This window comes from Oncorhynchus nerka, linkage group LG1, assembly GCF_034236695.1.
Source record: "Oncorhynchus nerka isolate Pitt River linkage group LG1, Oner_Uvic_2.0, whole genome shotgun sequence".
NCBI classification, from domain to species: Eukaryota; Metazoa; Chordata; class Actinopteri; order Salmoniformes; family Salmonidae; genus Oncorhynchus; species Oncorhynchus nerka.
The window spans coordinates 31947897-32002399 of NC_088396.1; the positions used below are offsets into that span (position 1 = coordinate 31947897).

General features: G+C 44.2%; 2 protein-coding genes across 3 annotated transcripts; both read right to left on the reverse strand.

Annotated features, from left to right (window-relative positions):
* Positions 1 to 15944: 15944 nt before the first annotated feature.
* On the reverse strand, positions 15945 to 20259 carry mab21l3 (mab-21-like 3). 2 transcript variants are annotated; one of them, XM_029659355.1, is made up of 8 exons: positions 19756 to 20259; positions 19522 to 19662; positions 19350 to 19421; positions 19086 to 19277; positions 17386 to 17485; positions 16924 to 17105; positions 16646 to 16840; positions 15945 to 16482 (listed from the first exon to the last, which is right to left on the reverse strand). In XM_029659355.1, the coding sequence occupies exons 1-8, from the start codon at positions 19801 to 19803 to the stop codon at positions 16249 to 16251; spliced, it is 1164 nt and encodes a 387-aa protein (XP_029515215.1). In that variant the 5' UTR covers positions 19804 to 20259; the 3' UTR covers positions 15945 to 16248. The 2 variants fall into 2 exon arrangements, with proteins under 2 accessions (XP_029515215.1, XP_029515205.1); XM_029659345.1 differs by having other exon boundaries at positions 16924 to 17114.
* A 98-nt stretch (positions 20260 to 20357) lies between these two features.
* sona (SON DNA and RNA binding protein a) lies at positions 20358 to 34034 on the reverse strand. Its single transcript, XM_029659328.2, has 8 exons — positions 33923 to 34034; positions 33150 to 33261; positions 32307 to 32514; positions 31660 to 31736; positions 28480 to 31572; positions 21746 to 22413; positions 21383 to 21490; positions 20358 to 21272 (listed from the first exon to the last, which is right to left on the reverse strand). The coding sequence occupies exons 2-8, from the start codon at positions 33175 to 33177 to the stop codon at positions 21270 to 21272; spliced, it is 4185 nt and encodes a 1394-aa protein (XP_029515188.2). The 5' UTR covers positions 33178 to 33261; positions 33923 to 34034; the 3' UTR covers positions 20358 to 21269.
* Positions 34035 to 54503: the final 20469 nt, after the last annotated feature.

Sequence of the window (54503 nt, forward strand, 5' to 3'; positions counted from 1 at the left end):
AATTATGTCAATTAGCCTATCAGAAGCTTCTAAAGCCATCACACACATTTTCTGGAATTTCCCAAGCTGTTTAAAGGCACAGTCAACTTAGTGTATGTAAACTTTTGACCCACTGGAATTGTAATACAGTGAATTATAAGTGAAATAATTTGTCTGTAAACTATTGTTGGAAAAATGACTTGTGTCATGCACAAAGTAGATGTCCTAACCAACTTGCCAAAACTTTGTTAACAAGACATTTGTGGAGTGGTTGAAAAATGAGTTTTAATGACTCCAACCTAAGTGTATGTAAACTTCCAACTTCAACTGTACATTGAGACTCCTCTTAGTATGTGGGCTGAACTGGGCAAATTCCCTCTTCTACTGCCAGTTGAAAAAAAATGCATGCACGTTTTGACAAAGCCCATAGTGCAAATAAAGGCATACTTTAAAATATAGATATGAAGACATAATTTTTAAAAACATCACTGGCCAGAGAGAACAAGCTGTACAACCTTTCAGGGTGCAGAATGATAGAAACTGAGAGACATGCTCTCCTCTCATGCCCCAACTACAAAGTAAATGAGAGTAATCTTGGTAGCATTTTACATTGGACTACAGGCTACAGCACAGAATAAACTGGTAATAACATGGCAATAGCATGGTGTAATTACGTTATTGTTTCAGAGGAATAATCTTTTCTGCCTATATTCAAAATCAACATGACAACAATCTTAGAGCTGGCAGCATAGTATGTGACAACAACCTGTCATAAATTAAGGTGGGAAAAACAGATACAAAATACCCCAATGTTACTCCTTAGCTATTTCCTCATTGTAATTATTGGTTTCTAAATTATTGGTTTCTAAACCCCCCCCCCATGCTCATTAAAATGTTTAGGACAAGTAATTTTTCTTATTGTATTGATATTGTATTGGTCTTTCCATTCATGACAAAACATGCCATTTGAATGGAATTGATTTTGGGGGGGGGATAGTTGTGTACAACAAATAACATCTAAATGTATCTCTTAGCTGTGACTGGTAGGCCTACTGCAGCTGCAACGTCCTATGTCTGGGCCTGTATCAGCTGCATATGGCTGTATATTTTAATCAGAGCCCATTCCTCTCCATTCGCTGCAGTGACACCCCCCAGGTGCTACAGTGGCCATGACACAGGTTGTGCAGCTTAGATCATGACGCTTTGACTCCGGACATATCTAAAGAAAGCAACCTTATCCATCTGCTATCCAGCTATATTATCTATGTACAGCCTATAGTGAAATACATTTTATAGCGGGTTTTAGTCACAACATTTTCACTGTGAAGCGCAACATCCGATGAATAGTAATGAGTGTTACAGCCTACAGGACACCAAACACACACACACAGAAGAGCAGGGTGATAAATGAGACTCACCGATACACACGTCATAGCTCCATTGGTCTGTTCATGTGGCTGCTGCGGTAAAAAAAAATGTCAGCTGGCAGAGCATTTCCTCCTTCACCGCGAAGAAAAGACAAGAAGGAGAGAGAGAACAGGAGAGCGGTGAGAGAAATCCCGGGACCGTGTGTCACTGGACTGCAGAGCCTCGTGCGCCAGCGACGTGCCTGGGGTATATTCCGCCGTGAGCTCCGGGGAATAGCCTATGTATTTATTGTCCGAACCCCGCAACTGAATACGGTACTAGACGTGGTTATTGTTAATTAATAACAAAAACACGATGTTCACATCTCCCTCTCCCTTCCCCTCTCTGTCTTTCTTTCTCTGTCTCTCCCTCTCAAAATATGCTAATGGAAAGTGTTGAATTGAGCCTGCAGCCAATAGATTCCTGCACCCTCATCAGCTTGGACACACACACACACACACACAAACACACACTTACGGGACAGGCTATCAGTAATCACAGCACAGCTCATCTTAGCTTCTGGATCCAAGTTGGGAGAACTGTGTCTCAGGCAAGATGGAACATAAATGGGATGTGATAACTTCATAATACCTTTCTTCTATTTGATACAAAAAGGATAAAGCAGCCTTCGCCAAAACCACACATTTTCTTGATAGCACCACCATGGTAAAATACATACTGTATGAATGTTGTTTTTTAAATCACACAAACAGCTTCATGACAAACAACCTTAAAAAAACAATCAAATGACTGAGTCAAAAGATAACATCACATTAGTGTGTTCTGTCTCCACCTATGTCTGTGTTCTTTCCTGGGGCCATTCCAGCTGGACTGTGTGACACATGACTCACATAATTACCTCAAATCCTTAGCCCTCAATGTCAGCTCAGTTTAACCCTAACTGTACCAATGATGCCACGCAACAAAGACGAGTCTCCCTTTGCCACCCCAAAGTGGATATGTGAAATGGCCCATGAAGGTATTTTCGGGTCCAAAAAGTTGGACCTGGACCCGAGGACAAACAGAACCAGACCAGAATGGACCTGATCATTTAAGAAAAAGGGGGACCCAGACCCGAACGGACCCGAGAACAATCAGACCCAGACACGACAACATCCAGACCGATTGGACCTGAGTGACAAAACAATGTGTGTCAGCCAAGTTGCTCTTCTGGTTAACGAATAGGTCCTAGATCCCTGCTGTTTGTTGTTTTCAATCTTCATTGTGACCTGCCCTGTCTGGAACTGTGAGTAGTAACAGTGTAACCTACGTTGCTAGCTACCATAACAAAGACCAAAGCCAGCGGGAGTACCATTGAGGACAGTGGTGTCTGTCACGGATTCCTCCGGTACTGCTGCTCATTCCGTGCATCATGTCTGGAGGTCTATGGCTATATAGGCTCTCTGAAACTGGCCCGTCCGACGCAACTTCGGCAGCTGCAACTGGCACGTCCGACGCCGCTGCAACTGGCACGTCCGCCGCAACTTCGGCAGCTGCAATTGGCCTGTCCGACGCCGACATAACTTCGGCAGCTGCAACTGGTCCATCTGACGACGACACAACTTCGGCAGCTGCAACTGGCCCTGACCGACCCGTACCACGTCCTTGTGGTCGTCCTCAAGGCCAATGTCGTCCCGCTGCTGGTGTTGTGCACTTGTTATTACAGGTCTTGTCCCGTGTATTGTTATTACGGGTTTCATCCTGTGTTTTTTCATCCCTCGCTCTTTTGTTTGGGTTACATCCCTGTGTTTTTATATACATGTTTTTTTGGGGGGGGAATTGTCCCGTGCCTTTTCATGACATGTTGTATTTTTGGGAGGACTATTAAAACCTGTTTGGGCTAGGGGGCAGCATTTTCACTTTTGGATGAAAAGCGTGCCCAGAGTAAACTGCCTCCTACTCAGTCCTAGATGCTAATGAATATTATTAGAAGTATTGGATAGAAAACACGCTGAAGTTTCTAAAACTGTTTGAATGATGTCTGTGAATATAACAGAACTCATATGGCAGGCAAAACCCTGAGAAGAAATCCAAACAGGATGTGGGAAATCTGAGGTTTGTAGTTTTTCAACTCATCCCCTATTGAAGATACAGTGGGATTGCACTTCCTAAGGCTTCCACTAGATGTCAACCGTCTTTAGAACGTTGTTTGATGCTTCTACTATGAAGGGGGGCTGAATGAGAGGGGAATGAGTCAGAGGTATGCCAGCAGTCACGAGCATTCACATAAGAGGTAGCTCCCGTTCCATTGCTTTTCTATAGACATTGGAATTCTCCGGTTGGAACATTATTGAACATTTATGATAAAAACATCCTAAAGATTGATTCTATACATCGTTTGATATGTTTCTACGACGAGTAATATAACTTTTTGGAATTTTCGTCCGACCTTTCCGCTGGAAGTTGCACGCACGTTTCGATTTGTTTACCAAACGCCCTAACAAAAGGAGGTATATGGACATAAATGATGAACTTTCTCGAACAAATCAAACATTTATTGTGGAACTGGGATTCCTGAGAGTGCATTCTGATGAAGATCATCAAAGGTAAGTGAATATTTATAATGCTATTTCTGACTAATGTTGACTGCGCAACATGGCGGATATTTCTTTTGGCTGATTTGGGTCTTTGTGCCCCCACCCAATACATTTTTGGGGCTGACTCTCGGGCTTCCATCCACGCCGCCGTGCTGCCTCCTCATGGGCAGACAGGAAGCTCCGGCAACGCTGGGCAGACGGGAAGCTCCGGCAACGCTGGAGAGGAAGGCTCTGACAGCGCTGGACTGAGTAGCTCTGGCGCCTCTGGACTGAGGGGCGGGAGCTCTGGCAGCGCTGGAGAGGCGGGAGACTCCGACAGCGCTGGAGAGGAGGAAGGCTCCGGCAGCGCTGGAGAGGCGGGAGCCTCTGTAAGGATGAGCCGGAGAGACAGCCTGGTGCGGGGGGCTGCCACTGGAGGGCTGGTGCGTGGAGGTGGTGACGGATAGACCGGACCGTGCAGGCGCACTGGAGCTCTTGAGCACCGAGCCTGCCCAACCTTACCCGGTTGAATGGTCCCGGTCGCCCTGCCAGTACGGCGAGGTGGAATAGCCCGCACTGGGCTATGCAGGCGAACCGGGGACACCGTGCGCAAGGCTGGTGCCATGTAAGCCGGCCCAAGGAGACGCACTGGAGACCAGATGCGTAGAGCCGGCTTCATGGCACTTGGCTCGATGCCCACTCTAGCCCGGCCGATACGCGGAGCTGGAATGTACCACACCGGGCTATGCACCCGCACTGGGGACACCGTGCGCTTCACAGCATAACACGGTGCCTGCCTGGTCTCTCCAGCCCCCCAGTAAGCACAGGAAGTTGGCGCAGGTCTCCTACCTGGCTTCACCACACTTCCTTTGTGCCCCCACCCAATACATTTTTGGGGCTGACTCTCGGGCTTCCATCCACGCCGCCGTGCTGCCTCCTCATACCAGCGCCTCTCCGCATTCGCCGCCTCCAGCTCTTCTTTGGGGCGGCGATATTCTCCAGGCTGTGCCCAGGGTCCTTTACCTTCCAATTCTTCCTCCCATGTCCATTCCTCCAAATAGTGCAGCCTCTCCCACTGCTGCTGCTGCTGCTCCTGCTGCTGCTGCCTCTGTTGCTTCTCCTGCTGCTGCTTTTGCTGTTGCCCGTTACCACGCCGCTTGGTCCTGTTGTGGTTGGTGATTCTGTAAGGGTTTTCCTGTGGTGAAGTAGAGGCGGACCAAAACGCAGCGTGGTTATATTGATTCATGTTTAATAAAAACAGATAAACATGAACACTACAAAACAATAAACGTGGAAAACCAAAAACAGTCCTATCTGGTGCAAACACAGAGACAGGAACAATCACCCACAAACACACAGTGAAACCCCGGCTACCTAAGTATGATTCTCAATCAGAGACAACTAATGACACCTGCCTCTGATTGAGAACCATACTAGGCCGAAACATAGAAATACCCCAAAACATAGAAAAAACAAACATAGACTGCCCACCCAACTCACGCCCTGACCATACTAAATAAATACAAAACAAAGGAAATAAAGGTCAGAACGTGACAGGTTAGTGATTAATTTTATCTCTATTTGTGCTTTTTGTGACTCCTCTCTTTGGCTGGAAAAATGGCTGGGTTTTTCTGTGACTTGGTGGTGACCTAACATAATGTTTGTGGAGCTTTCGCTGTAAAGCATTTTTGAAATCTGACACTGTGGCTGGATTAACGAGAATTTTATCTTTAAAATGGTGCCTAATACACTGTGGCTGGATTAACGAGAATTTTATCTTTAAAATGGTGCCTAAAATTTGATTTATGAGATTTCTGTTGATTTGTATTTGGCGCCCTGCAATTTCATTGGCTTTTAGCGGAACCCTGTTCCCAGACAGGTTAAAACCCCCTATTACGTATTCCTGCGCCTGTCTCCAATCATTTATACAACGTGACAGTGTCTCTCTATCACAGGTGAAGGATCTTTTAAACAAACAAAAATAGTTACACAAGCAGTTGTTACAACAACAAGAAAATAGCTTCAAGTGTTTTGTCCAAATACTGGTGGATTCAACTAATAAAAGAATGGGCAACCTGACCAGAGAGGTCCTTGACCTGATGAACAGTTTGCAGTTTTCCCAGGGTCAGCTCAAGTTGAAACAGGAGAACGACAAGATGACAGCAATCTGTAAGTCATTGAGAGAGGACATCAGTTCTGTGTGTGAATCCATGATAACAATGGCGGATAAATCAGACTCGAGGGACAATCAAGGTGGAACAACATGGACGGAATTGCAGAATCTCCACATGAGACCTGGACAGATTCTAAAGATAAAGTGAGGGAAATGATCTCTGAGAAATTGATGATGGACCACAGGAAGATTGAGATGGAACACGCCCACAGGACTGTAAAACCCACCACCGGCCCAGGTGACAGGTCCAAGTTCCTGAGGTTCAAGGACAAGGTAGCTGTTGTGGAAAGAGCAAAGAACTTGAGAGGAACGTATATCTGTCATGTGTGCTCTCTCTCCGGCCTCTAGGTCACCAGGCTGCTCATTATCGTGCACCCCTGTCACCATCGTTACGCGCACCTGCGCTTCGTCCCTCACCTGGACTCCATCACTTCCCTGATTACCTTCCCTATATATGTCACTCCCTTTGGTTCCTTCCCCAGGCGTCATTGTTTCTGTTTCATGTCTGTGTGATGTTAGTGTTTCTTGTTTTGTATTATGTTCCATTTATTTTATTAAAACACTCACTCCCTGAACTTGCTTCTCGACTTGCTTCAGCGCACATTGTTACAATATCTTTATCAACGAGGACTATCCTGAAGCTGTACGCTAGAAGACAAAAGAACTCATCCCAGCCATGAAAGCTCCCAGAGCGCGTGGATACATTGCTTACATCCACTATAGCAGAAGCCTGGAAGGGATGAGAGAGCCAAGCCTATGGGTTCGTAGCTTCAACCCCACAGCACACACACACACCAATTGATTAATGGACTGCTGAATATATTTTTTGTATCTTGCTTGTTTGATCTTTTCCATATTATGTCTATCTCTGATAAGCTACACAGGAAAGGGCTGAAAATACCCCATATTAATATATCTAGCATTCGATATAAGGTTCATGAAATAAAAAATGAGCAAACATTAAATAACATTCATATATTAGCCATTTCTGAGACTCTGATAATTCATTTGATGATACAGCAGTAGCAATACAAGGATATAAGATTCATAGAAAAGATAGAAATACTTATGAGGGACGTGTTGCTGTATATATTCAGAGCCATATCCAGAAGATCTTATGTCAAGTGTTATTGAAGTGTTGTGGTTGTAGGTTAACTTGACACATCTAAAGCCTTTTCTTTTGGGGTGTTGCTATAGGCCACCAAGTGCTGACAGTCAGTATTTAAATAATATGTGTGAAATGCTTGATAGTGTATGTGATGTAAACAGAGACTTTCTTGGGGACCTGAATATTGACTGGTTTTCATCAAGCTATCTGCTTCAAAAGGAAGCTTCTCACTGTAACCAGAGCCTGTAATCTGGTTCAGGTTATTAATAAGTTTACCAGGGTGTTTACAAACACTACAGGAACAAGATCTTCCACATGTATCGCTCACATTTTTACTAATACTGTAGAACTTTGTTCTAAAGCTGTATCCGTACTGTCACGCCCTGGCCATAGAGAGGGTTTTATTCTCTAGTTTGGTTAGGCCAGGGTGTGACTAGGGTGGGCATTCTCGTTTCTTTAGTTCTATGTTTTCTATTTCTTTGTGTTTGGCCGGGTGTGGTTCTCAATCAGAGGCAGCTGTCTATCGTTGTCTCTGATTGAGAATCATACTTACGCAGCTTTTTCCCACCTGTGTTTTTTTGGGTAGTTGTTTTGTGTCTGCACCAGACAGAACTGTTTCGTTTTGTTCGACTTTGTTCTTTTGTTTCAGTGTTCAGTTTAAATAAATACCATGAACACGTACCACGCTGCGCTTTGGTCCACTCCTTCTTCATGATGTTAAAAATATTTGTTGGTCTGATGTGATTAATAAGGAGCATCCAGATGCTGCACTTGATTCATTTATGAAATTGCTTCTTCCAATTATTGATAAACATGCACCTGTTAAGAAACGGACTGTTAGAACTGTTAAGGCTCCATGGATTGATGAGTTGAAAAACTGTATGGTTGAAAGAGATGGGACAAAAGGAGTGACTAAGTCTGGCTACGCATCTGACTGGCTGACTTACTGCAAATGTAGAAATGATGTGTCTAAACTCAACAAAAATTAGTAGAAACTGTATTATAAAGCCAAGATCACTGATATAAAGACTTTGGAGTACTTTAAATGAAAGTATGGGCAGAAAGACAAATTCAACTCCATATTTCATTGAATCAGATGGCTTATTCATCACAAAACCATTTGATGTTGCCAATTATTTTAATGATTACTTAATTTGCAAAGTGGGCAAAATAAGGCAGGAAATGCCAACAATGAACAGTGAGACATCATATTCATGCATACAAAAAACAAATAATGAAAGAAAAGCATTGCAAGTTTGAATTTTATAAAGTTAGTGTGAGAGAGGTGGATTATTTTTGTTATTGATCAATAATGACAAACCTCCTGGCATTGATAACTTAGATAATAGAAAGCTACTGAGGATGGTAGCTGACTATAGCTACTCTTATCTGTCATATCTTTAATCTGAGCCTAGAGGAAAGTCTTTGTCCTCAGGCCTGGAGGGAAGCTAAAGTAATTCCGCTACCCAAGAGTGGTAAAAGAGGCCTTTACTGTTTCTAACAGCAGACATTAGCTTGCTGCCAGCTCTTAGCAATAAGTTGGAAAAAATTGTGTTTGACCAAATACAATGCTATTTCTCTGTAAACAAATTAACAGACTTTCAGCGTGCTTATAGAGAAGGGCACTCAACATGTACTGCATTGACACAAATAACTGATGATTGGTTGAAAGAAATTGATAATAAGATTGTGGGAGCTGTACTGTTAGATGTCACTGCAACCTTTGATATTATTGACCATAACGTGTTGTTGAAAAAACGTATGTGTTGTGGCTTTTCAACCTCTGCCATATTGTGGATTCAGAGCTATCTATCTCATAGAACTCAAAGGGTTTTCTTTAATGGAAGCTTCTGTAATGTCAAATGTAAGTATGGTGTACCGCAGGGCAGCTTTCTAGGCCCTCTACTCTTTTCTATTTTTACCAAGGACCTGCCACTGGCATTAAACAAAGCATGTGTGTCCATGTATGGTGATGATTCAACCATATTCACACCAGAAACCACAGCTAATCAAGTTGCAGTCTATTTTGGAATGGGTGGCCAGTAAGAAACTGGTTCTGAACATCTCTAAAACTAAGAGCACTGTATTTGGTACAAATCATTCCCTAAATTCTAGACCTGACTTATCAATGACCCCAGCTCAGTTAATCCATACCATTGTGTCGCTAAGTCATCATAATGCTTTAGCAAATGTACATTATACCAGGGGCAGTGGTAGACACAATGTAAGTCACCTAATTGATATCCCTCTAACTGCCCTAAATGCCTCTGCTGATCCTACATCTATTCTATGCAGCAATTATGTGTCTATGAACCAGATTTATGCTGTTAGCACTGAGGCGGTGTGTCCTAGTAGGAAGTTCCCTGTGTGCAGCTCACCCTGCACTAACATAAATAACATGAGAATATCTACTTCTGCTAAGCTTCCGAGTGAAGCAATGAAAACAATCAAGCATCCAAGAAAAGTGCTCAAAATAGCCCACGTTAACATATGTAGCTTAATTAATAACTTGCTTGTAACAGATGACATTCATATTCTGAATATGTCTGAAACTCACTTAGACAATACCTTTGATGATACAGTGGTAGCAATACAAGGTTTTAACATTTACAGAAAATATAGAAATGCCAGTGGTGGAGGTGTTGCTGTTTATATTCAGAACCACATTCCTGTAAAAATGTTAAATACTATTGAAGTAATATGGCTACAGGTTAATCTGCATCATCTAAAGCCTATTCTTGTGGGAAGCTGCTATAGACCACCAAGTGCTAACAGTCAGTATCTGGATAACGTGTGTAATGCTTGATAATGTATAAGAGGTCATACAATACGTTTTGTAGTGATTCCTATGTTGTTGATGTAAATAAAATGTGTTGGTGTGTAATGAGGAGCGAACAGATGTTGAACTTGACACATTTATGAAATTGCTTATCCCAGTTACTAATAAGCATGCACCCTTTAAGAAAATTACTTTAAAAACTATTCAATCCCTGTGGACTGATGAGAAATTGAAAAATTGTATGGTTGAGAGGTATGAGGCAAAAGGAATGGGAAATAAGTCTGGCTGCACAACCGACTGGCAAACGTACTGCAAATTGAGAAATCATGTGATTAAACTGAAGGAAAACATGAATAAACTACACTATGAAACAAAGATATGACATAAATATTCCTAGTAAAAAGCATTGGATGCCTCCCGGGTGGCGCAGTGGTTTAGGGCGCTGTACTGCAGCGCCAGCTGTGCCATCAGAGTCCCTGGGTTCGCGCCCAGGCTCTGTCGTACCGGGAGGTCCGTGGGGCGACGCACAATTGGCCTAGCGTTGTCCGGGTTAGGGAGGGCTTGGTCGGTAGGGATGTCCTCGTCTCATCGCGCACCAGCGACTCCTGTGGCGGGCCGGGCGCAGTGCGTGCCAACCAAGGTTGCCAGGTGCACGGTGTACCCTCTGACACATTGGTGCGGCTGGCTTCCGGGTTGGATGCGCGCTGTGTTAAGAAGCAGTACAGCTGGTTGGGTTGTGTATCGGAGGACGCATGACTTTTAACCTTCGTCTCTCCCGAGCCGTACGGGAGTTGTAGCGATGAGACAAGATAGTAGCTACTACAACAATTGGATACCACGGAGAAAAAGGGGTAAAAAAGCAACAAAAAAAGCATCAATGAAATTCTGGGGAAAAAGGCAAACTCAGCTACATCATTCATTGAATCAGATGGCTCATTCATTACAAAACCGACTGATATTGCCAAGTACTTTAATGATTTTTTCATTGGCAAGATTAGCAAACTTAGGCATGACGTGCCAGCAACAAACACTGACACTACACATCCAAGTATATCTGACCAAATTATGAAAGACAAGAATAGTAATTTTGAATTCCGTAAAGTGAGTGTGGAAGAGGTGAAAAAATTATTGTTGTCTGACAACTTGGATGGAAAATTACTGAGGATAATAGCGCCATTTCTGCCATATCTTCAATTTAAGCCTACTAGAATGTGTGTGACCTCAGGCCTGGAGGTAAGCAAAAGTCATTCCGCTACCTAAGAATAGTAAAGCCCTCTTTACTGGCTCAAATAGCCGACCAATCAGCTTGTTACCAACCCTTAGTAAAGTTTTGGAAAAAAATTGGGTTTGATCAGATACAATGCTATTTTACAATAAACAAGTTGACATTTCAGCATGCTTATAGTGAAGGACATGCAACATGCACAGAACTTACTCAAATGACTGATGATTGGCTGAGAGAAATGTATGATAAAAAGATTGTGGCGGCTGTTTTGTTACACCCCCTGCTATATTGTGGATAAAGAGTTACCTGTCTAACAGAACACAGAGGGTGTTCTTTAATGGAAGCCGTTCCAACATAATCCAGGTAGAATCAGGTATTCCCCAGGACAGCTGTCTAGGCCCTTTACTTTTTTCAATCTTTACTAACGGCACGCCACTGGCTTTGAATAAAGCCGGTGTGTCTATGTATGTGGATGACTCAACACTATACATGTCAGCTACTACAGCAACTGAAATGACTGCAACGCTTAACAAAGAGCTTCAGTTAGATTCAGAATGGGTGGCAAGGAATAAGTTAGTCCTAAATATTTCAAAAACTAAAAGCATTGTATTTGGGACAAATTATTCATTACACCCTAAACCTCAACTAAATATTGTAATAAATAATATGGAAATTTAGCAAGTTGAGGTGACTAAACTGCTTGGAGTAACCCTGGATTGTAAACTGTCATGGTCAAAACATATTGATACAACAGTAGCTAAAATGGGGAGAAGTCTGTCCATAATAAAGCGCTGCTCTACATTCTTAACAGCACTATCAATAAGGCAGGTCCTACAGGCTCTAGTTTTGTTGCACTTGGACTACTGTTCAGTCATGTGGTCAGATGCCACAAAGAGGGACTTAGGAAAATTGCAATTGGCTCAGAACAGGACTGCATGGCTGGCCCTTGGATGTACACAGAGAGCAAACAATAATATGCATGTCAATCTCTGCTGGCTCAAAGTAGAGGAGAGATTGACTTCATCACTTCTTGTATTTTTGAGAGGTGTTGAATGCACCAAGCTGTCTGTTTAAACGACTAGCACACAGCTCAAACACCCATACATACCCCACAAGACATGCCACCAGAGGTCTCTTCACAGTCCCCAAATCCAGAATAGACTATGGGAGGCGTACAGTACTACATAGAGCCATGACTACTAAAAATAGACCTTATGGAACAGTGGGGACTGTGAAGCAACACGAACATAGGCACAGACACATGCATACACACACATGATAACATACCCATGTACAGTTGAAGTCGGAAGTTTACATACACTGAGGTTGGAGTCATTAAAACTTGTTTTTCAACCACTCTACAAATCTCTTGTGAACAACTATAGTTTTGTCAAGTCAGTTAGGACACCTACTTTGTGCATGACACAAGTCATTTTTCCAACAATTGTTTACAGATTATTTCACTGAGAATTCACTGTATCACAATTCCAGTGGGTCAGAAGTTTACATACACTAAGTTGACTGTGCCTTTAAACAGCTTGGAAAATTCCAGAAAATGATTTGATGGCTTTAGAAGCTTCTGATAGGCTAATTGACATCATTTGAGTCAATTGGAGGTGTACCTGTGGATGTATTTCAAGGCCTTACCTTCAAACTCAGTGCCTCTTTGCTTGACATCATGGGAAAATCAAAAGAAATAAGCCAAGACCTCAGAAAAACAATTGTAGACCTCCACAAGTCTGGTTCATCCTTTCCAAATGCTTGAAGGTACCATGTCCATCTGTAAAAACAATAGTATGCAAGAATAAACACCATGGGACCATGCAGCCATCATACCGCTCAGGAAGGAGACGCATTCTGTCTCCTAGAGATGAACGTACTTTGGTGCGAAAAGTGCAAATCCATCCCAGAACAACTGAAAAGGACCTTGTGAAGATGCTGGAGGAAACTGGTACAAAAGTATCCATATCCACAGTAAAATGAGTCCTATATCGACATAACCTGAAAGGCCGCTCAGCAAGGAAGAAGCCACTGCTTCAAAATCACCATAAAAAAGCCAGAGTACGGTTTGCAACTGCACATGGGACAAAGATCGTACTTTTTGGAGAAATGTCTTCTGGTCTGATAAAAAACTAAAATAGAACTATTTGGCCATAGTGACCATTGTAATGTTTGGAGGAAAAAGGGGGCAGATTGCAAGCTGAAGAACACCATCCCAACCGTGAAGCACGGGGGATGGCAGCATCATCCTATGGGGGTCCTTTACTGCAGAAGGGACTGGTGCACTTCACAAAATAAATGGCATCAGAGAAACATTATGTGGATATGTTGAAGCAACATCTCAAGACATCAGTCAGGAAGTTAAAGCTTGGTCACAAATGGGTCTTCCAAATGGACAATGACCCCAAGCACACTTCCAAAGTTGTGGCAAATTGGCTTAAGGACAACAAAGTCAAGGTATTGGAGTGGCCATCACAAAGCCCAATCCTATAGAACATTTTGAGGGCAGAACTGAAAAAGTGTGTGCGAACAAGGAGGCCTACAAACCTGACTCAGTTACACCAGCTCTGTCAGGAGGAATGGGCCAAAATTTACCCAACTTATTGTGGGAAGCTTGTGGTAGGCTACCTGAAACATTGACCCAAGTTAAACAATTTAAAGGCAATGCTACAAAATAATAATTGAGTGTATGTAAACTTCTGACCCACTGGGAATGTGATAAAAGAAATAAAAGCTGAAATAAATTATTATCTCTACTATTATTCTGACATTTCACCTTCTTAAAATAAAGTGGTGATCCTAACTGACCTAAAACAGGGAATCTTTACTAGGATTAAATGTCAGGAATGTATTTGGTTAAGGTGTATGCAAACTTCAACTGTACACATGGATTTTATGGTAGTAGAGTATGGGCCTGAGAGCACACAGTGTGTTGAGAATTCTGTAATGAATGTATTGTAATGTTTTTAAAATCGTATAACTGCCTTAATTTTGTCATGCCCCCGGAAGCTAATGGGGATCCATAATAAATACAAATACCTCAGCTGAGTCTGGTAATGAATGGTGTGGCTGTTAAACAAGTTGAGGAGACTAAATTACTTGGCGTTACCTTAGATTGTAAACTGTCATGGTGAAGATGGGGAGAGGTCTGTCCGTAATAAAGAGATGCTCTGCTTTTTTGACACCACACTCCAAAAATCAAGTCCTGCAGGCTCTAGTTTTGTCTTATGTTGATTATTGTCCAGTCGTGTGGTCCAGTGCTGTAAGGAAAGACCTAGTTAAGCTGCAGCTGGCCCAGAACAGAGCAGCATGTCTTACTCTTTGTCATCAGAGGGCTGATATAAATACTATGCATGCCGATCTCTCTCTGCTAAGAGTTGGAGAGACTGACTACATCACTTCTTTTTATTAAATATTGTGTTGAAAACTCCAAATTGTTTGCATAGTCAACATACACACACAGCTCTCACACACACACTTACCCCACCAGACATGCCATCAGGGGTCTTTCCACAGTCCCCAAATCCAGAACAACTTCAAGAAAGCGTACAGTATTATATAGGGCTATTATTGCATGGAACACTGTTCCATCTCATATTGCTCAAATGAACAGCATTTGTTTCCACAGGTTTCAAAAAACAGATAAAGCAACGACACAACGCCTCCCCTGTATTTGACCTAGTTAGTTTGTGTGTATGTATTGATATGTAGGCTAAGTGTGCCTTTTAAACTGAGCCGTTCATGTCTATTAATGTTCTGTACTATGTAATGTTTCATGTGGACCCCAAGAAGAGTAGCTGCTGCTTTTGCAATAGCTAATGGGGATCCTAATAAAATACAAAATATGTTGGCTAAGCTTTCTAAAGGTCAATAAATTCCTTATGAGCGTAAAATAAATATTCTGTAGGCTATTCAGAGCCGTGGCCGGGTCCATTCGGGTCTATCAGCTGTAGTTACATAGACCCGAAAACCGATGACAATCAAACAGGACCCGCTCGAGTCCCGGTTATTCAGTTATTGGACCAATGAAGACCTCTAGTCATTCATCACATCAACTGGCGGCTACAGACATTTATTTTCCTTCAGATGTTGTATCCATCCTCTCAGGAAAACAAAACAAACTGGGTATGTATACATCAGCCCAATAAAGTTCAGTGCATGAGGGCAAGTTAATCAAATCCATAAAACGGGTGCCTAGGAGGACCATGCCGCCCTTGCCATTCAGTCAGATACTGTATGTCTTCCAATATAAAGCCTGCGTCAGGTGTCTTCTGGGAGTAGGGCTGCAACGCTACCGGTAAATTACCAGAATTTAGTAATTTTGTTAATTAACAGTTAATCTATGGCAAAGTTATTTAAAACTATTCATATAGTATTCATTTTTTATATCTGTGCCCATATTGTCCACACAGGGGGCCAGCAATAATTAGACACCTGTAATAATCTGAAGTAACCAAAAAAGGCCACTAGATGTCACGTGATAACCCCCCCCCAAAAAACATTAAGTGACCAAAATTCTGGTAGTTTACTGGTAAATGTAAAACGTTTACAGTAATAAACCTCAGTTTGCAACCCTACCTGTGAAGCAATGTGAGGACTAACTCTCTCCTGTGGTCTTTTTAGTAACCCTCGTCTCATCTGCAGGACACACAAACAGGTAGTGGAGCTATGCTGCCCTCTGCTGGATCATAAACGTAGAGGCAGTTCTAACTCTTGTTTTTTTTGGAAACCACAATTTCAACAGAAGCAACAATGCATGCAATATAAGAAAACTACTTTATTTAGGTACAGAATAAAAAAAACATTTGACTTGTTCAATAAGGATGTTCATTACCTGATGTAAAATGTTTTGCTATGCTGTGAATCAGAATCATCTTTATTCACCAAAGACATTTGCATGTACAGGAATTTGACTAAGTAAAAAACTACTGCTACAAATGTTTTGGTAGGCTGTGCCCTACTGAACACAACCTTGTATTCATTTTATGTTTGCAACATTAGGATAGACAAGAATAGTAGCAATAAAAACATCATGCTAGAATTGGTGTTAATAATCAGTGTTTAGTGGACATAGAGGCTGGGGTTGGCTATAAAGTCATTGATCTTCTGGGCTGTGTGGTCTAACTCTGTGGTGTTACTATATTTCAGCAGGTTGTAGGAGCGGACAAAGTAGTGTCTCAGGTAGCGCTGGCTCACACACTTCAACAGCTTCCTGGCTACACGCAGCACACACTCCTTTACACAGCGCCAGTCACGCCCACATGGAAACTTCTCACAGCACCAGAACAAGAGAGTCTGCAGAGAGCGAGAAGGATAAACGCAGAAAGAGATGACTATGTACACCAGAAATATATAATATAACCTTGAACATCTGAAAGGGTGAGAGTTGATTGGTTAACTGAGGATGTATGATAAGGGGGCAGTCATTGGGCAGGGACATTGCGTTGTGATTGGGTACCTGCAGGTGGAAGGCTGTGATGACAGGCTTGGTGCCGGGACACCAGGTGTCCTCCTTCAGCTGTCTGACAACACGGTAACACTTCCTACGGCAACCACCGTCCTCATCAACGGCCACTAGCAATGCCTGCTCCGCCCGTGAGAACGACAACAGCCAGTGGTAATTAGACGTTGCCATGAGGTTAAACCCAAACGACTGGAGAGAGGGAGAGATAGAGAGTAAGTAAGTTAGGGTGTAGAAGGTTATAAGGGTTAGAAAGCATGTTTCCCAGCTGAGACCTTGATGCAGCGAGCTCTCTCTGTGGTTGGCCAGCGCTGCAGAAGGCGGGGCCAGCGGGCCTTCTTCGGCCAATAGTTGATCAGCTCCACAGTGGGAACAAGTTCTGCCTCCATCACACCCTCCACCGTCTCTATGGCAACACGCACTACCGAACCCACAGACTCCAAGATGCTGACCTTACCTGCGTTCGCTCACACACACACACACACACACACACACACACACACACACACACGATCAGATTAGAATGTGTGCGTGATTGCACCTTTGCTACGAGGGAAGCCTTTGGCCCGGTCAGTTTATAGATTTTACTCTGGCCCAACACCTATCAACACTGTGGCCAGTGTGTGGGTGTGTGTAGGTTGCTTGTAGAGGTATTCAATGTGACAGAAAGTTTTTCCAGTGTGTGGGAAATCTGATCAGTCAAATCCACGGCCTGTCCTGCCCTGCCACACACTCACCACTGAAGCTGCAGGTCAGTATGGCGGTCTCTAGTTGTTCTCTGAAGAGACTGACCACCTTGGCCGGTACAATGTCTCCCTCAACACACACTTTGGCATCCTGTAAAACAGTGGTCACCAACCTTTGGAGTGAAGATCACGTTCGCAGTCAAAAACATGACTTTAAACAAGCCTATACAACATTACCCTAATAAAAACAGTTTTGTAAGAATGAAGTTTGTGCAGTAGGCCTAATACAGCACAGCATGTTGGCTATATGCTTGGCCTGACAATTGTTTTCTTCTCAGACCATACTATGTTTCAAAATGCAACCTTTGATAACAAAATCGATCAGTTGGTGTAGAACTTGCGAGGAACTACTGAGCATATATGTTAATAATTAGCTTCTATATTTGATTGGACTGATGATACCTGCGTCTGATGGTCAGTGCAGAGGGAGGGAGAGAGCAGGGTCTGCCTCTTAAGGTCCCTGCTCTCTCTTTTCCTCCAGTGAGACTGATCAGAGAGGGGAACACAGTCTTTTTTCTTTTTTTCCCCCAATTTCGTGGTATCCAAGTAGCTACTATCTTGTCTGATCGCTACAACTCCCGGGCTCGGGAGAGACGAAGGTTGAAAGTCATGCGTCCTCCGATACACAACTCAACCAGCCGTACTGCTTCTTAACACAGCGCACATCCAATCCGGAAGCCTGCCGCACCAATGTGTCAGAGGAAACACTGTGTACCTGGCAACCTTGGTTAGCGCCCGGCCCGCCACAGGAGTCGCTGGTGCGCGATGAGACAAGGACACCCCTACCGACCAAGCCCTCCCTAACCCGGACGACGCTAGGCCAATTGTGCGTCGCCCCACAGACCTCCCGGTCGCGGCCGGTTACGACAGAGCCTGGGCGCGAACCCAGGGACTCTGATGGCACAGCTGGCGCTGCAGTACAGCACCCTTAACCACTGCGCCACCCGGGAGGCCTGGAACAGTCTTTCACCTGATGGGGAAACTCGAGTCGCACTGCTTATGTACAAATGTTGTTTATATGACCAGAAAAAAAACTATCCTCAATATTAAAATAGACAGGATGAGCTGCTAATAATAAAAATGCAGGCCTATCGATACACTTGGCTACTCATTCATTGCAGCTGCAGTGTGAGTGGAAGTCGAGGGAAGCAGATTTGATGTTTTGTAAGTGTTGAATAAAAACAATGTTGACCGTGCTGAATAAAAACTTAAAACATTAACTCACTCAAACAGCAGCTCTTTGATGTATTCTTCGACAGTCTCTCTGGTCATGGTTTTTAAAAGTTACCAAATCTCACATAGGCCAGTATCAAACTTTGCTGTGGGGTAGGGGGAAGCGGTCAGCACTGTGATTTGATCTATTCGATTGGCCGGCGCAGTAGGAGTACTTGATTTAGCCACAGCTCTCCTGGTCATTCAGGTAGGCGGAGTTTGACAAATTAAATGGTTGAAAATGGGAACACTTTGCCTACCCAGTACGCAGGGCTTCTGAATCAAGTGCACCTACTGCCAATTGCGCAATAAATAGTTGTATATAAATAGGAGTGCAAGTTTTTGTCGTTGGCGACAGAAATGTTTGAAGATCGACTAATGACCACTGCTGTAAAAGACATACACACCAAATAGTGTTATTTAAGAATATTTAGGACATTTAACTGGCTAACTATTTTCACTGCTCTATGATATCCCACCTGCCAGTCCTGGGCGGGGCTTGTGAAGCTCTCCAGCTCCAGCCATTGGTGGAGTTTCTCTGGCTCGCGGACAGGAGTGGGGAGAATGGAGCCAGTCAGAGAATAGTACCTCCACTGACGAGCCACATGCTGATGATATCCAATCAACCCCCTCACCGGAACACTGACCAAAACCAGGCTGGAAGTCAGGACCTACACACACAATCATTAGATCCCTCACAGACACACACAGAATATTAATACACAGAGCACAGTGGGCCTTACCTGGATGGCTGGGTTGAAGGAACATCTGCCTCTCAGGAGGGCTGCCCATTTAGACACCATGGCAGGCTGGTCCTGTACACACACACACACACACACACAGATGGGATCCCATAATTCTGTAGATTGAGATATACTGAATGCCCATCTGTGTAAGACATTAAAGTTGTGTTACCTTGATGTTCTCGTTGTTGACTCCAGCGTGGGCGATGGACTGGAAGCGTCCGTCTTTCTTGCTGACCTCAGTGGTCAGATCTCTGAGCACCGTCAGAACCTCCTCAACACGCCTGCTGACTGTACGGTGCCGCAGGTCCACCTCACACACAACCACAATTACACACATACACGATAATCAACACACAGGATAACCACAACACCCACACACTACGTAGCAGCGTATGAGCCTCACTTGATTCAGTAGGTAGTGGTCCAGCCCTTCCTCAGAAAAGTCTGGCATTTTCTCCCCTCCAACTTTTCAACTGAAACCAGTTCAGCTCTGATCTCTACACCAGAACTCACCAGACAGACTAACGATTGCATGACCCCTTTTCCTAGCACTATGGTCCGGCTGTCAAAAACATTCCACCATCGATCTCCCATCATTGATTTCCGATGCTAAAGAGCTTCGATGAGCCTTTGGGCCACCATGGTCCAAACAACATGATCATAGCAGGCACAGCTCTGAACGTGCAGTCTGAAAAGCCCAAATAAGTGTAAGTAATAATCAACAGTGGGATCTTTATGACCCAGCAAAGTGCCAGGCAGGAGCTCCAGTGCCTCAGGACCCAGTAGAACTCTGGCTGAGGTCAATAGGGTTCTGTCCATGTGGAATGAATGGGAGGGGGCTTAAAAACTTAAGTCACATGGCTCATAGTTAGTCATATATCTGTAAGAGGTTAGAGAGAAGTCTCACCTGGTGTCCCAGGTCTGAACCAATCTCCGATTAGAATGAAATAATATACATCAGTACTTCTGACCTTAATAGCTCCTACATAAAGAACACAAGAAAGGTAATTTTCTGGTTTCCTTTAATAATCATCAATACATTATGTACAAAGCCAGCCAAATAATACCCTACTGACCAAGGAAATCCTAAAATGTATTTTAAGTCATTAAAATAGCTAAAGATTACATCAGGTATTTAACAGAAAAACACCATAGAGAAATACTAGAAGTGACAAAACATTAAGAGTGGATCCTCCAAAGCCCTGATCAGTTTGTCTTCTCAATGGAGACACCTGGTCAGTCTGCCCATCACTACAAAAACAGCTGACCATCATATTACTGACATCTGTGGGTGCGCGCACCGAGGGCAGTCCTAGCAGTTCACTCACAGGTTAAAATGTCACTAAAGGAACCGTGAGCTGGTAATTTAATCACTGAACACAAAAACTAAACACAAAAAGTTTAACATTAGAAAGAGTCGACAAAATTTGAAAGTGTGTTCCTTCTTTCATTTATCTTCAGTCATTGTCCAGACAGCGGTCTGACCAATGTGCAGAAGCTAGGAGTAACCACACTGTACACTCCAATCTGTCCAATGGGTCGTCACTAGCTTCCATAGCCACGAAGTCATAATTATGGCTAAACCCCACGCATTTGTACAATTTCTTCTTCAAATTTGATTTGAAACATACTCCTAACTTTATGCCTAATCCTAAATGAAGACCAAAAAGCTCATTTTTGTAGCCAATTTTTACTTTGTAGCTTTGGAATCCAACCGTGGCTTTGGAAGCATGTGGAAACCCAGACAACTAGAGCATGATGGGAGGGGCTGGGGGAGGGAATGATTGTCCAGGGAAAAGGGGCTGGCAGTATCTGACACTGTTCCTTCTCTGTAACCACAACAACCCGCACTCCTGTCCGCCCGGTGATGTTTCCATGGGGAGCCTTTCGCCTCATGTGATCCGCCCCAAATAAAAGTTACTGCGGAATAAAGAGAAAAGTCTAAGTTAAAATGTCATCACTCTGCTCATTATGCATCTAATATGTGTGAATGTTGGATGAATGTTAGGATGAAGGATGGGAGTTCTTACACTGAGGAAGCTCTTGCCGCGTGGCTTCCTGTCCTCATCTTCGTCATCAGACACGTGTGGCTTCGCTATGGCCATCTCCTCTTTACTCGCCGCTATCATCTTACATTTCTAAACACATATACACAGATTGATTTTAAAAACAAAACATTGTGACGTGAACAGTCAGTAGTACAATAGAACCCCAAAAAACAGTCTAGTCTTCTGTTTCTAACCTCAAATACCCAACTACATAAACCAAAGACTAGGAGTCTGAACTAAAGTTTAATGCTTGCTGTAATCCATATGGGGAGTCTACATAGACAATGCATTAAGTAGATCTTTGTTAAAACATACATTGCAAGTGAAGCCTCTTATAAGTCTTACCTCAGTGAGCTCCTTGATGCTGTATATGTTGGCCTGCTGAGTCACCTTCCTCTTCACTTCCTCTATGTGGTCCAGGTTAAGAGGGGGAAGGGTTGTTTGGGGAACCTGGCTAGGAGGGGGCTTGTTGGTGATGGTGGGGAGGGGGGCCATCTGGGGCTTGTTGGTGATAGTGGGGAGGGGGGCCATCTGGGGCATGTTTGACATCTGGGCCATGTTGGTGAGGGCTGCAGTCATGGTGGCAGCTGTCATACTGGCCATGGCAGCACTCATGGCCATATTGGACATATTGCCCATATTAGGCATATTCATATTGGGCATACTCATATTCATGTTGGGCATGTTCATGTTGGGCATGTTCATGTTGGGCATGTTCATGTTGGGCATGTTGGACATGTGCATGTTGGGCATGTGCATGTTGGGCATGTGCATGTTGGGCATGTGCATGTTGGGCATGTGCATGTTCATGTTGGGCATATTGGGCATGCCCATGCCGGGCATGTTGAGAGGCAACGGCAGGGGAAGAGGCAGATTCAGGGGAGTTGGGGCTGGGTTGGGCAGGGGCAGCTGGAGGATGGCCTTGGGTCTCAGACTCTCTGGGATGGGCACACCTGCTTTAGCACACATGGCTGCTGCATTGGCCTTCGCTATCTCCAGGAGCTGGTCTTTGTCTGGGAATAGAGAAAGGGGAGAGGAAAGAGAGGAGGGAACAGACATCTGTCAACAGAGGAATTTCAGACTACCTAATCTGTTGTAAAGGTTTCTAGAACAGCCACCATTAAACTGAGGGTACTAAACAATAACAGTACATTGGATAATATGCCCAGGGTTGGGTAGTAATGAATTACATGTAACTGGGATTACGTAATCTGATCAAATGAAGTAATTGAGCAACTCTGATTAATTTTGAAAAGCATATACGGCTGATTACTTTTGGGATTATGTTCTAATATCAAGAGGAAAATTAGATTAAAACTCGCCGCTGTCATTTAGCACACCATCAAGACTTCTCACATGCTCTCAGAGTTTCTACTGATCGACCATCAAGGGTGGACAGCTTATTTTGTGATTGAATTAATAGATAAGGCTTCCAAAACATCTACAACTGGCCCACTGGTCAATCACACTCATCTGGACCCGTTTCCCAAACCCGGTCCTGGAGCCCCCCCGGGGGCACGTTTTGGTTTTTGCTCTAGCACATTCAAGGTGGGTGCATAAACCTATACATAAAATGTACTGTTATATAGTGCCTTCAGAAAGGATATACAACTCAACTTTCTCCACATTTTGTTGTGTTACAAAGTACGATTAAAATTGATTTCATTGTCAATTTTTGTCAACAATCTACACAAAATACACAGAAAATGTGAACATTTGTAAAAAATTAAATAAAATACTAAAATGTATGACAAATAAAACACTAATATTTCTTTATTAGGTAAGTATTCAACCCCCTGTATACATTTTAGAATCACCTTTGGCATAGATTAAAGCTGTGAGTCTTTCCGGGTAAGTCTAAGAGTTTTGCACACCTGGGTTGTAAAAAAGTCCATTTAACCCATATGAACATCTTTGTAAAGCATTGGAAAACCTCTGTGGTCTTTGTGGTTGAATCTTTGTTTGAAATTTACTGCTCAACTCAGGGACCTTACAGATAATTGTATGAGTGTGATAAAATATGAGGTAGTCAATCAAAAATCATGTTACACCCTATTGCATACAGAGGGAGTCCATGCAACTAGAGAACAACATTTTTCCTTCTGAACGTATTTAGGTTGAATACTTATTGACTCAAGACATTTCAGCTTGTATTATTTGACCGGGTTTGGGACTCCATGATGACTCCTTGCTGCTCCAGTTTCAACTGTTCTGCCTTATTATTATACGACCATGCTGGTCATTTTTGAACATTTGAACATCTTGGCCATGTTCTGTTATAATCTCCACCCGGCACAGCCAGAAGAGGACTGGCCACCCCACATAGCCTGGTTCCTCTCTAGGTTTTGGCCTTTCTAGGGAGTTTTTCCTAGCCACCGTGCTTCTACACCTGCCTTGCTTGCTGTTTGGGGTTTTAGGCTGGGTTTCTGTACAGCACTTTGAGATATCAGCTGATGTACGAAGGGCTATATAAATAAATATGATTTGATTTTGATTTGTTTAAGTAAAAAATTCTAAAAACACAATTCCACTTTGACATTAGGTGGTATTTGTGTGTAGGGCAGTGACTAAAAATCTAAATGGAATCCATTTTAAATTTAGGCTATAACAACAAAATGGAAACAGTCAAGAAGTGTACATTTCTTAAGGCACTGCATATTATTTTATTTGACCTTTATTTAACCAGGTAGGCCAGTTGAGAACAAGTTCTCATATACAACTGCGACCTGGCCAATATAAAGCAAAGCAGTGCGACAAAAACAACACAGAGTAACACAAACAAACGTAGTCAATAACACAATAGAAAAATCTGCAAACAGTGTGTGCAAATGTAGAAGATTACGATGGTAAGGCAATAAATAGGCCATAGAGGCAAAATAATTACAATTTAGCATTAACACTGGCGTGACAGATGTGCAGATGATGATGTGCAAGTAGAGATACTGGGGTGCAAAAGAGCAAGATAAATAACAATATGGGAATGAGGTAGTTGGGTGGGCTATTTACAGATGGGTTGTGTACAGGTACAGTGTTGGCTTTGAGGATGACCAGTGAAATATACCTGCTGGAGCATGTGCTACAGGTGGGTGTTGCTATGGTGACCAGTGAGCTGAGATAAGGCAGGGTTTTACCTAGCAAAGACTTATAGATGACCTGGAGCCAGTGGGTTTGGCAACAAATATGTAGCGAGGGCCAGCCAAAGAGAGCATACGGGTCGCAGTGGTGGGTAGTATATTGGGCTTTGGTGGCAAAACGGATGGCACTGTGAGACTCCACCCAATTTGCTGAGTAGAGTGTTGGAGGCTATTTTGTAAATGACGTCGCTAGGATAGTCAGTTTTACAAAGGTATGTTTGGCAGCATGAGTGAAGGAGGCTTTGTTGAGAAATATGAAGCCGATTCTCAACCTAATTTTGAATTGGAGATGCTTAATGTGAGTCTGGAAGGAAAGTTCACAGTCTAACCAGACACCTAGGTATTTGTAGATGTCCACATACTCTAAGTCGGAACCGTCCAGAGTAGTGACGCTAGACGGGCAGGTGCGGGACGCAGTCGGTTGAAGAGTATGCATTTAGTTTTACTAGCATTTAAATGCAGTTGGAGGCCACGGAAGGAGTGCTGTGTGGCATTGAAGAGCCAAATGTATACAGAATGTTGTCGTCTGCGTAGAGGTGGATCACCAGCAGCAAGAGCGACATTGATATATACAGAGAAAAAAGTCAGCCTGAGAATAGAACCCTGTAGCACCCCCATAGAGACTGCCAGAGGTCGGAACAACAAGCCCTCCGATTTGAAACACTGAACGGTCTGAGAGGTAGTTGGTGAAACAGGCAAGGCGGTCATTTGAGAAACCAGGGATATTGACTCAGCCGATAAGAATGTAGTGATTGACCGAGTCGAAAGCCTTGGCCAGGTCGATGAAGACGCCAGCACAGACGGTCTTTCATCGATGGCGGTTATGATATCTATTTGGACCTTGAGCGTGGCTGAGGTACACCCATGACCAGCTCGGAACCAGATTGCATAGCGGAGAATGTACGGTGGGATTCAAAATGGTCGGTGATCTGTTAACTTGGCTTTCGAAGATTTTAGAAAGGCAGGGCAGGATGGATGTAGGTCTATAACCGTTTGGGTCTAGAGAGTCTCCCCCTATGAAGAGGGGGATGACCGCGGCACCTTTCCAGTCTTTGGGGATCTCAGACGATACGAAAGAGGGTGAACATACTAATAATAGGGGTTGAAACAAATTTTGTCAGATCATTTTAGAAAGAGAGGGTCCAGATTGTCTCGCCAAGCTCATATTTAGGGATCCAGATTTTGCAGCTCTTTCAGAACATCAGCTGTCTGGATTTGGGTTAAGGAGAAGCAGGGGGGGCTTGGGCAAATTGCTGCAGGCGGTGCAAAGCTGTTGGCCGGGGTGGTGGTAGCCAGGTGGAAAGCATGGCCAGCCGTAGAAAAATGCTTATTGAAATTATCGATTATCGTAGATTTATCGGTGGTGACAGTGTTTCCTAGCCTCAGTGCAGTGGACAGTTGGGAGGAGGTGCTCTTACTCTCCATGGACTTTACAGTGTCAAACATTTTTGGAATTAGTGCTACAGGATGAAAATTTCTGTTTGAAAAAGCCAGCCTTAGCTTTCCTAACTGGCTCCTGGTTCCTGACTTCCCTGAAAAGTTGCATATCGCAGGGGCTATTCAATGCTAATGCAGAACGCCACAGGATGTTTTTGTGCTGGTCAAGGGCAGTCAAGTCTGGGGTGAACCAAGGCCTATATCTGTTCTTAGTTCTGCATTATTTGAACGGGGCATGCTTATTTAAGATGGTGAGGAAAACACTTTAAAAGAATAACCAGGCATGTGATATTACTGCCCCAAAAGATTTAGACAAAAAAATAATAATAATGTTTAAAAAAATATAGAATCTGGAACCCTACTTTGATATAAAATAATAATTTCCTAGTTGTCAAACCACACATCCATGACCATCACTGATTTAGGCAATACTTTATAAGACGATTGAAACAAACGTTTTACACGGAGTACTGTGATTATGCTCTTGCACATAAAATAGAACATGTGAATTACAGGTTTTTTAAGCTATGCTCCCACACTAGTTCCAATTTGGAAATAATCATGTTACTAAATGAAAAAAATGCTAGATTAGATTTTATAAAAATGTAAAGTTTTAAAATATGTCTGGGTGTTTGGGGCCCTATTTAAGCTGTGTTGCGGTAAACGCGGACGGTATCCAGACATTAAAATGGAATTCAACAATATAAAATATGTATTGAACTTATTAGAAAATTAATTTATTTGCCCAACAACAAATGATTATCCTGAAACCGTCTGAAACGGCACAGGAATGCCTGTCTGTGTGTGTTGTGCTCGCATGTGTTGTCTACACTGTGTAGCCGTTAGCGATAATGCTAATGAGAGTCTACTGGTAAATTAAAAGCCGTTCCCAAAAACCTTCTCAATTAAATGTTAACAACAAAGTAGCCAATACCTACCTAGCAGAATGATATGATTATTTGCATAAACCGAGTTACCATTTATTTAGCTCAACAATCACATGAGCTCTACAGAAACACTGCTAACCAAACAATGGTCTCTGGCTGGCGCACTTGCATTAAAGTGCTTCTACACCCACAATTTTTTAAAATTATATATATTAATAAATAAATAAAAATCTAGTCTCCTGATGTGGTTTAAGCATTGTTGTGAACTTAGAACATACAATTTCGATAATTATATATTTTTTACAAAACGAACCTGAGAAAAACAAAAGGAAGAATACTGAATTTTGGAAAATCCTGAAACAAAATCGGACAAAAAAATAAAAACTATTTTATAGGGCCCTAAGTGTTAGAAGTTAAAGTAAACCAAAAGTAATCAATGTAAATCGATTGTTACTATTTTGAGTAATCAAAGGATTACCTTACCGATTACTTTATTTTTCATGCAACTAATCACTAACTGATTACAAGTTTCAATTAACCTGTTAGTCCTATAGGGGCATTATTTCATTTTTGGATAAAAAGACGTGCCCGTTTTAAGCGCAATATTTTGTCACGAAAAGATGCTCGACTATGCTTGGAATTGATAGTTTTGGAAAGAAGACACTCTTACGTTTCCAGAACTGCAAAGATTTTCACTGTGAGTGCCTTATAACAAAAGCTTCAGGCAAAACCAAGATGTTTGAGCGACCAGGAAATGAACAGGATTTCTGAAGCTACGTTTTCCATGATCGCCTTATATGGCTGTGAATGCGACAGGAATGAACGGACACTTTCTATCGTTTCCCCAAGGTGTCTGCAGCATTGTGACGTATTTGTAGGCATATCTTTGGAAGATTGACCATAAGAGACTACAATTGCCAAGTGTCCCGCACGGTGTCTGCGTGGAAATTGGTGCGCAAAAGTCAGCTACCAGTATTTTTCCATCCGAATCAGAGAACAAAGAAGGCTTCTAGGACTGCCATTTCAATGAAGAGATATATGACAAAACACCTTGAGGATTGATTCAAACAACGTTTTCCATGTTTCAGTCGATATTATGGAGTTAATTCGGAAAAAAGTTCGACGTGTAGGTGACTGAATTTTCGGTTAGTTTCGGTAGCCAAATGCATAGTAACAAAACGGAACGATGTGTCCTACACAAGAATCTTTCAGGAAAAACTGGAGGGTAACTGAAGGGTAACTGAGAGTCTCCTCATTGAAACATCTGATGTTCTTCAAAGGTAAATTATTTTATTTGATTCCTTTGCTGGTTTTTTGTGAATATGTTGCGTGCTAAATGCTAACGCTAAATGCTAAGCTAGCTATCACCACTCTTACACAAATTATTGATTTTCTCTGGTTCTAAAGCATATTTTGAAAATCTGAGACGACAGGATTGTTAAGAAAAGGATAAGCTTGAGAGCAGGCATATTTATTTCATTTCATTTATACGATTTTTAGAAATCGCTAACGTTGCATTATGGTAATGAGCTTGAGGCTGTAGTAACGATACCGCATGCGGGATGGGGCGGACTATGAGGTTAATCCGCCCAACCCTGATTATATATTGGTGTAGTCTTACCCAGCTCAGTGAGACGAGGAGGGGTCTTGCTGGCACTGCGGCGGCCTCGAGATGTGGAACGGCGCTTGCGGAGGATGAGGATTGGAGAGTGGCTTGGTTCCCGTTTCCATCGGTCGCGTCGGTCAAACGAGCGATTCCGCATGACGGGCCGACGCCGCCGCGACCCGGAGCGGGACCTTCTCCTCCGGCCTGGAGAACGAGACTTGGAGCGTTTGCTCCTGTCTGCAGACTTGGACCTCTTCCTTCTGGCTGGGGAGCGGGACTTAGAGCGTTTGGTCCTGACTCTGGACTTGGAACGTGACTTCCTGCGACGTACCGGTGACTTAGACCGTGATCTCCTGCGCCGGGCCGGACTTCTGGACTTAGACCTCTTCTTCCGTCTGGTAGGCGGGGAGACAGACTTCCTTTTCCTGGCTGGGGACTTGGAACGTCTCCTTCTGGAGGCAGACTTGGACTGAGAGGGAGAGATGGACTTGGACCGGGAGCACCTCCATGAGGGAGAGGTGGACATCTTCCTACCAGCAGGTGATCGGGACTTCCTACTAGGAGACGCTGAAGTTGAGGACTGCCGTTGTTTTGAAAATGTCTTCTTAATGGGAGATTTAGAAGGTGAGGACCTGGAGCGGCGATCAGCAGGAACAGTCTCTGGTGAAACAGACCTGGACGTAGCATGCTCATCCGGTTCTTCTTCAGAGGAGCTTGTTGGGCTTCTTGCCACCTTTGGCTCTTCTTCTGCAGAGTCATGGTCTTCAGATGGAATCTCAGAGGTGCTCTCTTCAGCATGCCCAGCCATTGGCTTGCCCTGTGTGGTAGATCTGGAGGCAGCAGCCAAAGCGAGGGGCTTCCAGGGCTCTGCTGCAGCTACAGCTTCCCCAACAGGCTTAGTAGACGCTTCATTATTCACAGTCGTGTCTGCAGTATGCTTGTCAGCCATTTTTGGAGACTTTAGGTCCTTGGCAGTAGACCTGGATCTTGAGCGTTCTGGGGATACGCTCTCAGATTGCCTGTCGCTTGAGACAGACTTGGATTTGTCGCTGGTGGGTGATTTTGACATTGAACGCTTGTTTATTTTCTGGGATTTGGATTTAGGAGTATGAGACTTGGACTGGTTACGCGGCGATAGTGATCGTGATGTTGATGGTTTACTGCGTCCTGGGGATCTGGACTTTGTCCTGCTCCGCTTCGGTGATCTAGAACATATTTTCTTAACTGGTGACCTGGATATCCTGCGGCTCCGGGAGCGGGACTTGTTGTCCTTGCCCCGTGGGGATTTGGACCTTGAACCTTTCCTGTTCCTCTTCAGGATCACGACGGAGCGGGAACGAGTCCGCCTACCTCTCCTGACCGGAGACCGGGACCGTCGTGTCCTTGGGGGGGACCTCTTTCTGCGAGACGGGGAGCTGCTCTGGGAATGCCGTCCTCTCCTCATTGACCGGGAGCGATGGAGCCGTCTAGATCTGGAGCGTGAACGGCGAGTCTGCCTCACAGGCGAGCGGGACCACGGACGTCTACCTCGACGAGGGGGGGGGGTTCTGGTCCTCGACCTTCTGACACAGCCATGTGACCTGGACTCAGACCGCCGCCCTCGTCTGGGAGATGGAGACAGTTTGCGTCCTCTCCTAGGGGATTTAGACAGAGACTTGCGTCCTCTTCTAGGGGACAAAGGAGAGGACTTGCGCCCTCTCCTAGGGGACAGAGAAGGGGACAACTTGCGCCCTCTCCTAGGGGACAGAGAAGGGGACAACTTGCGCCCTCTCCTAGGGGACAGAGGAGACATCTTGCGCCCTCGTCTAGGGGACAGAGGAGACATCTTGCGCCCTCGTCTAGGGGACAGAGGAGACAACTTGCGCCCTCGTCTAGGGGACAGAGGAGACAACTTGCGCCCTCGTCTAGGGGACAGAGGAGACGACTTGCGCCCTCGTCTAGGGGACAGAGGAGACAACTTGCGCCCCCGTCTAGGGGACAGAGGAGACGACTTGCGCCCTCGTCTAGGGGACAGAGAAGGAGACTTGCGTCCTCTCCAGGGTGACAGAGGAGATGACTTGTGTCCTCTCCTGGGGGACAGAGGAGACATACGTCGTCTCTTAGGGGACAGAGAAGGGGACTTGCGTCCCCTCTTGGGAGACATGCGTCCTCTCCTGGGGGACAGAGATGGGGACTTGCGTCCTCTCCTGGGGGACAGAGATGGGGACTTGCGTCCTCTCCTGGGGGACAGAGATGGGGACTTGCGTCCTCTCCTGGGGGACAGAGATGGGGACTTGCGTCCTCTCCTGGGGGACAGAGATGGGGACTTGCGTCCTCTCCTGGGGGACAGAGATGGGGACTTGCGTCTTGTCCTGGGGGACAGAGATGGGGACTTGCGTGTTGTCCTTTTGGGGGACTTGGACTGCTTCCTCTTGGGAGTCATGCTTTTTGAGCCAGATCGAGACCTGCCTCTGCCAGACACAGGCTGACTAGACAATCCCGCGGGGCTTTGTGAACGACTGCGACTTGATCTGGACCGCTTAGGGCTTGGCGAACGACTAAGACTTGATCTAGCCATCTTAGTGTCTGTCAGCGACCCTGACCTTGACCTGGAGGGAGCCTGGTTCTTCACCTTTGACCTCTGCTCTGGGTTGGTTTCCTCCTTCTGGCCATCCTGCTTGGGGATGATGTCAGGAAGCTCCTGGGTGTGGCTGAAGCTCCCGTCGCTCCGTGGATCTTCCGGCTTTGTGACAGAGATGGTTTGGTTCTCCCTGTTAGCAGGGGAAACCTTCTCTTCTGTCTTTCCTCCTGCATCCGCAGACTCATTATCTGAGGGTTGACGCATCACTTTCAGAGATTCCTCTTTTTGGGCCAAAGTGATGCATAGGGAGGGAACTCGCTCCTCTTGCCTGGCCTTAGACTGCATGGGAACAGCCTGCACTACCATGCCAGCTGGCTTCCCCTCAGACTCAGAATCTGTTCCTGACATAGATTCGCTCTCTGATAGGGAGTGTGAAGAAGAGTTCTTCTCCTGCTTTTCTTCCCCTTTTCTCCTCCTTTTTCTCTTCTTTTTCCCAGCATGTCTTTTGTGTTTTCTGGCTTTAATGTCACCTTCTACCTCAGGTATAGCTGTGTGGACAGGTACACAAAAATCATTTTTTTTTTTTAAATCACTTTGCATCGGTTTGTTTCCGACACCTGGCCCAAACTCCTTACCTGTGATCAAGTCCTTTGTTGCCTCCTCTTTCGTGTCTACTCCTGTATCGGAGGCCACTGGGCCAGCACTCCTCAAGCTAAAAACAGAAAATATATTGATTATAGCCGCAAATATAATGAATACTATAATCACAATTGTCCCAATGGTTTAGAGCCAAACAAACAAGAGCCTGTTGGATTTACATTTCTGCTGCTTTACCTCCTATATTCCCGTGTGGAAACCATCTAGAGGTGACCAGGCAACACCCTGTTCTGCCTAGCACTTGGCTGCATTCAGTACATAAAAACGTAATAGAACGTTTAATTGAACAGAAACGATGCTGTACTGAAGTCAGTTAAAAAAAACAGGGATGGGCTGGGTTGTAGCTTCAAAATTCACCTTTCCCTTTAAACACATAAATCATTGCGCCAAGCTACACCCCGGCACACCCACCAAATGGAGCAAACGTATCAGAGTCTGTTCAAGAACATACATCCCCAAGTTTTGGGGAAATGTGTCGTTCAGTACAAGCCTTTCCGCAAAGTAGCAAATGTTCACGCAAACTGAACGCAGCCCTGGTCTGGTTGTAATGGGTAGAATCTAGCAAAGTTATGGTTCTCATGGGATGAGTCAAACCAAGTTCTGGTTCTAATGGGAGGAGCCTCACCCTGCTCTGGTTCTGATTGGCTGCTTTTCTACGTCGGACTCTGGGGCCGACTCTGAGCTCGTCTCTCTCTCTCCCTTGCCACGTTTCTTCTTCTTCTTCTTGCTCTTGTGTTTTTTGTGCTTCTTGTTCTTCTTCTGCGGTGTCTCACTTCCTTCCTTTGCAGATGTTTCCTCCAGAGTGTGTTCTTGCTCTGCAGCCTCGTCCCCGCCTGCACAGATTAATAAATTACATTCCTCATTTAAAGATTAGCCAACCACATTCTTTAGTCACAGATTAACCAATCACATTTCTTTGTTATGCTAGATTCGGAATATGGGGAGTTCACATGGACAACATGTGAAAGCAATTCCTAATGAAAGGGTGGCCAGGCAGAGGCATGGCAATCTCTGGTGTGTGTGTCATTGGCATATCATGATCTAGCCAATCCAGCATGAACTTCCAGCAACATAGCTAGTTTATGTTTGAGGTTGAGCCAGTGGTCTATTGAAAGGATGGTAAAGAAACATCCAACAAACCTTTACTTGCGCATACTTCCTTAATTATCCATTTGGAAGTATGCTAATTGTCAAGAATACTCAGAAAAATATTGACTCCACAGAAAGAGGATATCTTCTTAATGTGTTTCTGAATATTTCCTTGTTTTTCAGAGTTCCACCAGCAACCACAAACATCATTTTATAATTCACTGGTACCTTCCAAATGATCATTAATTAAGTATCGCCAAGTAAAGGTCAGCTGAAAATTTCTCAGTCCATGAATTTCCCAAATTTAGGTATAACCATCTACATGAGAATAACTATCTCTAACATTACAGGAATATTTCTGCAAATCATGATCACAAACCTGGCTGTGTGTCAACTGCACACTCCATTTTATCAGCTCTGTGGGGGTGATTGATGGCCTAAAAATCGCTGGCCCCTGGCAGTCAGTCCACCGTTCTCTTTGCCCTCTGTCACTATTGGGAAAAACAAAGCAGTTACTCCAGGGCACTCAACAGTTTGTTTCCCGAATGTCAAGACAATACAGATTGATTACATGAAATACTAACGTTAACGTTAAAAAAACTGCTATGAGTGTCCACAGGGTTACATTAAGTATAGGTACAGAACAAAAATAAAAACACACTCTCTGCTGCAGCATTACATAACCAATGGCCCACTTACAGAACCAGGCAACCGTTTTGTAATCGCCCATCTCAACTGGCAATAACACTTGATAGTTAACCAGGCAGATCACTGGCTACGATTTAGCTTAGCTAACTACATAGCAACCAAAGTAGTTAAGTAACGTCAGCTCGCTAGTACTATCAAGTTAACTTCATATAGTTAGCGTAGCTCGCTAATGCTTTCTAGTTATCAACGAGGGTCCAACAACAAGTTAGCTAGCTTTAACTTAACTACTTTTAATAATTGTGTGAAAATTAAAATGCAATCTGGCTAGCCAATTCAGGTTAGCTAACAAAGACACGCCGTAATCAGCACCCGGCCTCACTCGACAAACGTTAGCCAGAATGCTAGCCGTCTATAGATTATTTGTCTTGATTCATCTGAAAAAATATATATATCTATAGACAACCGATAGTTGTTGTATAACACACATTTACACCGTTTTCTTACCTAGCTATGTCTCCAATGCCTTGAATTTAAATTATTAGATACTCCAGGAAAGCCTGTTGTATGGCAGTCGCCATCTTCCTAGGACGCCATGACAGTTTGGGGGACCCCGTAATCCCAGAATGCCCTGCTGGGCGGCAAATTGCGAGCGGAAATTATCTCCATGACAACTCAGAGGTGACAAGCCCTCTGCATTTAACATACAAATCTTTTTTTTATTTTAATAAACACATCTGCTACTTAATCTTCTTTATGTTTTTATATCAGAGGCATAGAAAACAGGGGCCATAGAAATATACACTTGACCTTTACACTTTAGCTTGAGACAAGTAGTAAGGTTTTTTTTTAGGGTTAGTGCTAATCACATATTTACATTTACATTTAAGTCATTTAGCAGACGCTCTTATCCAGAGCGACTTACAAATTGGTGCGTTCACCTTAAGACATCCAGTGGAACAGCCACTTTACAATAGTGCATCTAAATCTTTTAAGGGGGTGAGAAGGATTACTTTATCCTATCCTAGGTATTCCTGAAAGAGGTGGGGTTTCAGGTGTCTCCGGAAGGTGGTGATTGACTCCGCTGTCCTGGCGTCGTGAGGGAGTTTGTTCCACCATTGGGGGGCCAGAGCAGCGAACAGTTTTGACTGGGCTGCGCGAGAACTGTACTTCCTCAGTGGTAGGGAGGCGAGCAGGCCAGAGGTGAATGAACGCAGTGCCCTTGTTTGGGTGTAGGGCCTGATCAGAGCCTGGAGGTACTGAGGTGCCGTTCCCCTCACAGCTCCGTAGGCAAGCACCATGGTCTTGTAGCGGATGCGAGCTTCAACTGGAAGCCAGTGGAGAGAGCGGAGGAGCGGGGTGACGTGAGAGAACTTGGGAAGGTTGAACACCAGACGGGCTGCGGCGTTCTGGATGAGTTGTAGGGGTTTAATGGCACAGGCAGGGAGCCCAGCCAACAGCGAGTTGCAGTAATCCAGACGGGAGATGACAAGTGCCTGGATTAGGACCTGCGCTGCTTCCTGTGTGAGGCAGGGTCGTACTCTGCGGATGTTGTAGAGCATGAACCTACAAGAACGGGCCACCGTCTTGATGTTAGTTGAGAACGACAGGGTGTTGTCCAGGATCACGCCAAGGTTCTTAGCGCTCTGGGAGGAGGACACAATGGAGTTGTCAACCGTGATGGCGAGATCATGGAACGGGCAGTCCTTCCCCGGGAGGAAGAGCAGCTCCGACATGCAGAGATGCGATTCGCCACCTGGTCATCAGAAGGGGGAAAGGAGAAGATTAATTGTGTGTCGTCTGCATAGATATCATACATATCCTTGGGCTTGGGATGTTCCTACCCTAAACGCTAACCCAAGACTTAACCCATACCCGAACCTTAACCCTTATGTAACCATTTTACATTTCAACTTCAATGGGGTCGGGTTCCAAGGAGCTCTGATAGCAAGGACCCAGCTTTGTAGTCCTAAAAAACTGAAATTTGTTACCTCTGGTTTATTCAGCCATTCCTATTAGGAAAATGAATGGAAAAATAATAGAGTTTTGGAATAAATGCTGAGTATAAACTCTAAGGTTAATTTAGGTTGAGGAGATCTTATACGGTTTGTTAACGTGAACTTTATGAAAAATAAAGCCTTTGTGTTTTTTTAAATTACATAAATTCTTCAAATTTCACAAAAAGTGATGTTAGCTGATGAGATTTTCTCATATAACAATGAACTGTCCAATGAACCAGTTAGTGCCTACAAAAAGATGACATAACTATTGCTCTCTATTGCATTGGAGCAGGGGGCAGAGTAAAAACGATACAGTTCCCGTCAAAAACAAAATATTTAGTTAGTAGAGCAGAGACCCTACTGAGTATTCCACCCCCCTTTGGCTGGGAATGAAAGTACGGTTTTTTCTTGACTGCAACATTGGTTGGAGGCAATGGAAGGGGTGGGGTAAAAAGCCAGCAGCAGGTGGTGCAACACAGACCTCATAAAAACAAAACATATAGTGCCTTCAGAAAGAATTCACACCTCTTGACTTTTTCCACATTTTGTTGTGCTACAGCGTGAATTTAAAATAGATTAAATCGAGTTTTGTTGTCACTGGCCTACACACAATACTGCATAAACTAGGCAAGTTTAAGAACCAATTCGTATTTACAATGAGAGCCTACCCTGGCCAACACGTGGCAAATTGGGACTCCCAAACACAGCCAGGTATGATGCAGGTTGGATTTGAACCAGGGACTGCAGTGACACCTCTAGCGCGGAGATGCAGTGCCTTAGACCACTGCCTCACTCAGTGAGACAATAAATGTTCAACCCCTAAGCCTAAATTCAGGAGTTCAGGAGTAAAAATTCCCAAAATGAGTTGCATTGACTCAAACATGTTTTTTTAAAGGACTACCTCATCTCCCCACACATATAATTATCTGTAAGGTCCCTCAGTTGAGCAGTGAATTTCAAACACAGATTCAATCACAAAGACCAATGCCTTGCAAAGAAGGGCACCTTTTGGTGGATGGGTAAACATTTAAAAAGCAGACATTGAATATCCCTTTGAGCATAGTGAAGTTATTAATTACACTTTGAAAGGTGTATAAATACACCTAATACACCCAGTAACCAAAGGTCTCCTTCCTAACTGTGAAACTGCTCAGGGATTTCACCAGTTCAAATCCCCGAGCTGACAAGGTACAAATCTGTCGTTCTGCCCCTGAACAGGCAGTTAACCCACTGTTCCTAGGCCGTCATTGAAAATAAGAATTTGTTCTTAACTGACTTGCCTAGTTAAATAAAGGAAAACAAAATAATTAAAATAAAATAAAAAATGAGGCCAGTGGTGACTAAAACAGTCAGAGTAAATGTCTGTGATAGGAGAAAACTGAGGATTGATCAACAACATTGTCGTTTCTCCACAATACTAACCTCATTGACTGAGTGAAAAGAAGGAAGCCTGTACACAATAAAAAATATTCCAAAACATACAGTTGAAGTCTGAAGTTTCCATACACCTTAGCCAAATACATTTAAACTCAGTTTTTCACAATTCCTGACATTTAATCCTAGTAAAAACTCCCTTTCGTAGGTCAGTTAGGCTCACCACTTTATTTTAAGAATATGAAATATCAGAATAATAGTAGAGAGAATGATTTATTTCAGCTTTTATTTCTTTTGTCACATTCCCAGTGGGTCAGAAGTTTACATACACTCAATTAGTATTTGGTAGCATTGCTTTTAAATTGTTTAACTTCAGAAGGCTAGGGTCGTTTTTCCCGCCTGACGGACGTGCCCAAAGTAAACTGCCTGTTGCTCAGGCCCTGAAGCCAAGACATGCATAGAATTGGTACCACTTGAAATAAAACGTTTTGAAGTTTGTAGAAATGTTACAATAATGGAGGAGACTACAACACAACAGATATGGTATGTAATGAATTTCCTCCTCCGAAGAGGAGAGGCGAAACAGATCGGAGGACCAATATGCGTCGTGGTAAGTGTCCATGGTTCCTTTTAATGGGTTAAGGTACACATGAACAACTGACTACAAAAAAAAAAACAAGAAATGTGAAAACTCAAAACAGTCCTATCTGGTGCAAACACAGAGACAGGAACAATCACCCACAAACACACAGTGAAACCCAGGCTACCTAAGTATGATTCTCAATCAGAGACAACTAATGACACCTGCCTCTGATTGAGAACCATACTAGGCCGAAAACATAGAAATACCCAAAACCTAGAAAAACAAACATAGACTGCCCACCCAACTCACGCCCTGACCATACTAACTAAATACAAAACACAGGAAATAAAGGTCAGAACGTGACATGGTAGGAGAAAATCCAAAGAAAAACCAACCAGAATTTTTGTTTGAGAAAGCCCATGCTCTTACAATGGGAAGTATAAGAAAATAATTAAATTGTTTGGGATATAAAGAAGGATTTTATCTAACAGAACGAAACTTCATGTTATAGCTGGGACCTTGTGGATGACAAATCAGAGGAAGATTTTCAAAAAGTAAGTTAATCGCTATTTGTGAATTCATGAAACCTGTGCCGGTGGAAAAATATTTGATGTGGGGCACTGTCGTCAAACAATTGCATGGCATACCCTCGCTGTAATGGCTAGTGTAAATCGGACCGTGCAGTTAGATTAATTCATCTAATAATTCAATAGTGAATTCATAGTGAATTCATCTCCCAGTGTCTTGTGGAAAGCCAACTGAATCAGGTTTTCGTCTAGGATTTTGCCTGTGCTTAGCTCCATTCCTTTCCCTTTCTATCCTGAAAAACTCCCCAGTCCATAACAAATACAAGCATGCCCATAACATGATGCAGCCACCACCATGCTTGAAAAAAGGAGAGTGGCACTCAGTAATGTTTAGATCTTTAGATCTGGTTTAGATCTTATCTGTCAGAAAGATATCAGTTTGTCTCTGTGCACGGTTTGTCCTCTGACAAATCAACTGTACATTTCGGTGTTCCCCAAGGTTCCGTTTTAGGACCACTATTGTCTTCACTATATATTTTACCTCTTGGGGATGTCATTCGAAAACATAATGTTAACTTTCACTGCTATTCGGATGACACACAGCTGTACACTTCAATGAAACATGGTGAAGCCCCAAAATTGCCCTCGCTAGAAGCTAGACATAAGGAAGTGGATGGCTGCAAACGTTCTACTTTTAAACAAAACAGAGATGCTTGTTCTAGGTCCACAGAAACAAAGAGATCTTCTGTTGAATCTGACAATTAATCTTGCTGTTGTACAGTCGTCTCAAATAAAACTGTGAAGGATAAATAAAACTCTCGGCGTTACTCTGGACCCTGATCTCTCTTTTGACGAACATATCAAGACTGTTTCAAGGACAGCTTTTTTTTTTTTTTGCAAAAATCAGAAACTTTCTGTCCAAAAATGATGCAGAAAAATTAATCCATGGTTTTGTCACTTCTAGGTTAGACTACTGAAATGCTCTACTTTCCGGGTACCCAGATAAAACACGAAATAACCTTCAGTTAGTGCTAAACACGGCTGCTAGAATCTTGATTAGAAGCCAAAAATATGATCATATTACTCCAGTGCTAGCCTCTCTACACTGGCTTCCTGTTAAGGCAAGGGGTGATTTCAAGGTTTTACTACTAACCCACAAAGCATTACATGGGCTCGCTCCTACCTATCTTTCTGATTTGGTCCTGCCGTACATACCTACACGTACGCTACGGTCACAAGACGCAGGCCTCCTAATTGTACCTAGAATTTCTAAGCAAACAGCTGGAGGCAGGAGTTTCTCCTATAGAGCTCCGTTGTTATGGAATGGTCTGCCTACCCATGTGAGAGACGCAGACTTGGTCTCAACCTTTAAGTCTTTACTGAAGACTCATCTATTCAGTAGGTCATATGATTGAGTGTAGTCTGGTCCAGGAGTGTGACGGTGAACGGAAAGGCTCTGGAACAACGAACCGCCCTTGCTGTCTCTGCCTGGCCGGTTCCCCTCTCGCCACTGGGATTCTCTGCCTCTAACCCTATTACAGGGGCTGAGTCACTGGCTTACTGGTGCTCTTCCGTGCCGTCCCTAGGAGGGGTGCGTCACTTGAGTGGGTTGAGTCACTGACGTGATCTTCCTGTCTGGGTTGGCGCCCCCCCTTGGGTTGTGCCGTGGCGGAGATCTTTGTGGGCTATACTCGGCCTTGTCTCAGGATGGTAAGTTGGTGGTTGAAATGATCCCTCTAGTGGTGTGGGGGCTGTGCTTTTTCAAAGTGGGTGGTGTTACATCCTGCCTGTTTGGCCCTGTCAAGGGGTTTCGTCGGATGGGGCCACAGTGTCTCCTGACCCCTCCTGTCTCAGCCTCCAGTATTTAAGCTGCAGTAGTTTTATGTGTCGGGGGGCTAGGGTCAGTCTGTTATATTTTTGGAGTATTTCTCCTGTCTGATCCGGTGTCTTGTGTGAATTTAAGTATGCTCTCTCTAATTCTCTCTTTCTTTCTTTCTTTCTTTCTTTCTCTCTCTCTCTCTCAGAGGACCTGAGCCCTAGGACCATGCCTCAGGACTACCTGACATGATGACTCCTTGTTGTCCCCAGTCCACCTGGCCGTGCTGCTGCTCCAGTTTCAACTGTTCTGCCTGCGGCTATGGAACCCTGACCTGTTCACTGTGATTACTATTATTTGACCATGCTGGTCATTTATGAACATTTGAACATCTTGGCCATGTTCTGTTATAATCTCCACCCGGCACAGCCAGAAGAGGACTGGCCACCCCTCATAGCCTGGATCCTCTCTAGGTTTCTTCCTAGGTTTTGGCCTTTCTAGGGAGTTTTTCCTAACCACTGTGCTTCTACACCTGAATTGCTTGCTGTTTGTGGTTTTAGGCTGGGTTTCTGTACAGCACGTTGATATATCAGCTGATGTAAGAAGGGCTATATAAATACATTTTATTTTATTTTATTTCATATGTTGTATTGGATTTGTATTCAGGACAAAAAGTTAATTGCTTTGCCAGATTTTTTGCAGTATTACTTTTGTGCCTAGTTGCAAACAGGATGCACAGTTGAAGTCAGAAGTTTACATACACTTAGGCTGGAGTCATTAAAACCCATTTTTCAACCTCTCCACAAATTTCTTGTTAAACTTCTTTGGGACTGGGGGGCAGTATTGAGTATCTTGGATGAATAAGGTGCCCAGAGTAAACTGCCTGCTACTCAGGTATATAATTAGTAGACTTGGATAGAAAACACTCTGAAGTTTCTAAAACTGTTTGAATGATGTCTGTGAGTGTAACAGAACTCATATGGCAGGCGAAAACCTGAGAGAAAATCCAACCAGGTAGTGGGAAATCTGAGGTTTGAAGTTTTTCAAGTGATTGCCTATGCAATATACAGTGTGTATGGGGTCATATTTCACTTGCTAAGGCTTCCACTAGATGTCAACCGTCTTTAGAACTTTGTTTCAGGCTTCTACTATGAAGGGGGAGCGAATAAGAGCTGTTTGAATCAGGGGTCTGGCATAATGCGATGAGCTAAGTCACGTGTGCGGCCGTGAGAGCGAGCTCCGTTCCTTTTCATTTCTAAAGACAAAGGAATTGTCCGGTTAGAATATTATTGAAGATTTATGATAAAAACATCCTAAAGATTGATTATTACATCGTTTGACATGTTTCTACGAACTGTAATGTAACTGTTTTGACTTTTCGTTTGGACTAAGTGCCCGCGCCTTGTGAATTTGGATTTGTGAACTAAGCGCGCAAACAAAAAGGAGGTATTTGGACATAAATTATGGACTTTATCAAACAAAACAAACATTTATTGTGGAACTGGAATTCCTGGGAGTGCATTCCGATGAAGAACATCAAAGGTAAGTGAAAATGTATAACGCTATTTCTGAGTTTTGTGACACCACTCCTTGGTTGAAAAATGGCCATGTGTTTTTCTGTGGCTTGGCGCTGACCTAACATAATTGCATGGTGTGCTTTCACAATAAAACTTTTTTGAAATCTGACACAGCAGTTGCATTAAGGAGAAGTTTATCTTTAATTGTGTGTTTAACACTTGTATGTTTATGATGAGTATTTCTGTAATTTGATGTGGCTCTCTGCACTTTCACCGGAAATCGCAAGGTGTGCTTTTGCCGTAATGCCTTTTTGAACTCAGACACGGTGGCTGGATTAACAAGAAGTTTATCTTTAAAATGTTGTATAATACTTGTATGTTTGAGGAATTTTAATTATGAGATTTCTGTTGTTTTGAATTTGGCACCCTGCAATTTCACTGGCTGTTGGCGAGGTGGGGCGCTACCATCCCACATATCCCAGAGAAGTTTTAACAAACTATAGTTTTGGCAAGTCAGTTAGGACATCTACTTTCCAACAATTGTTGACATACAGATTATTTCACTTATAAATCACTGTATCACAATTCCAGTGTGTCAGAAGTTTACATACACTAAGTTGACTGTGCCTTTAAACCGCTTGGAAAATTCCAGAAAATGATGTCATGGCTTTAGAAGCTTCTGATAGGCTAATTGACATCATTTGAGTCAGTTGGAGCCGTACTTGTGGATGTATTTCAAGGCCTACTCAGTGTCTCTTTGCTTGACATCATGGGAAAATCAAAAGTAATCAGCCCCCAAAAATTGTAGACCTCCACAAGTCTGGTTCATCCTTGGTAGCAATTTCCAAACGCCTGAAGGTACCATGTTCATCTGTACAAACAATAGTACGCAAGTTTAAACACCATGGGACCACGCAGCTGTCATACCGCTCAGGAAGGAGACGCATTCAAAATCAAATCAAATCAAATCAAATGTATTTGTCACATACACATGGTTAGCAAATCAAATCAAATTTTATTTGTCACATACACATGGTTAGCAGATGTTAATGCGAGTGTAGCGAAATGCTTGTGCTTCTAGTTCCGACAATGCAGTGATAACCAACAAGTAATCTAACTAACAATTCCAAAACTACTGTCTTATACACAGTGTAAGGGGATAAGGAATATGTACATAAGGATATATGAATGAGTGATGGTACAGAGCAGCATACAGTAGTATCGAGTACAGTATATACATATGAGATGAGTATGTAGACAAAGTAAACAAAGTGGCATAGTTAAAGTGGCTAGTGACATAAGGATGCAGTCGATGATCTAGAGTACAGTATATACGTATGCATATGAGATGAATAATGTAGGGTAAGTAACATTATATAAGGTATCATTGTTTAAAGTGGCTAGTGATATATTTACATCATTTCCCATCAATTCCCATTATTAAAGTGGCTGGAGTTGGGTCAGTGTCAATGACAGTGTGTTGGCAGCAGCCACTCAATGTTAGTGGTGGCTGTTTAGCAGTCTGATGGCCTTGAGATAGAAGCTGTTTTTCAGTCTCTCGGTCCCAGCTTTGATGCACCTGCACTGACCTCGCCTTCTGGATGATAGCGGGGTGAACAGGCAGTGGTTCGGGTGGTTGATGTCCTTGATGATCTTTATGGCCTTCCTGTAACATCGGGTGGTGTAGGTGTCCTGGAGGGCAGGTAGTTTGCCCCCGGTGATGCGTTGTGCAGACCTCACTACCCTCTGGAGAGCCTTACGGTTGAGGGCGGAGCAGTTGCCGTACCAGGCGGTGATACAGCCCGATACAGCCCGCCAGGATGCTCTCGATTGTGCATCTGTAGAAGTTTGTGAGTGCTTTTGGTGACAAGCCGAATTTCTTCAGCCTCCTGAGGTTGAAGAGGCGCTGCTGCGCCTTCTTCACGACGCTGTCAGTGTGAGTGGACCAATTCAGTTTGTCTGTGATGTGTATGCCGAGGATCTTAAAACTTGCTACCCTCTCCACTACTGTTCCATCGATGTGGATAGGGGGGTGTTCCCTCTGCTGTTTCCTGAAGTCCACAATCATCTCCTTAGTTTTGTTGACGTTGAGTGTGAGGTTATTTTCCTGACACCACACTCCGAGGGCCCTCACCTCCTCCCTGTAGGCCGTCTCGTCGTTGTTGGTAATCAAGCCTATCACTGTTGTGTCGTCCGCAAACTTGATGATTGAGTTGGAGGCGTGCGTGGCCACGCAGTCGTGGGTGAACAGGGAGTACAGGAGAGGGCTCAGAACGCACCCTTGTGGGGCCCCCGTGTTGAGGATCAGCGGGGAGGAGATGTTGTTGCCTACCCTCACCACCTGGGGGCGGCCCGTCAGGAAGTCCAGTACCCAGTTGCACAGGGCGGGGTCGAGACCCAGGGTCTCGAGCTTGATGACGAGCTTGGAGGGTACTATGGTGTTGAATGCCGAGCTGTAGTCGATGAACAGCATTCTCACATAGGTATTCCTCTTGTCCAGGTGGGTTAGGGCAGTGTGCAGTGTGGTTGAGATTGCATCGTCTGTGGACCTATTTGGGCGGTAAGCAAATTGGAGTGGGTCTAGGGTGTCAGGTAGGGTGGAGGTGATATGTTACTTGACTAGTCTCTCAAAGCACTTCATGATGACGGAAGTGAGTGCTACGGGGCGGTAGTCGTTTAGCTCAGTTACCTTAGCTTTCTTGGGAACAGGAACAATGGTGGCCCTCTTGAAGCATGTGTGAACAGCAGACTGGTATAGGGATTGATTGAATATGTCCGTAAACACACCGGCCAGCTGGTCTGCGCATGCTCTGAGGGCGCGGCTGGGGATGCCGTCTGGGCCTGCAGCCTTGCGAGGGTTAACACGTTTAAATGTTTTACTCACCTCGGCTGCAGTGAAGGAGAGTCCGCATGTTTTCGTTGCAGGCCGTGTCAGTGGCACTGTATTGTCCTCAAAGCGGGCAAAAAAGTTATTTAGTCTGCCTGGGAGCAAGACATCCTGGTCCATGACTGGGCTGGTTTTCTTCTTGTAGTCCGTGATTGACTGTAGACCCTGCCACATACCTCTTGTGTCTGAGCCGTTGAATTGAGATTCCACTTTGTCTCTATACTGACGCTTAGCTTGTTTGATAGCCTTGCGGAGGGAATAGCTGCACTGTTTGTATTCGGTCATGTTACCAGTCACCTTGCCCTGATTAAAAGCAGTGGTTCGCGCTTTCAGTTTCACGCGAATGCTGCCATCAATCCACGGTTTCTGGTTAGGGAATGTTTTAATCGTTGCTATGGGAACGACATCTTCAACACACGTTCTAATGAACTCGCACCCGAATCAGCGTATTCGTCAATGTTGTTATCTGACGCAATACGAAACATATCCCAGTCCACGTGATGGAAGCAGTCTTGGAGTGTGGAATCAGCTTGGTCGGACCAGCGTTGGACAGACCTCAGCGTGGGAGCTTCTTGTTTTAGTTTCTGTCTGTAGGCAGGGATCAACAAAATGGAGTCGTGGTCAGCTTTTCCGAAAGGAGGGCGGGGTAGGGCCTTATATGCGTCGAGGAAGTTAGAGTAACAATGATCCAAGGTTTTTCCAGCCCTGGTTGCGCAATCGATATGCTGATACAATTTAGGGAGTCTTGTTTTCAGATTAGCCTTGTTAAAATCCCCAGCTACAATGAATGCAGCCTCAGGATGTATGGATTCCAGTTTGCAAAGAGTCAAATAAAGTTCGTTCCGAGCCATCGATGTGTCTGCTTGGGGGGGAATATATACGGCTGTGATTATAATCGAAGAGAATTCTCTTGGTAGATAATGTGGTCGACATTTGATTGTGAGGAATTCTAAATCAGGTGAACAGAAGGATTTGAGTTCCTGTATGTTTCTTTGATCACAACACGTCTCGTTAGCCATAAGGCATACACCCCCGCCCCTCTTCTTACCAGAAAGATGTTTGTTTCTGTCGGCGCGATGCGTGGAGAAACCCACTGGCTGCACCGCCTCTGATAGCGTCTCTCCAGTGAGCCATGAGCCATGTTTCCGTGAAGAAAAGAACGTTACAGTCTCTGATGTCCCTCTGGAATGCTACCCTTGCTCGGATTTCATCAACCTTGTTGTCGAGAGACTGGACATTGACGAGAAGAATGCTAGGGAGTGGTGCACGATGTGCCCGTCTCCGGAGTCTGACCAGAAGACCGCCTCGTTTCCCTCTTTTACGGAGTCGTTTTTTTGGGTCGCCGGCTGGGATCCATTCCATTGTCCTGGTTGAAAGGCAGAACACAGGATCCACGTCGCAAAAATCATATTCTTGGTCGTACTGATGGTGAGTTGACGCTGATCTTATATTCAGTAGGTCTTCTCGACTGTATGTAATGAAACCTAAGATGACCTGGGGTACTAATGTAAGAAATAACACGTAAAAAAACAAAAAACTGCATAGTTTCCTAGGAACGCGAAGCAAGGCGGCCATCTCAGTCGGCGCCGAAAAGTTTCTGTCGCCTAGAGATGAATGTACTTTAGTGCAAAAAGTGTAAATCAATCCCAGAACAACAGCAAAGGACCTTGTGAAGATTTTGGAGGAAACAGGTACAAAGTATCTATATCCACAGTAAAAACGAGTCTTATATTGACATAACCTGAAAGGCCGCTCAGCAAGGAAGAAGCCACTGCTCCAAAACCGCCATAAAAAAAGCCAGACTACGGTTTGCAACTGCACATGGGGACAAATATGTTACTTTTTGGAGAAATGTCCTCTGGTCTGATTAAACAAAAATAGAACTGTTTGGCCATAATGACCATTGTTATGTTTGGAGGAAAAAGGGGAGGCTTGCAAGCCAAAGAACTCCATCCCAACCGTTAAGCACGGGGGTGGCAGCAAAATGCTAAGGGGGTGCTTTGCTGCAGGAGGGACTGGTGCACTTCACAAAGTAGATGGCATCATGAGGATGGAAAATTATGTGGATATATTGAAGCAACATCTCAAGACATCGGTCAGGAAGTTAAAGCTTGGTCGCAAATTGGTCTTCCAAATGGACAATGACCCCAAGCATACTTCCAAAGTTATGGCAAAATGGCTTAAGAACAACAAAGTCAAGGTATTGGAGTGGCCATCACAAAGCCCTGACCTCAATCCTATAGAGAATTTGTGGGAAGAATTGAAAAAGTGTGTGCGAGCAAGGAGGCCTACATACCTGACTCAGTTACACCAGCTCTGTCAGGAGGAATGGGCCAAAATTCACCCAACTTATTGTGGAAGGCTACACAAAACGTTTGACCCAAGTTAAACAATTTAAAGGCAATGCTACCCAATACTAATTGAGTGTAGGTAATCTTCTGACCCACTGGGAATGTGATAAAATAAATAAAAGCTGAAATAATAAATAATTCTCTCTACTATTATTCTGACATTTCACATTCTTAAAATAAAGTAGTGATCCTAACTGACCTAAGACAGGGAATTTTTACTAGGATTAAATGTCAGGAATTGTGAAAAACTGAGTTTAAATGTATTTGGTTAAGGTGTATGTAAACTACCGACTTCAACTGTAAGACCCTTTGTATTCCTCGAAGCGAGCATATAAGGCATTTAGCTCGTTTGGGAGTTCTGATTCACTTGGCATCTCACAGCTGGGTTTCCATTTGTCCTTCATTATCGTCTGCAAGCCCTGCCACATACAACGAGTGGGGGGAGAATAGATCTGTGGTCAGATTTGCCAAAGGGAGGATGAGGGAGGGCCTTGAATGTGTTTCTGTGGGTAGAATTAAAGCGTTCTAGAGTTTTAGCGCCCATAGCGGCGTAGGAGATGTGCTGGTAGAACGTTGTGTTGGTAAAACGCTGCCTTTGTTTGTTTATGGCCCCATTCAGTTTGTTGAGTGCTAAAGTGGTGTTGGTTTGTGGAGGGATGTAGACAGCCGTGATAATTACAGATGATAACTCTTGGTAGATAAAAGGATGTGCAGCTTTCCATGAGGTGTTCTATATCAGGTGAGCAAAAGCTAGAGATTTCCATCACATTGGAAGCAGCGCACCAGTTGTTGTTCATGAAGTTGCACACTCCTCCCCCTTGGACTTGCCCGGGGCGCTTTCGTCCGATTGCACCGCTGCATGGAGAAACCACTGAGTTCTACATACTGTTGACAGTCATCCAGCCACATCCTCTGCAAGGCATATAATATAGCAGCTTTTCAACAACCTCATCCATCTATTCTCGAGTGACTGGACATTTGCCAAAATGCACAGGGAATCTGATTGCTGTTCTGCTTCGGCAGGCAAAGTGACGTTTTGTTGATTCTTCTGCAGCCAGTCTTTTAGGGCACCGATTGCCCATGTTGTATTGTTCGTTGTGTTGTTTTCATGTCTTCAATCCTCTATCTCATCAACTTCCTGGTCACTGACAGTTTAATGTCTCTTGGTTAAAGGTTGATCATCATCCTCGCAAAATAAATCAAAAGATATATCAAAATCCTCCACCGTACCAGCTACTGTTAGCTATATTTGTCTTGAAAATCAATGTTTTTTTTGTGTTCTTTTGAATTCATCATAGAATTCTATAGCCATTGAATTCTACTGTGCCAATAAACCATGCATTATAGTGAAATAATGCACAGCTCTAGAATGCCCTTCAAGCCAGTCAGAAATGAGTATAGAACAATGCCATGGTATAATAGGTTGTACGTTTCAAAGGCAGCAATGAGTTTCAGGGCATGTTTGTTTTTAACAAATCTTAATGACTGCACAAAAATATGAAGCTCTCTTTCAAAAATCAATAATAAGTGGGTAGTCTTCAAAAATCCACATTTGTGTATAAGAATTTGGCTAATACAAATAAATTGGCATGGGCTCAGTTTCCGATAGCGATGGAACTTAAGTTTATGAGTGTTTTAACAATGCATCTTTTCTACAATGGCCGAAAGATGTAATGTTTCCCCAAACACCACGCAGAGCAAAGTGCATCGTTGAGGCATGTGTAAATACTGATAGAATCGAAAGAAAGGCAAGGCTGCTCTCGGATCAGCTTTCTCCATTCAAATCTTACCTTAACAGTAGAATTATTCCACAATACGGATGACGGTCCAGCTTCTAGAAAGAACCCATGGCTGCAAATATTGAGGCGGCTTATTCTAATGCTTACCCTATAATAATGCCTAGATGGAATACAGCTTTTGTCAAATTGACATAAAATGTGTTTTTGCATTTTAGCCAACCAAAACCTTTTTCTAACCTAAACCTAATTATTCTAACCTGCTATGTTAATTCTCCTAACCTGCTGCGTAAGTTCTCCTAAACCTACTACGAAAAGTCCATTTTGACAAAAGCTCTTCTTGACAAAACCTTTGAATACCAAGCGCTTATTTATGATCATTTCCACAATAATGTTGCAACAGACTGAGGATAGCCTGTCTGTCCTTTAGAGTTTTGGTGCAGAGTGTTTGCTGGATATTTGCAAGGGTATATACACTGAGTATACCAAATATTAGGAATACCTTCCTAATATTTAGTTGCAGCCCCCCTTTGCCCTCAGAACAGCCTCAATTCATTGGGGCATGGACTCTACAAGGTGTCAAAGCATTTCACAGGGATGCTGGCCCGTTTTGACTCCAATGCTTCACACAGTTGTGTCAAGTTGGCTTTAATGCCCTTTGGGTGGTGGACCATTCTTGATACACACGGAAACTGTTGAGCACGAAAAACTCAGCAGTATTGCAGTTCTTAACACAAACCAGTGCGCCTGGCACCTATTACTATACCCCGTTCAAAGGCACTTAAATATTTTATCTTGCCCATTCACCCTCTGAATGAAACTAACACACAATCCATGTCTCAAGGCTTAAAAATCATTATTTTACCTGTCTCCTCCCCTTCATCTACGCTGATTGAAGTGGATTTTAACAAGTGACACCAATAATAGCTTTCACCTGGTCAGTCTGTCGTGGAAAGAGCAGTTGTTCTTAATGTTTTGTACACTCAGTGAATTTTCACACTCAATATTTTCCTGTGTGCATCAAGAATGGTCCACCACCTAAAGGACATCCAACCAACTTAACACAACCGTGGAAAGTATTGGAGTCAACATGGGCCAGCATCACTGTGGAACTCTTTCGACACCTTGTAAAGTCCATGCCCCTACAAATTGAGGCTGTTCCGAGGGCAAAAGGATGCAAAAGGATGCAAAAGGACTCAATATTAGGAAGGTGTTCCTAATGTTTGGTATGCTCAGTGTAGGTGGTGGTGCAATTTCTTATTTTCCCCAATTTCCCTTTTCCCATTTTTGTGAACAAATTTGCAATGCACTTTCTGAACTGTGAAAGGCAGCAATACGCAACAAAGCGTCTAGTCTGGTGGAGAATTACATGAAGAAGAATATGATAATGTACTTGTTTGAGTGCCAAGGCTAAGCAACCAACTGTAGCCAAAAGTAGAGGAGTGAAGTCTGGGGAGCTGCATCTGCGACAGCCGAAAGTCTAAAGTGGTTTTCCAACACCAAGGTTCAGATCAACATGGCAGTATTGCCATTGTTTATGAAAGTTTTTCTTTATGTCGAAACAAACATGTCTCCAACCCCATACCACACACTGAAATCATATGTGTGTTTACATTCAGGGCCAGATTAATGCAGAGGCTTACCAGGGCTGAAGCCACTGGGCCCAGGCCTGTGGGAGGCCCAAGAGGAAGCAAAAAATGTATAAATAAAACTAAATATATACAGAATATATTATGTATATATTATATATGTAATATATATGTTATATATTTTTACTGCAACTGCCAACCACAGGAGGATTCAGGAGCCCACAATGAGTGTAGACAGCCTACTGACTCTCTGCTAGTCATCAGATGGGGGGAGGAGAGGAGGTAGGATGTATGTTTTTTAAATTCATTATTATTGATTTTTTTATCCAACAACAGGAGCCCGCTTTCAATGTTCAAAATACACCAGAGAGTAATATTTGGCCACAGAGGATCCATTGTTTCCATTGATTAAATTGGATCACAAGCGCATACAGGTAACTGTCAAAATAAAGGAAACACCAATTTAGTGTCTTAAAATGGTGTTTGGCCACCACGAGCTGCCAGAACAGCTTCAATGCGCCTTGGCCAAGATTCTACAAGTGGACCTAAACCATGGCAGGAAAATGCACCCACCCCATAACATATTATTTATATCCCTCATTTACTCAAGTGTTTCCTTTTCTTTTGGCAGTTAAAAGGCCATTATTCTCCGGACCAGGGCCTATGATTTATTAATCTGTACCTGTGAACATTATACAATCAATTGAGAGAGTGAGAGAAAGAGCCTAAAATATCACATACATTTTTATTTATCCATTGTATGCATGAATCACGGGAAAGTTGGTTGCTGTTTCAGTCATGTCTTTGGTCACATTCGGGTGGGTCAAACAAAAACACCTTAATGATTGGTTGACAATACTGCTCCCACAATGCAGGCAATGGATGCAGGATTAAGCTGGTGAAGAGCAACTGCAGAAACTTGCAGTCAACTGCAGTCAAAACTTCATGACCCTTGATCACATGATTTATATCAAGTTTATGCAGTCATTGGCTGTGTTCAAGAGGATCAAAACTGTAATGTATCATGAGTAAATTGTGACTGACTGACTACAAATAATCAGAGGTCAAAGTAAGGCGGTACGGTCCGGTAAAACATGAGCCTCTCACAATAATTAAAACAAAATGTCAAGAAAACTTTAAACTATTACACCACTTTCTATCATTACCGCATTTCAGAAGCATGAAAAATTAGCGAATGGACTTGGAAACGGGTGGTATAGCCTACACGATGTGGTTCAACACTTACATTTTGACAAGGCAGAGATGAGTGGCAGAGATGAGTGGCCTACACAGAGACACACACAAACTGCAGTGGACGCATAAATTCTGCCCTAATGACAATCGCCAAATGTCATTACACTTTTTGGTGTCTTGTGTAACAGATGTCACTTTCCATTCACCAAGGTTTGGAAGCTGGAAATATGTTGCGAGTGGATGAATGTGCGGGGGTACCCTATTAAAGGAGCCCTCTGAAGTGATTGTTTGACAAGCTGATGAAAACATAACTATTTGTGTTCATGCAACAATAAAAGGTAATCTGCTAATGTAAAAAGGGCTTTATAAATACATTTGATTGATTGAATACAGTTACTTGACTAGGCCTACAGAGATCCTATTGAATTCATAGGGATTCTATTTGTAATGATTAGGCCCATTGTCACGAATATCACCGAAGCTGGCTCCCCTTCCCGTTCTTTTGGGTTGGGGTTATTTAAGTTCGGTTAGCCCGCCTGTGTTTGTGCAGGCTTGTTATGTTTATGTCAAGAGGTGTTATTGATGATTGTTGGGTTTTTCCGCTGTCCGGTGAGGTACCAGTTTGTACTTGGGTATGTGTATTTACGCCTGTGTTCGGCGTCACCCATTGTACGTTTTTCTGTTGGACATTAAAGCTTTTTTCCCAAATCCTCTGCTCTCTGCACTTTACTCCACACCCATCACTCTTCCAGCGTTACAGAAGCCCGCACCAACAAAAGTACGGAGTCAGCAGGAGCAGCGACCACCCCTCTCCCTACGATGGAGGAGCGTGTCCTTCATCACACGTCCATCCTCCATCGCATCGGATCAGTGATGGATTTGATGATGGAGAGGATGGACCGTTGGGAGAGGAGTGGTCTCCCTACTTCCCCTCCAACCCTCCCACCTGCAACGCTACCATCTCCTCCAGCGGTATCCGGTACCAGCGCCCTGCGTATTGCACCTCAGAGGGAGTACGATGGAGCGGCGGCGGGGTGCCAGGGATTCCTGCTCCAACTCAAGCTTTACCTGGCCACCGTTCGGCCGGCTCCCTCGGACGAGGAGAGCATGAGTGTCCTCATCTCTTACTTGACGGGTAGAGCCCTGGAGTGGGCCAATGCCGTCTGGAACGGGCCCGACTCGGCGAGGGGTCACTACCTGGAGTTCACCTGCCGTTTTCGGTCCGTGTTCGATCCCCCTCCGGAAGGCCGAGCGGCGGGTGAGAGATTGTTCCATCTCAGGCAGGGGACGAGGAGCATGCAGGACTTCGCGCTGGAGTTCCGGACCTTGGCCGCTGGAGCGGGGTGGAACGACAGGGCTCTGATAGACCATTACAGGTGTAGCCTGAGAGAGGACGGCCGCAGGGAGCTGGCTTGTCTGGACACTACGCTCACCCTGGACGAGCTCATAGACCTGTCAATCCGGCTAGACAATCTCCTGGCCCTCCCGCTCCCATACTTATGGAGCTAGGGGGGGCTGCATCTAGGGAGACCGGAGGAGGAGGCTCCTCCTGTACCAGCTGTGGCAGGAGAGGGCACACTTCCGGTCGGTGCTGGAGGAGTCCATCTGGGAGTCGAGAGGGCAGGCAGAACACTTCTCGGTCACCCCAGGTGAGTCAGCATCACACTCACCCAGAGCTTCCAGTTGGTCACATGCTTCCAGTTGGTTTTTATTAATTTGATCCCTTAAGTTTTCTCCTTCTCTCCAGCATAAGGCGCTAGTCGATTCAGGCGTAGCTGGGAACTTTATAGATCGCGGACTCGCCCAGAGTTTGAGGATTCCTTTAGTACAGGAAGACCCCCTCTTCCCTGTGCACTCCTTAGATAGTCGACCATTAGGGTCAGGGCTGGTCAGGGAGGCCACGGTTCCTCTGGAGATGATTACGGGGGTGGGTCATAAGGAACAGATTACTCTGTTCCTTATCGATTCACCTGCGTTTCCAGTGGTGTTGCGGATCCCCTGGCTGGCTATTCACAATCCTAGGATTTCGTGGAGACAGGGAGCTCTCCAGGGGTGGTCTGATGAGTGTTCAGGCAGGTGTGTAGGAGTTTCCATCGGTGCGATGACGGTGGAGAGTCCAGACCAGGTTTCCACCGTGCACATTCCCACTGAGTATGCCGATTTGGCTATCGCCTTCAGTAAAAAGAAGGCGACTCTATTACCATCCCATCGACAGGGGGATTGCGTGATAAACCTCCAGGTAAATGCTGCACTGCCCAGGCGTCACGTGTATCCTTTGTCCCAGGAGGAGACGTTGGCTATGGAGACATATGTCACGGAAGCTCTGGGACAGGGGTACATTCGGCCCTCCATGTCACCCGTCTCCTTGAGTTTCTTTTTTATGAAGAAAAAGGAGGGTGGTTTGCTTCTGTGCATTGATTATCGAGGTCTCAATTCCATCACGGTGGGTTTTAGTCACCCACTACCTCTCATCGCTACGGCGGTGGAATCATGTCACGGGGCGCAGTTCTTCACAAAACTGGACCTCAGGAGCGCGTATCTGGTGCGTATTCGGGAGGGAGATGAGTGGAAAACCGCGTTTAGTACCACATCTGGCCATTATGAGTACCTCGTCATGCCGTACAGGTTAAAGAATGCTCCAGCCATCTTTCAATCCTTCGTCGATGAGATTCTCAGGGACCTGCACGGACAGGGTGTGGTGGTGTATATTGAAGATATCTTGATCTACTCCGCCACACGCACCGCGCATGTGTCTCTGGTGCGCAAGGTTCTTGGGCGACTGCTGGAGCATGACTTGTACGTGAAGGCAGAGAAATGTGAGTTTTCCAAACAAGCCGTTTCTTTCCTGGGTTATCGCATTTCCACCTCGGGGGTGGTGATGGAGTGTGACCGCGTCAAGGCCGTGCGTAATTGGCTGACTCCGACCACGGTAAAGGAGGTGCAGCGGTTCTTAGGGTTTGCCAATTACTACAGGAGGTTTATCCGGGGTTTTGGTCAGGTGGCGGCTCCCATTACCTCACTGCTGAAAGGGGGGCCTGTGCATTTGCAGTGGTCGGCAGAGGAGGACGGAGTTTTCCGTCATTTGAAGGCGCTGTTCACCGACGCGCCAGTGTTGGCGCATCCGGACCCCTCTTTGGCGTTCATAGTGGAGTTGGACGCATCCAAGGCTGGGGTTGGAGCCGTGCTCTCACAGCACTCGGGTACGCCATCGAAGCTCCGCCCCTGTGCTTTTTTTTCGAAGAAGCTTGGGCCGGCGGTGCAAAACTATGATGTGGGGGACAGGGAGTTGTTGGCTGTGGTTAAGGCCCTGAAGTTGTGGAGACACTGGCTCAAGGGGACTAAGCACCCTTTCCTCATCTGGACTGACCACTGTAACCTGGAGTATATCTGAGCAGCTAGGAGACTGAATTCTCGTCAGGCAAGGTGGGCCATGTATTTAACCAGATTTAGATTCACGATCTCGTATAAACCAGGTTCCCTCAACACTAAGGCCGACGCGCTGTCCCGTCTCTAC

What these genes read in the sequence shown, in the direction of transcription:
- mab21l3 (XM_029659345.1), bottom strand. Translation starts at nt 19,803, where the DNA reads ATGCCAGACTTTTCTGAGGAAGGGCTGGACCACTACCTACTGAATCAA. An exon ending in GCCCCGCCCAGGACTGGCAG is followed by an intron (nt 17,486 to 19,085) that starts GTGGGATATCAT and finishes ACTGTTTTACAG; the next exon opens with GATGCCAAAGTGTGTGTTGA. An exon ending in TCACAGCCTTCCACCTGCAG is followed by an intron (nt 16,483 to 16,645) that starts GTACCCAATCAC and finishes CGCTCTCTGCAG; the next exon opens with ACTCTCTTGTTCTGGTGCTG.
- sona (XM_029659328.2), bottom strand. Translation starts at nt 33,177, where the DNA reads ATGGAGTGTGCAGTTGACACACAGCCAG. An exon ending in TCCTCGTCTCACTGAGCTGG is followed by an intron (nt 22,414 to 28,479) that starts GTAAGACTACAC and finishes CTCTATTCCCAG; the next exon opens with ACAAAGACCAGCTCCTGGAG. An exon ending in GCATCAAGGAGCTCACTGAG is followed by an intron (nt 21,491 to 21,745) that starts GTAAGACTTATA and finishes ATATGTGTTTAG; the next exon opens with AAATGTAAGATGATAGCGGC.